The sequence below is a fragment of the Mytilus edulis genome, chromosome 2 (genome assembly GCF_963676685.1).
Source record: "Mytilus edulis chromosome 2, xbMytEdul2.2, whole genome shotgun sequence".
NCBI lineage: Eukaryota > Metazoa > Mollusca > Bivalvia > Mytilida > Mytilidae > Mytilus > Mytilus edulis.
In genome coordinates this window covers 45785033-45857121 of record NC_092345.1, presented here as the reverse complement: position 1 = coordinate 45857121, position 72089 = coordinate 45785033, and the positions used below count along the sequence as shown (strand labels likewise).

Here is a 72089-nt window from a genome sequence, read left to right as displayed (position 1 = left end):
TATGTAATATAGGCTGTTTTCTGTATGACAGTCCGTATTTGCATGTCCAACCCATACATTGGTCCGGCAATTATTATAATGTTTTTTTCCAACTTTTTATCGCACGAACTTTGTGATTGGATTTTACGAAAAAATGAGGCGAAAGACACCCATTTTTTATTTGATCATTAGGAAGATTTAAGAAAACAGTTTCTAAAAAGGTATCACTCAAAGGCATTGAAATTCTAGTTTGATCCAAATTTTGGGGGGATATATGACATGTTCACCCCCCTTTTTGCAATATTTTATGGTAAATAAATGCTGAATGTTGCCATGGATACACATAAAAGGAATTAATTTTCACCCTTTTAACTTTGGAAAATTGAATCTATGGAAGATACTGATTACACACATATGCACATGTACAACACAAACAGTTAGGTTAATGTATTAGAAATCCAGGAATAGGAGATGATAAAACATTTTGGGGCTCATTTTTAATTTTATTTTCTAACTGTGGAGTGCTACCTTATGGCACATCAGAAAGCACAGAAATGCACTTTTAAAGTTAAAATTGACCACAAATCTTTAGTCTTTTATGTTCTTGTTTTAGTTCTGAAGGTAAAAAAACTGCTAGGAATGCAATTTATGTTAATTTTATTGTTTACTGTCCTTAGCAACCAAATATACACATTTTGACACTTAGACATGTTGCGGTCTTAAATTTGTACCCCGTTAGCTTTGCCCTTGTAACCAAAGATTGCGCTGTATATGATAATCTCAGAATGTATCGCTTTATATTTTTGAATGCGAATAAGTCAAATAAACATTTTTAGCAGGATTTTATATCATAATTTGGCATTAATTAAATTTAATGATGCCAGTACTGTTAGAAATTTATACCCTGCTTGAGAGCTTCTAAACCAAGGTAAGGTATGCTATTTACAGCAAAAATTACCTACAAGTGCTTTCAAACACCTAAAACTTGTACAATTTGTCCTTTTTTAAGGTAATTTTATAATTTCAAATAAAAAAAAGGGAAAAGTTTTAGAAATTTACCCCAAAAATGAGACAGACTTGAAGTTTTTCACTATGATCCAGCATTTATTTTAAAATCACTTTTTGTCGCGTTTCAACACCAACTGCTAACCTTCATAAAATCTTTATTACTGAACCAATTTTAAAAACTAAGGTACCATTTTCATCGTAACAACTAGTAGAACACAGAAAAAATAAAAAAAGTTGAGGCAGGAGGGGAAATATTTCACCTTAAGGTAGCACTCCACAGTTAGGTGTGTAGTTTCGCATTTTGGCCCCTGTGGATTTTTTAAATATGAGAGCTAGTGTGCAATAAAATTCATTTTTGGATAGCTGAGTATTAAAATAGCCTTTGTATTGGGTTTATATGAACATCAAGGTTATGTAATGTATGTAATATAGGCTGTTTTCTGTATGACAGTCCGTATTTGCATGTCCAACCCATACATTGGTCCGGCAATTATTATAATGTTTTTTTCCAACTTTTTATCGCACGAACTTTGTGATTGGATTTTACGAAAAAATGAGGCGAAAGACACCCATTTTTTATTTGATCATTAGGAAGATTTAAGAAAACAGTTTCTAAAAAGGTATCACTCAAAGGCATTGAAATTCTAGTTTGATCCAAATTTTGGGGGGATATATGACATGTTCACCCCCCTTTTTGCAATATTTTATGGTAAATAAATGCTGAATGTTGCCATGGATACACATAAAAGGAATTAATTTTCACCCTTTTAACTTTGGAAAATTGAATCTATGGAAGATACTGATTACACACATATGCACATGTACAACACAAACAGTTAGGTTAATGTATTAGAAATCCAGGAATAGGAGATGATAAAACATTTTGGGGCTCATTTTTAATTTTATTTTCTAACTGTGGAGTGCTACCTTATGGCACATCAGAAAGCACAGAAATGCACTTTTAAAGTTAAAATTGACCACAAATCTTTAGTCTTTTATGTTCTTGTTTTAGTTCTGAAGGTAAAAAAACTGCTAGGAATGCAATTTATGTTAATTTTATTGTTTACTGTCCTTAGCAACCAAATATACACATTTTGACACTTAGACATGTTGCGGTCTTAAATTTGTACCCCGTTAGCTTTGCCCTTGTAACCAAAGATTGCGCTGTATATGATAATCTCAGAATGTATCGCTTTATATTTTTGAATGCGAATAAGTCAAATAAACATTTTTAGCAGGATTTTATATCATAATTTGGCATTAATTAAATTTAATGATGCCAGTACTGTTAGAAATTTATACCCTGCTTGAGAGCTTCTAAACCAAGGTAAGGTATGCTATTTACAGCAAAAATTACCTACAAGTGCTTTCAAACACCTAAAACTTGTACAATTTGTCCTTTTTTAAGGTAATTTTATAATTTCAAATAAAAAAAAGGGAAAAGTTTTAGAAATTTACCCCAAAAATGAGACAGACTTGAAGTTTTTCACTATGATCCAGCATTTATTTTAAAATCACTTTTTGTCGCGTTTCAACACCAACTGCTAACCTTCATAAAATCTTTATTACTGAACCAATTTTAAAAACTAAGGTACCATTTTCATCGTAACAACTAGTAGAACACAGAAAAAATAAAAAAAGTTGAGGCAGGAGGGGAAATATTTCACCTTAAGGTAGCACTCCACAGTTAGGTGTGTAGTTTCGCATTTTGGCCCCTGTGGATTTTTTAAATATGAGAGCTAGTGTGCAATAAAATTCATTTTTGGATAGCTGAGTATTAAAATAGCCTTTGTATTGGGTTTATATGAACATCAAGGTTATGTAATGTATGTAATATAGGCTGTTTTCTGTATGACAGTCCGTATTTGCATGTCCAACCCATACATTGGTCCGGCAATTATTATAATGTTTTTTTCCAACTTTTTATCGCACGAACTTTGTGATTGGATTTTACGAAAAAATGAGGCGAAAGACACCCATTTTTTATTTGATCATTAGGAAGATTTAAGAAAACAGTTTCTAAAAAGGTATCACTCAAAGGCATTGAAATTCTAGTTTGATCCAAATTTTGGGGGGATATATGACATGTTCACCCCCCTTTTTGCAATATTTTATGGTAAATAAATGCTGAATGTTGCCATGGATACACATAAAAGGAATTAATTTTCACCCTTTTAACTTTGGAAAATTGAATCTATGGAAGATACTGATTACACACATATGCACATGTACAACACAAACAGTTAGGTTAATGTATTAGAAATCCAGGAATAGGAGATGATAAAACATTTTGGGGCTCATTTTTAATTTTATTTTCTAACTGTGGAGTGCTACCTTATGGCACATCAGAAAGCACAGAAATGCACTTTTAAAGTTAAAATTGACCACAAATCTTTAGTCTTTTATGTTCTTGTTTTAGTTCTGAAGGTAAAAAAACTGCTAGGAATGCAATTTATGTTAATTTTATTGTTTACTGTCCTTAGCAACCAAATATACACATTTTGACACTTAGACATGTTGCGGTCTTAAATTTGTACCCCGTTAGCTTTGCCCTTGTAACCAAAGATTGCGCTGTATATGATAATCTCAGAATGTATCGCTTTATATTTTTGAATGCGAATAAGTCAAATAAACATTTTTAGCAGGATTTTATATCATAATTTGGCATTAATTAAATTTAATGATGCCAGTACTGTTAGAAATTTATACCCTGCTTGAGAGCTTCTAAACCAAGGTAAGGTATGCTATTTACAGCAAAAATTACCTACAAGTGCTTTCAAACACCTAAAACTTGTACAATTTGTCCTTTTTTAAGGTAATTTTATAATTTCAAATAAAAAAAAGGGAAAAGTTTTAGAAATTTACCCCAAAAATGAGACAGACTTGAAGTTTTTCACTATGATCCAGCATTTATTTTAAAATCACTTTTTGTCGCGTTTCAACACCAACTGCTAACCTTCATAAAATCTTTATTACTGAACCAATTTTAAAAACTAAGGTACCATTTTCATCGTAACAACTAGTAGAACACAGAAAAAATAAAAAAAGTTGAGGCAGGAGGGGAAATATTTCACCTTAAGGTAGCACTCCACAGTTAGGTGTGTAGTTTCGCATTTTGGCCCCTGTGGATTTTTTAAATATGAGAGCTAGTGTGCAATAAAATTCATTTTTGGATAGCTGAGTATTAAAATAGCCTTTGTATTGGGTTTATATGAACATCAAGGTTATGTAATGTATGTAATATAGGCTGTTTTCTGTATGACAGTCCGTATTTGCATGTCCAACCCATACATTGGTCCGGCAATTATTATAATGTTTTTTTCCAACTTTTTATCGCACGAACTTTGTGATTGGATTTTACGAAAAAATGAGGCGAAAGACACCCATTTTTTATTTGATCATTAGGAAGATTTAAGAAAACAGTTTCTAAAAAGGTATCACTCAAAGGCATTGAAATTCTAGTTTGATCCAAATTTTGGGGGGATATATGACATGTTCACCCCCCTTTTTGCAATATTTTATGGTAAATAAATGCTGAATGTTGCCATGGATACACATAAAAGGAATTAATTTTCACCCTTTTAACTTTGGAAAATTGAATCTATGGAAGATACTGATTACACACATATGCACATGTACAACACAAACAGTTAGGTTAATGTATTAGAAATCCAGGAATAGGAGATGATAAAACATTTTGGGGCTCATTTTTAATTTTATTTTCTAACTGTGGAGTGCTACCTTATGGCACATCAGAAAGCACAGAAATGCACTTTTAAAGTTAAAATTGACCACAAATCTTTAGTCTTTTATGTTCTTGTTTTAGTTCTGAAGGTAAAAAAACTGCTAGGAATGCAATTTATGTTAATTTTATTGTTTACTGTCCTTAGCAACCAAATATACACATTTTGACACTTAGACATGTTGCGGTCTTAAATTTGTACCCCGTTAGCTTTGCCCTTGTAACCAAAGATTGCGCTGTATATGATAATCTCAGAATGTATCGCTTTATATTTTTGAATGCGAATAAGTCAAATAAACATTTTTAGCAGGATTTTATATCATAATTTGGCATTAATTAAATTTAATGATGCCAGTACTGTTAGAAATTTATACCCTGCTTGAGAGCTTCTAAACCAAGGTAAGGTATGCTATTTACAGCAAAAATTACCTACAAGTGCTTTCAAACACCTAAAACTTGTACAATTTGTCCTTTTTTAAGGTAATTTTATAATTTCAAATAAAAAAAAGGGAAAAGTTTTAGAAATTTACCCCAAAAATGAGACAGACTTGAAGTTTTTCACTATGATCCAGCATTTATTTTAAAATCACTTTTTGTCGCGTTTCAACACCAACTGCTAACCTTCATAAAATCTTTATTACTGAACCAATTTTAAAAACTAAGGTACCATTTTCATCGTAACAACTAGTAGAACACAGAAAAAATAAAAAAAGTTGAGGCAGGAGGGGAAATATTTCACCTTAAGGTAGCACTCCACAGTTAGGTGTGTAGTTTCGCATTTTGGCCCCTGTGGATTTTTTAAATATGAGAGCTAGTGTGCAATAAAATTCATTTTTGGATAGCTGAGTATTAAAATAGCCTTTGTATTGGGTTTATATGAACATCAAGGTTATGTAATGTATGTAATATAGGCTGTTTTCTGTATGACAGTCCGTATTTGCATGTCCAACCCATACATTGGTCCGGCAATTATTATAATGTTTTTTTCCAACTTTTTATCGCACGAACTTTGTGATTGGATTTTACGAAAAAATGAGGCGAAAGACACCCATTTTTTATTTGATCATTAGGAAGATTTAAGAAAACAGTTTCTAAAAAGGTATCACTCAAAGGCATTGAAATTCTAGTTTGATCCAAATTTTGGGGGGATATATGACATGTTCACCCCCCTTTTTGCAATATTTTATGGTAAATAAATGCTGAATGTTGCCATGGATACACATAAAAGGAATTAATTTTCACCCTTTTAACTTTGGAAAATTGAATCTATGGAAGATACTGATTACACACATATGCACATGTACAACACAAACAGTTAGGTTAATGTATTAGAAATCCAGGAATAGGAGATGATAAAACATTTTGGGGCTCATTTTTAATTTTATTTTCTAACTGTGGAGTGCTACCTTATGGCACATCAGAAAGCACAGAAATGCACTTTTAAAGTTAAAATTGACCACAAATCTTTAGTCTTTTATGTTCTTGTTTTAGTTCTGAAGGTAAAAAAACTGCTAGGAATGCAATTTATGTTAATTTTATTGTTTACTGTCCTTAGCAACCAAATATACACATTTTGACACTTAGACATGTTGCGGTCTTAAATTTGTACCCCGTTAGCTTTGCCCTTGTAACCAAAGATTGCGCTGTATATGATAATCTCAGAATGTATCGCTTTATATTTTTGAATGCGAATAAGTCAAATAAACATTTTTAGCAGGATTTTATATCATAATTTGGCATTAATTAAATTTAATGATGCCAGTACTGTTAGAAATTTATACCCTGCTTGAGAGCTTCTAAACCAAGGTAAGGTATGCTATTTACAGCAAAAATTACCTACAAGTGCTTTCAAACACCTAAAACTTGTACAATTTGTCCTTTTTTAAGGTAATTTTATAATTTCAAATAAAAAAAAGGGAAAAGTTTTAGAAATTTACCCCAAAAATGAGACAGACTTGAAGTTTTTCACTATGATCCAGCATTTATTTTAAAATCACTTTTTGTCGCGTTTCAACACCAACTGCTAACCTTCATAAAATCTTTATTACTGAACCAATTTTAAAAACTAAGGTACCATTTTCATCGTAACAACTAGTAGAACACAGAAAAAATAAAAAAAGTTGAGGCAGGAGGGGAAATATTTCACCTTAAGGTAGCACTCCACAGTTAGGTGTGTAGTTTCGCATTTTGGCCCCTGTGGATTTTTTAAATATGAGAGCTAGTGTGCAATAAAATTCATTTTTGGATAGCTGAGTATTAAAATAGCCTTTGTATTGGGTTTATATGAACATCAAGGTTATGTAATGTATGTAATATAGGCTGTTTTCTGTATGACAGTCCGTATTTGCATGTCCAACCCATACATTGGTCCGGCAATTATTATAATGTTTTTTTCCAACTTTTTATCGCACGAACTTTGTGATTGGATTTTACGAAAAAATGAGGCGAAAGACACCCATTTTTTATTTGATCATTAGGAAGATTTAAGAAAACAGTTTCTAAAAAGGTATCACTCAAAGGCATTGAAATTCTAGTTTGATCCAAATTTTGGGGGGATATATGACATGTTCACCCCCCTTTTTGCAATATTTTATGGTAAATAAATGCTGAATGTTGCCATGGATACACATAAAAGGAATTAATTTTCACCCTTTTAACTTTGGAAAATTGAATCTATGGAAGATACTGATTACACACATATGCACATGTACAACACAAACAGTTAGGTTAATGTATTAGAAATCCAGGAATAGGAGATGATAAAACATTTTGGGGCTCATTTTTAATTTTATTTTCTAACTGTGGAGTGCTACCTTATGGCACATCAGAAAGCACAGAAATGCACTTTTAAAGTTAAAATTGACCACAAATCTTTAGTCTTTTATGTTCTTGTTTTAGTTCTGAAGGTAAAAAAACTGCTAGGAATGCAATTTATGTTAATTTTATTGTTTACTGTCCTTAGCAACCAAATATACACATTTTGACACTTAGACATGTTGCGGTCTTAAATTTGTACCCCGTTAGCTTTGCCCTTGTAACCAAAGATTGCGCTGTATATGATAATCTCAGAATGTATCGCTTTATATTTTTGAATGCGAATAAGTCAAATAAACATTTTTAGCAGGATTTTATATCATAATTTGGCATTAATTAAATTTAATGATGCCAGTACTGTTAGAAATTTATACCCTGCTTGAGAGCTTCTAAACCAAGGTAAGGTATGCTATTTACAGCAAAAATTACCTACAAGTGCTTTCAAACACCTAAAACTTGTACAATTTGTCCTTTTTTAAGGTAATTTTATAATTTCAAATAAAAAAAAGGGAAAAGTTTTAGAAATTTACCCCAAAAATGAGACAGACTTGAAGTTTTTCACTATGATCCAGCATTTATTTTAAAATCACTTTTTGTCGCGTTTCAACACCAACTGCTAACCTTCATAAAATCTTTATTACTGAACCAATTTTAAAAACTAAGGTACCATTTTCATCGTAACAACTAGTAGAACACAGAAAAAATAAAAAAAGTTGAGGCAGGAGGGGAAATATTTCACCTTAAGGTAGCACTCCACAGTTAGGTGTGTAGTTTCGCATTTTGGCCCCTGTGGATTTTTTAAATATGAGAGCTAGTGTGCAATAAAATTCATTTTTGGATAGCTGAGTATTAAAATAGCCTTTGTATTGGGTTTATATGAACATCAAGGTTATGTAATGTATGTAATATAGGCTGTTTTCTGTATGACAGTCCGTATTTGCATGTCCAACCCATACATTGGTCCGGCAATTATTATAATGTTTTTTTCCAACTTTTTATCGCACGAACTTTGTGATTGGATTTTACGAAAAAATGAGGCGAAAGACACCCATTTTTTATTTGATCATTAGGAAGATTTAAGAAAACAGTTTCTAAAAAGGTATCACTCAAAGGCATTGAAATTCTAGTTTGATCCAAATTTTGGGGGGATATATGACATGTTCACCCCCCTTTTTGCAATATTTTATGGTAAATAAATGCTGAATGTTGCCATGGATACACATAAAAGGAATTAATTTTCACCCTTTTAACTTTGGAAAATTGAATCTATGGAAGATACTGATTACACACATATGCACATGTACAACACAAACAGTTAGGTTAATGTATTAGAAATCCAGGAATAGGAGATGATAAAACATTTTGGGGCTCATTTTTAATTTTATTTTCTAACTGTGGAGTGCTACCTTATGGCACATCAGAAAGCACAGAAATGCACTTTTAAAGTTAAAATTGACCACAAATCTTTAGTCTTTTATGTTCTTGTTTTAGTTCTGAAGGTAAAAAAACTGCTAGGAATGCAATTTATGTTAATTTTATTGTTTACTGTCCTTAGCAACCAAATATACACATTTTGACACTTAGACATGTTGCGGTCTTAAATTTGTACCCCGTTAGCTTTGCCCTTGTAACCAAAGATTGCGCTGTATATGATAATCTCAGAATGTATCGCTTTATATTTTTGAATGCGAATAAGTCAAATAAACATTTTTAGCAGGATTTTATATCATAATTTGGCATTAATTAAATTTAATGATGCCAGTACTGTTAGAAATTTATACCCTGCTTGAGAGCTTCTAAACCAAGGTAAGGTATGCTATTTACAGCAAAAATTACCTACAAGTGCTTTCAAACACCTAAAACTTGTACAATTTGTCCTTTTTTAAGGTAATTTTATAATTTCAAATAAAAAAAAGGGAAAAGTTTTAGAAATTTACCCCAAAAATGAGACAGACTTGAAGTTTTTCACTATGATCCAGCATTTATTTTAAAATCACTTTTTGTCGCGTTTCAACACCAACTGCTAACCTTCATAAAATCTTTATTACTGAACCAATTTTAAAAACTAAGGTACCATTTTCATCGTAACAACTAGTAGAACACAGAAAAAATAAAAAAAGTTGAGGCAGGAGGGGAAATATTTCACCTTAAGGTAGCACTCCACAGTTAGGTGTGTAGTTTCGCATTTTGGCCCCTGTGGATTTTTTAAATATGAGAGCTAGTGTGCAATAAAATTCATTTTTGGATAGCTGAGTATTAAAATAGCCTTTGTATTGGGTTTATATGAACATCAAGGTTATGTAATGTATGTAATATAGGCTGTTTTCTGTATGACAGTCCGTATTTGCATGTCCAACCCATACATTGGTCCGGCAATTATTATAATGTTTTTTTCCAACTTTTTATCGCACGAACTTTGTGATTGGATTTTACGAAAAAATGAGGCGAAAGACACCCATTTTTTATTTGATCATTAGGAAGATTTAAGAAAACAGTTTCTAAAAAGGTATCACTCAAAGGCATTGAAATTCTAGTTTGATCCAAATTTTGGGGGGATATATGACATGTTCACCCCCCTTTTTGCAATATTTTATGGTAAATAAATGCTGAATGTTGCCATGGATACACATAAAAGGAATTAATTTTCACCCTTTTAACTTTGGAAAATTGAATCTATGGAAGATACTGATTACACACATATGCACATGTACAACACAAACAGTTAGGTTAATGTATTAGAAATCCAGGAATAGGAGATGATAAAACATTTTGGGGCTCATTTTTAATTTTATTTTCTAACTGTGGAGTGCTACCTTTGGCTTTACAACTATGTTAATCTGAGCGTTACTGATGAGTCGTATGTAGACGAAACGCGCGTCTGGCGTATTAAATTATAATCCTGGTACCTTTGATAACTACTTCAAACTTGCACGACTTTCATATGAGGTCAACCTGACCATTTGAGCAAAGTTTCATGACAATTGATATATATGGCGTTGCATGGAGCAAGAACAATAATCGATTGAAAGAACAAATTTTAACGACTCGTCAAAGACTAACAATATTTAATTTATACCTGCACCCAAAATATGTTCAACAAATATTTAGTAGCAGATATTGGTTTTCCAATTTGCAATTCTGGATCCTGTTGAGTTCCATGTGCACTATTATAACATGTTACTGACACAAGTCAGTGAATACGTGATTTATCTCCTTTTTGGTATTTTTTTTTCTTGATGAACTGGAAGCTTTTCTGACAGAGAAGTGCAAAGTAAAATGCACCCATTATATGCAGATGATAAAGTTATTGTATCTAAAACAAAATATTGCGTAAAAGATAGGAAAATCAGAATTAAAAAAAATCCGGCTGACAAAATTTCTTAAATGTCAAGTGTAGAGGGTAATATTGAAATTAAGGTCGTTAACATTTCATAGGCAAGATAAGTAAGTTTAAAAAAATTCTATCATCAATACATTCATATCAAAATTTTTACAATCGTAATTTACAGCTCTCAGTAAAAGGGGGATATATATTCAAACAGTGAAACTCTTTTAAAGTGAAAAAAATTACTTGCTGTACAAGGCTCCGTGTTGAAGGCCGTACATTGACCTGTAATGCTTTACTTTTATAAATTGTTATTTAGATGGAGAGACTGGTTGTTTCATTGGCACTCATACCACATCTTCCTATATCTATTCTAGTAACCTGAACTCTGAGATCCTAAATAGAAATTATAAATGATTATATTTCTTAAATCTAATATAAATAAACATATGGAATCTTCTCATCTCACTAAACTAAGAAGCAAGAAAAATGTGATACAAATAAGAATAAACGATTATTGTATTCTAATAGAAACTGAAAGATGTTCAATATACCAAGCTTAGTCAGCTTAAGAAAAGGTAAAAAATATAAAATTTTAGGTCACGGAATCTCCATTTTTTTCCTGTTTAGTTTCTTTTTGTTTTGTGTCTGTATTGCTATAACCAAATATGGTATTAAGTGGATACTATTCAAAATAAAAGATTTTAGATTTCTCATATATCGTGTCATTAAAAATAATAAATGAGTAATAATTCAGGTAATATCCGTGTGTAAATGTGTCATCGTTTTTAGGAAATAGTTTTGAAATAGAGTAGCCTCCCTTGACTTTTTCAAATAAGAAAATAAAATGTATTTCAATCGAAAAAAATACATTACGTTACACATTTTCAACGTAATGAAGTAAAATTATTCAAAACGCTCCAGGCATCCTTTTGATTTATGATATCAGTGGAGCTTATCTGTTATTATTATGAAATGATATAAGCGGCCTTCGCATAATCATTTGTCCGCCATGAAGTAAACTATTCAGAAGGATAGACAGACGGAAGTAACGAAAATGTCAGGAAATGTTGGCATGGAGCAGCTTATTCCCATTGTGAATAAGCTGCAGGATGCCTTTTCATCTCTAGGAACACCCCTATCTTTAGATTTACCTCAAATCGCCGTTGTAGGAAGTCAAAGTGCAGGAAAAAGTAGTGTACTGGAAAATTTCGTAGGAAAGTAAGATAATCATCAATTGATCAGAGGTTGCTGTCAGTGGTAATGACAGTCTTTTGTCAGCAATACACATTATGAATATAACTCATATCATCTGTTTATTTTCCTACCAAAAGAATTACACAAGCACTTAATAAATAAACATACAGAAAGGCTCAGACAAGGGGGCGTAAATCGGGTTATAATTTGTTTACTTTTCACTCTTTTCATGTAAAATAATCTAAAATGAATACACAAAATTTCAAATGAATTTCAAGAATATTTTGTAAAAATTTTTAGCTTCTAGTGATATAAACACACACTACAAAGTGAAACCGAATGATAGGTTGGACCACTAGTACTTTCCAAATATAAAATAAGCTGAAACGGTCTAGAGTATGACAACTCTGTACCTTAGGTACATATTTGTATATTTCATATTATTGCTATTTTACGAAATTTTCCTTTGATCTTGCTGAATGATTATTTCCTTTCTCAGCAGAGTCGAGTGATATGAAAATTATCGCTAGTAACTAAGGGGTCACATGCATATGGCGTTGCTAATGAAACTGACATGAAATAGACAACGTCTTCATAGGTAAAATAGCAATAAACAGATTGTTATAAACTTATTGGTCATCTCAATTTGATTGCTGTTCTCATTTTCGCTGTACCGGCTCAAGCGAGGAAATTAATCTCTTTGAGATGTATCTGTAATCTATAAGTACATTTCAAAATATCGAGACCAGTCACCCATACAGTACCGGTACCCCACATCCTCTGAAGCATACATGTATCTTAAATTTCAGATAGTTTGAATTATTTTTTAAAAGTGTAGAAACATTTCTACTTACATGTACCATGAAGTTAATTAAAGATCAGGAAGTAAGAGCATTCATGAAGAATACATTTAAACATATTAATATTTAATTTCATCTATTATATGTGCATTTCATTTTGTTGTCCCCCACAGAGGCGGATTTAAAAGGGTTTTGTCAGTGGCCCCAGGCCCCCCCCCTTTTCTGGGAAAAAAATGTTTGATTATGTAGGGAATCACTGAAGCATGACTGGAGCGGGCCCCCTCTTAGGCAGTCAGTGGGCCACCACTTATGAAAATTTCTGGATCCGCCACTGCCCTGTGCAACATGCTGCAGGGGACATAGAAACACCAGGCTTCCATCTGTTCAACTGTCTGTGCCTTTGTCTGGTATTGTTTATGTTGTTAGCACTCTCACATGTACAATTCTTGCCAGAGTTTTATAATACTTATATCATAGGTTTATATTAGTAAAGTCTTGTACAAATGAGTAATGCTTCTTGGAAAAAAATAATTATATGGAAAATTAAATTGTTAGTGCTCTCATGTGTTCAATTCTTGCTAGATTTTTATGAAACATATCATAATATAGGTTTAAATCAGCAATGACTTGGTGAGGTCTATAACTAAATCAGAGTCAATTAATTCTTTTTAAAAGAGTTATGTCTCTTTGAAAAGTTCATAAATGGATAATTGAATCATTACTTTTTGGTTTTAAAATCTTGCCAGAATTTTATGAAACTTAAACCATAGGACAGGTCTATATTTGCAATGTCTTTGACCATGTTGACAATTTTGCTAAAAGGTGATGATCCGTAATTTTTTAAACCTTAGAAATATTAATTTATAATGCAGTTCATATTGCATTTGCTCTAAAAGTCTTCATTTCTCCAGGATATTAAATAATAAAAGAAGTTCCAATGTAACAATTCTGGTTAATTAATCAAAAAGCTTTGAAATAGTTTGGTTTGAGATAATTTGATGATAGCTACACTTTAGATATTTGTATAACGCAGTGTCATCAAACATGTGTCTGGTCTGTCAGGTCTGTGGTCAAGAGAGTTAAGACTTTGTCAGATGAATGATCTTATAGAAAGAAAAATATTCGGAAAGGTAGAGTTATTAAAGGAAAACATTACAGATTTGAAAAGAAGACTTAAAGTTAGACCAGTATCTTTTTCTGATATTTTTTCTCATACAGACAGAATACATATATGCATTTATCATTGTTAATTGAATAATTAATGTAATCACAATTCTTTCTGTTTTGTTGGGTTGTTGTCTCATTTCCGTATACATCTGACAGTTGGTCATTCTCTAAGGCATTTAAGCAAATTTTGGAAATATAAATGGAATTGGTATATATATCATGTATATTTACACTAAAAAAAATACTCATGCGGAACATAATGTAATTTCTGTAGGTTAATGTGTCCAGGGTTTTTTAAAAGCTAAAAATAGAACAACCTCATATATGAACTCATATTTATATATAAGACATGTAAGACATACAATAGTTTTCATTTAAAACAATGAAAATACATTTGTTTGTAATATTTATAGAAATGACTTCTAAAAATGATGCACACTTCCTTTGAGTATTTAAGTCAAAAGAGTTTTTCAAATATAATTTTGAATACTGGTCTGACATGTGAAAGAAGTCCTATATCTATCATGAAGTAAATTGTTCAGAAAAAAAAAGAAGACACAGTAACAAAAAATGGCAGGAAATATAGGCATGGAACAGCTTATTCCCATTGTGAATAAGTTGCAGGATGCTTTTACTACTTTAGGAACACCATTATCATTTGATTTACCGCAGTTTGCTGTCGTAGGATGTCAAAGTGCAGGAAAGAGTAGTGTACTGGAAAATTTTGTAGGAAAGTAAGACTATCATTTAGATATATATTTGAAACTGTCAAAATCGTGCACATTGTCATGATTTGACTTGTTTTTTTAATAAAAAAAATTCAGGCTTGGTTAGTTTTTTGTTTTTCATGTTTATATATTGAACTGTTTAATTAAGATTTATTGGACTAGATTTTTTCAAGTTTTCAAGCTAGAATTAAACTCATTATATTCAGACTGCTAATAACCTTACAATATTATTTTGGGAATTTATTATAATTTAATCCCGATTATAATTATTATAATATAATCATTAATGTATTTGCATTATCATGTTTATCATACTTTTGCTTCTTCAATTTGTTTTCAACAAATTAAAAGTTTTATTGGACTAGATGATGTTTTCAAGTAAGAATTAAACTCATCATGCATAAATGATGCAGACTGCTATAAGCTTTTTTTGTGAATTCAATATCATTTATCAGGAATAGATGTGCAGCTAACAAGACAGTGCTGTTTTAAATTGACCCCAATTTATGTCATTCATTGACCTTTAAACTAATAGTAATTATGACATTTAAATGTTCCAGTAACTTGAGGAGTAAGTCATGTAAGTCAAATGTAAGTGAAGCATTTTAGTAAGTTAAATTTTAAACACAATTATATTTATGTGATGTACAATGTATGATGTAAAAATAGTAACCATCTTTTAACTTAAAGAAAATTTTGAAAAAAAAAGTTACTTGTAGAATTTTGATTTTTTTTTTAAAGTTTATGGCAGCAGAAGGTTCCTTGTATCATTGTAAATAAATTAAGAAAAAATGTCTTCCTGCAATTATTCGTCTACATTTAGAGTTGTTACCAGATAAAACATGTATATGGCTAAGTATTCAGTAAAGTGCTGTTTCAATGGGTGTCCCAGAAAAAGGAATTTTTTGATATTTTAAATTATTTTGAGTTTTAATGCAGGTAGCTAATCAATTCACTGCATGATGAAGAGATAATATAAACAGTCTCATATGAAAAGTTTATTGTTGAATAAAGTATTTTATAAATGAAGTGTTGAATTCCCTATTTTTTGCATGCTTATTTTGTGACATGGTCGAATGACCCAAAATCAAAATTGTTTTATTAACCTTTTTGTATGAATGGCAACTAGGTAAAAAGGATTTTCAGGTAAAACAATAGGGTTGGCAAGGTTAAGGACACTAAAACATGAAAAATCATCGAAAAATAAGGATTAAAAACAATTTTAAATGGTCATGTTGTTGGACTAACATTTTCTGTCTTCTTCCTATGTGAAAATGAAATATAAGTTATGTAACAATAGAGGGCAAGTAAATGCACAAAATATCTTGAGGCTTGAGCTTATTAACTAAAATGTGATAATTCATCATGAAGTTACAGCAGAAAGTTTTATTTTTTTCAGGAATTGTCATTAAAGTTTACTCTTGAAAAATCTGTCCAACCGTTACGGGCGAACATTTCAATTTTCATTTGCAAGTTGCCAACTCAGTTTAAGTTTTTTTTAATGTTTATGACAACAAATTTTACTACAATCGCGATGTGCATACGGTATTGCTGTCAACTGTTCCTTTTTACTTGAGGTCAACGACATTGAAGGGGTGAACACTCTTTCTGTCCAACCAAGAGATGGAAGTTACATCCAACATTTGTCCAAAAAAATGTTACGTCCAACATCCAAGATATTCTCTAAAATGGCTACCACAAGTCACAGAATCAATTTCGCTTCTACTTTGACAATTACTTAACCTTAAATACTACCATATAAATGAAAAATAAAGAGGTTTTAAACTGTTGACAGTCTAAATTTGACATAATTTTGAAAATTAGGACGTAACAAGAGTCCATTAATTTTCTGTTGGACGAACCGTAGGACAAAATCTTCTAATGTCGGACGTAACAGTTTTTTAAAAGTAAAAAGAACCTTGTTAACAACTAACAAGTCCACATAAACTAAAAAATAGTTCTCAGACCCTTCCTAGTCTCTTCTTAAGAGGTGCCCATTTTTAATTAAATTCCCATTAGGATCAGTAAATTAATGAATTCTGTCCTATGTTTGTCCGACAGGGAATATAATCTGTCCTATGTTTGTCCTACAGTTTTTTATGGTTTTGTTTTATCCATTTATTTAATAATGAACCATTTTACCTCTTGCTGAGGAACACCAGCTGTAGATATTAGTATAAACAGCATAGTTTTGATTTTGTTTTTGACTTTCAATGATGCAAATGGAACAAATTCTCATCCAAAAATGTCCCCGTTTGTCCGACATATTTTAAGATTTTTCCAACTTATAAGTTAGTTTTTGAAAAATTTAACAAAATGATATACTTTAATTGAAGATCTTATGAACTGTCAGAGAAAAATTGATATATTTATTAACTAGGCCTTCATATAAAAGGAAAATATTCAATTTTTCAATGTCCTGTTACGTCCAACATAACCTCTGTCCAACATGCTATTTAGGTCTAATTTTATGTTTTCTGACTAAATAACTATCTTTTTACATGTAAAACCCTAAACTAGAATCATTCTCCTTTCAGAAAATCATGTTATTAAGATTGAAACAGCTACTTTTAAAATCATACATGTTGTCACACACTAACAACACTATACTGAATACTTAGCCATATAGTCATATCAATACATGATATATGTTTTCCTTTTCCCCTCTGGCTTATGTATCAATTATCGGTAAACACAGTGCAAGCCATTAGCATGATTAGATTACTTCTAAGTGGATAATATTGCCAAGCTACAAACTATTGGGCTTTTATAAATGACAAAAAGATGTCCTGGCAGGAGAAAATTCTAGATATTTCTTCTTCTAATTTTTGATGCCTTAAAGAAAACGTACTAGTACAAGTTTCTTTTGTAAAATATAAACTAAAGTTTGAATGGGTACATACAGGGTTCAAATGTTCTACCACTTTGGTAGCGTATAAAACAAACCTAGAAGATTGAGTGATAGTAGTATAAATTTTAGGCTAAGCTTTGACCCCAAATGATCATTCATTATTGGATTTCTTAACATTAGATGTAAGTAACTGGTGCTCTACTAGCTTAACCCCTTAGCTAGGTCACAAAGTCATATTTAATTAGTCAACGAGTGATTGGATTATTATAAGTAAATTATGCAGTTCAAAACTAACATGATTCTCATTCTCTTAAAAATTGAAGGTTACAAGTCCTTTTAAATGAGATGCCATGTCACAATGTCTCATTTCAAGCCCCCAAAGGTCACAGATTTGACCATGTTTCAGTCTCAGTAAATTGGCAACAATTTAATTTAAACATATATTTGAAATGATTTTATCATATTTATTATGTTAATGGTACATCAATTCATGTACATACTACATGATCATGAAAATTTCATTATAAAATTGTTTACTATTGGGAATTTTTAAGGAAATATACAACTTAAAGTTGTATTTAATTTTGAGGAAACTATTGTTATTTATCATGTTTATTATAGACAATAAATCGAAAGATTTAAACTTGATACATGAAAATGTTGAAAAATCTTTTATTTACTACCACTTAAACATTGGTCTATGCTAAGTGAGACAAATTGTAAATCCATAATGTCCGTTACGTATGAATAATGATAAGGTTCTGGACAAATAAGAAAACTTTGAAACTTTGAAACTTTTTATTTCTCAAGACCCCATCAGGGGTATGTGAATATAAACAATAATAACAAACAATAACATATATACAAAATAATGAGATCATAGAATGACATGGTTACATATTCAATGGTATACATTACATATTCAATGGTATACATAAAGTACATGATTTAAGGAATTTGCAGTGGAAGGCAAATCTAATTTATAAAAGGAATTTGCAGTGGAAGGCAAATCTAATTTATAATAGACAGAACAATTTTACAAAATTTGGCAAGTTTGACAATTAAATTGTAGTCATCAGAACAAAAAAGTTCACAATATTTTATAGCATTTGGCTTTTTATACACATTACAGGGCAAAAGCCTTTTTCTTTCATTTGAAAAAAAAGTACATTTAAATAGATAATGAAATTCATCACCAATTTCACATAAATTGCATAAATCACAAATGCGATCATCACGTTCAACACCCCAAAAACGACCTTGTTCTATTGGCAATTTATGGTTCATACATCTAAAATTACAATATGCCTTTCGAAGATCATATGGTAGATCAACAATATATCTTTCAAAATTATGAATGGTTTTGAAAATTCTATAATTTAAACATTTAGCTGAATCATAAACAGTAGTAACCCATGTTTGTTTGAACTGATCACAGAGACATTGTTTGACTAGATTTGATATGACTACATTTTTTGGTACACTCTGTGACAGCCAGTACTCTGAGAGACCACAATTATTAAGGGTTTTTTCAATACAAACAATCCATTTAGAATGGAAAAAATTCTTGATATGCATGTTATATAATAACTTGTACAAAGTAGCAGCAATTTTATCTTGCTTATTACAAATAATTCTTTTCCAGAATGCAACCATTCTACTTTTGATAAAAATATCAATAGGAAATCTTCCTAGTTCACCATACATGATACAATTTGGTGTACATTTCTTCAGACTTAGTATATATTTATAAAATTGCAGACAAAATGATTCTAGTATACTGTTATTAGTAGAACCCCAAATCTCACAACCATACATTAATATAGGTAAAACCATTACATCAAACATCTCAAGCTGTATATCAATAGGTAAATTTAGTTTTCTACTTTTTTTCATTATACTAAACATAGCCTTTCTAGCTTGACAAACTAATCTTTCTTTATTTTTACAAAATGAACCATTTGAAGCAAAAATTATTCCAAGATATGTAAAATCATCAACAATATCTATATTTTGACCATCATAAGTAAAAGCAAGGTTATTATTCAGTTCAAAAGTACGTTTTCTAAAAATTACTATCTTAGTCTTAGCAACATTTACTTCTAATTTCCAACATTTGCAATACAAATACATGGCATTCAAGGCAGCTTGCAATTCAGATTCAGACTCTGCTAGAATTACAGTGTCATCAGCATAAAGTAATAGATACAATCTAAAGTATACAGCAATTTCATCATTATCAAGAAAAATATGAGCAGCATTGTAAACATTTGACAAACCTTCATAAGAATGTGACAAAAATTCAACTAGATCATTTAAAAACAATGAAAATAGTACAGGAGACAAATTTTCTCCTTGGCGTACGCCAACATTGCTAAAAAAGAAACTTGAGGTGTTACAACCTAATCGTACACAAGATTTGGCATTTTTATACATACTGTGAATAACTTTAAACATTTTACCATCAATACATTGTTGTAGTAACTTGTGCCATAATGCACATCTATCCACCGAGTCAAAGGCTTTTCGGTAGTCAACAAAAGCACAAAATAAAGGTTTGTTACATCTCAAGTAAAGATCAATCAGACAGTTCATATTAAAAATGTGATCAGTAGTACCATAATGCTTTCTAAAGCCTGCTTGCTCTTCGCAGAGAACATTAAAATTATCTAAATAACAATTAAGCCTATTATTCAGCACACATGTGAATAATTTACCAAAACAGCTAAGAACCGTAATGCCCCTGTAGTTATCAGGATTTGCAGGGTCTCCTTTACATTTATATATTGGTACAATAATACCTTCAGACCATGAGTCTGGTATACAACCAGATTCAAAAACAATATTAAACAAAGCAATAAAAACTGGTAACATTTTATCAGCAGAATGCTTCAAAAATTCATTAATAATCAAATCATTTCCACAGGCTTTATTATTTTTTAACCCTTTAATAGCCTGTCTCACCTCATTTTCTGAAATAGCTCTATTCACTTCAGTATTTAAACTAGTAATATTATCAACATCAATATTTTCAAATGTATCATCATTTTCATCTTGAGCAGAGTTCAATTTCTTAAAATGATTATAAAAACAATCAAGAGACACTTTATTGACAATATTCTGTTTAGTCTGAGAGCTACATGCTCTGTTCAGTAAGTTCCAGTATGATTTACAATCATTTTGTCTAAGATTTTTTAACTTCTTAATGAAATTCTTATTATACAATCTATATTGATTACATAAAACCTTTTTGTACTCTTTACTACACACTGTTAAATTTGTCTTGCTTTCAGCAGTTTTAACTCTCCAGTTATAATTTTTTGCTCTATGATACAATTTGCGTTTTTCAGCACATTCTCTATTGAACCATGGTTTCTTAACCTTTCTTTTTTTTAAAGAATTATCAACCTTTCTAATGACCTTTTTTTCCAATAACAAATCACATTTTGAGGCAGCTTGTAAAATTAAAGAATTACATTCATCAACTATTGAATTAACAACAATATTATCTATCAGATCAGTATCTATTTCTTCAAGTTTAACAACAATTGAGTGAATAACAGCTTCATCAATACAATCATTAAATTCATGATATTTGTCATTTTCCCACTTACATTTAGTAACAACAGAGGAATCATCAATATCAACATTTATATTTTCAACAACAGGCATACATGTATCTTTACTTGACATTTCAATATAAATTGCATTATGCACATCACTTAGCATTGGATCATAAGGAAGAATTTCAAAATCTAAAATATTTGTAAACAATTCAGGAGACATAATACAATAGTCAACAACAGTCGATTCTTTACAAGTAAGTGCCCCAATATTTTTATCTTTGAACAATCTGCCATTTGCAATCAATAAATTTAAGTCTTTGCATAACAATAATAATCTATTTCCATAATTATCTACAGATTTATCCAGACTAGAACGTTTTTTACAAATACCTAATGCATCTAAGTCTACAAAGTCAAAATTCTGCTTAATCTCCTTGTCAAGTTGAGCTGATTCACTAACATAGTGATTCATTTCAACAAAGTCATCTTTCTTTCCGGTATGCGCGTTAAAGTCGCCAAGAAGGCAGACTTTACAGTTTTTGTCGACTGCATACTTTAAAAGTTCAGTTTCTATAACATCGAAAATGTCAATAGAGCTATAGTCACTTCTCTCAGGTGGTATATAACATGCACCAAATAAAACAGGTTCATATAAAATATTATTAACAATAAACCACAATGCATTTTCACTAGAACATTCAAGAACTTCAATATTTGAATATAAAAACTCTTTAACAAAGACCACTATGCCACCAGATTTATGCTTTGCACCTTTTCTATTTAAAGGTGGTAATTTAACAAAATTTGAGAACTCAACCTCGTCTAGGTTGTCAAGCTTTGACTCACAAAAACACAATATATCATAATCTGCACATTTTTCTTCCAAATCTGGGAATTTTAATTTCGAAATGATACCACACACATTTAGAGAATATATTTTGATTGATCTTGGATTAGCATCCTGATTTAAAACACTTTCATTGCTGGATTCATCACTTATCAATGTGACATAACTATCTAAACTCGCATCCTCACGCACAAGCGAATTTCCATTTTTAGATAAATTTTCATTTTTAGATGAAACACTTAACAAACACGATTTGTTGAAACTTGAACTATATGACACATTTCGCCTTCCATACGATCCCTATAGGTTAGGTAAACCCAATTCTCCATAGTCGACGTCATCCTCACCAAGATTAAAGAGATCATCAGGGTTCTCCACTGTGAATTTTTTCCCATCTTTCATTATGCACTGAACTTTGCCATCCCTCGTAAAGGCTGCTTTTACGTTTTCTAATTTCTTAACATACTGCAGTAATTTCATTCTTAGCAAAGTCAGATCTTCATTTATGTATACCTTACTCAAACTAGCGTCATCTTTGAGTTTCTTTTTGTTTGTGAAAATTTTAAATTTCAGGTCCCTCGTAACGAATCTAACAAGCATTTGACGCGGCTTCTTTTTCGGGTCACCAACTCGATGGCATGCAACAATGTCCTCTTTTTTTACATCTACTTCAATTTTTTCACATAATTGTTTGAAAATAGTGAAGTCATCAGTTCCTTCTACTTCCTGTAATCCCGATATACGTATATTTTCTTTACGGCTATATTGGTTTAGTTTATCAATTTCATAACTATTTCTTCTGACAACAGAACTAATGTTCTTTATACTACTTTCATGCGTACGTACATATTTTCCAACTATGTTAGATGATATTACATTTACGGCCGGTAATAATAGATTTACAACTTTTATTGCCGTTTGATCAGATTCATTTAAACCACTTACATTTTGTGCAGAGGTTCTCAAATTTTCAATCAATCCCGTAACCGGATCACCATTTCCCTCCTCGATGTCCGAACAAGCATCTGCAAACACTGCGCACAAGTCATTAAAAGTTTTCATTTTGGCCTTCCCGTTTTTTGGCGGTTGAGGCATTTTGACACTTCAAGTCCACAGAACCACTTTTTATGACTGTCCTCTCACTGAAAAAAGTCTCTCATCAGTCTATTAATATCCATATCGTCAAAAAATCAAACCAATCTATCTGTTTCCCTATGATAATGGTACCAGTTTCAGTATTGATTGACAGTTACGAAAATATCAATATGTATGGTAAATATTTATTCCAGTTACAACATATCCTATTGATCAGAACAGCTATAAAAACTTTTCAATCACGACTAAAACTTTCAAAGACATGAAAGACAACAACAAAAATCTATAGTATACTGTTGCGAGGAACATCAGCGGCTCCAACAGATAATTAGAAGTTGTGGAACTGATTGAGAAAGAAAACTAATAATCAAGATTCATCTTCCAATTTTTTCGGTATTGGGTATTTTCATGAATTAATAATTGATTTTAAATGGTTTTGGATATTGAGAAAAATCAATTGGTTGATTATCCGTAACTCCTTCAACAACAAAAGAACAAGAAGTTATATTAACCAAAAAAATTTCTATCAAGTTTTGTTTGTTGATAATTTGATAGGTTGTAAGAGATAACAGGTTTAATTAACTAACAATAAACAATTACTAACTATCGAAATATTTGTTCTTTCAACACTTTTTTTCAAGGTTACTTAAAGCATTATTATATATATTGATTGATTTCTGTTTGTCTAATCCTTAATTTGCTTAAATTGCAACTATTTATGTTTACACATGTACATTTATATTCATTTGACAGTTCAAAAACCAATTAGGTCAAAAAATGATACTTAGATTGTTAAAGTTGCCTTCCTACCCACCTAAAAAGCAGCCTACCTGAAAAAATAATTGACGCAATCATTTCTGAATTTTTTTTTTACAGATTTGTTCCTACTCTAACAAAGTTTTCTTACAATGTAAAACATGTTATTTATGTAACTAATTGATTTTTGCATACCAACCCAACCCTACAAGTGAAACCATGGATAAGCAACATTATTGCATTTGTTAAGGGTGGCCTGTAGATTTTACAAAATGGTTCAACTGTGATGAAGTGCCTTTTTGTAGACATGTTAAATAGTGACAAAATTTTCATTGAAAAGACCCCCTATGACTGTATTTGACATGATCCCCAGAATAATTTTGTGCTATAGTTGTCACAATGGTTCTTTATCATGCAAAGAGCATTGCACTCTCCTTACACACACTGACACAGTATTAGATTTTTTGGTTGACATAGTTTAATCTTTTTAACATTTCATCAATTTTAAATATTCAAGCAGCATTGTACATTTGTATGTCAATCCATCAGAAAATGTCAGGACCTCACATTTTTCTTTCAAATCATATGTTTCTGATTAAGAACAAAACGAAGAAATGGATTAACAAATGTCCTTAATTCCAACATGTATATTAAAAAAAAATCAATTTTCATATTATATACACAGTCCATAGTCACCACTGTGACCAGTTAAATGTTTATGTTGAATGTTAAAGACTGTCACTGCACCATATTTGTCTATTAAATTTTTGTGATTATTTGTTGGAATTGTTAATTTACTTATTAATTTTTTTCAGAGATTTTTTACCCAGAGGAAGTGGTATTGTAACAAGGCGACCTTTAGTTCTTCAGTTAATAAACTCTAAAGCTGGTATGTTTTATTACATGTTAAGGTGGTACCTAACACTACAGGGAAATAACTCTGTAAAATCAGCTAAACGTTTTAATTACGTTATGTTGTTATGGGAATATTAAGCTTCTCAATGATCCAAACTAGTGTTTGTCAAACTGCTATATAACCAGTGTAATTTTTCTGATAAAAACGGTTGGTTCAAAATTTTAGAATTTTTTATATTTTTGTTAAAGGGTCAAAGTAAATACTTTCACAAAATTTTATAAAAATTAAACGAGCCAAATTAATTTTAGTGAAAGTGTTGGGTACCACCTTAGTATTCTAAAATTAAGATATGTGTGGAACTTTATAAACATGATAAAAGTAAGATGTTACTACAAGTACTATATGATTGTCAAAGGGAGACAACTTTCCTCACCATTTAACTAGAAGGTAAAAGTTGTTACTACAAATTATTTCCTCATAGTTTTCCTTAAAACCTATTGTCCATAGTGAATTGAGAGAAATAGCAGTAGGTGATGGGTCCTTATGTCTGTTACAATTTACTATACAAATGATTGAAAAAACAGGGGACCAGTCTACAATTGTGTCGGAATCAAATGGTTTATTGTTAAAAAAAACACATCATAGATGAAATATTTCAAATAGATATATTGTTACTTTAAAAATACAAGGAAACTAAAAATTTTATAAGATTGTTGCCAATAAAAGTAAATAATCATGATAATGGATTAACAGGAAGGAATTTGGTTTGCACAACAATTGTGTTAATTTGTGTCATTAAATAGACCTCTGAATACTAATGGAAAAGTGACCAAACTAATCTTTATTCCTTACTTCCTTGAATGTTTAATGCAAAGTTGATATTGGTGATTGCACAATTTTGACATCTACTTTTTATTAGTAAAAATCGTAATTCAACTAACAGGTATATTACTAGGTTTTAAATTTAGCAGACGCAAGAATGCTTTAGACATTGATTAGTTAAAGGCTTCTGGAGATTTATTTTTGTAATATATGTACAATAAAGTTAATATTTTAATTTACAGAGTATGCAGAATTTTTGCACCAGAAAAACAAATATTATTCTGATTTTGATCAAGTTCGGAAGGAGATTGAAAATGAAACAGATCGTGTTACGGGTGGAAACAAAGGCATCTCTAATATACCTATTAATCTTAGGGTTTACTCCCCTAATGGTAAGATTTGGATGTTGTTTATAGAAAGGGATAGCTTTTAATGATTTTAAAAGGAACATAATACCTAAGATCTCAGCAAGTTTTATGTCTCTGCTGTATCAGAGGGACATTAAAATTTGCTGTTGTACTCCCGTACATCTTTACCTTCTGAAATTTATTCCTATTCTCTAACTTGAGTTTGCCTCAACCTCATATTATAAATCTTATACACAATGCTTTTTACCACAAAACACAGATCAAGTTGGAATTTTGGTGGCACCACATTTACCGTTCTGGAGTTATGTCCCTTTACAATTAAAAAAATTGATGAATCTTTCATTTCCGTTCTCTAATTTTAGTTTGCCTCAACCAGAGTTTATAAAGTTTATACACAATGCTTATTACCACAAAACTAAAATCAAGTTTTAATTTTGGTGGTATAATTTTTCTGTTCTAGAGTTATGCCCCTTTATAAATGGAAAAATTCAGCTTTTCGTGTCCGTACTTAAAATTAAGTTTGCCTAAAAAAAATGTTATGCAACTTAAACACAATGCTTATTACTACATATCAAGTATGAATTTGAGAAGTCATTTTTATAATTCTTGATTTATGTCTTTTTAAAATGTTATATGCAAGCAGGGCATCATTTGTGTCCCACTAACACATTCCCTTTTTGTTTTAATTATTTTTGGGGTTCATGACCTATACACTTTTTGGACTTTAACTTTTCATTTCTAATATTTGAATTATGTTACATATATTTTGAAATTGAATTTTGTTTCAGTATTCAACAGTTCATAATAATATTTTACTACATTTGTATTTTTCTTTACAGTACTCAACTTGACATTGATAGATTTGCCAGGTATGACCAAGGTAGCAGTTGGTAACCAGCCCCAAGATATTGAAATTCAGATCCGTAGTATGGTGTTAGAATTCATATCAAAAGAAAGTTGCCTGATTTTAGCTGTATCACCAGCTAACACAGATTTAGCCAATTCTGATGCTCTGAAGATAGCTAAAGAAGTCGATCCACAAGGTAAATATAAAAAAAGAAGATGTGGTATGATTGCCAATGAGACAACTATCCACAAAAGACCAAAATGACACAGACATTAACAACTACAGGTCACTGTACGGCCTTCAACAATGAGCAAAGCCCATACCGCATAGTCAGCTATAAAAGGCCCCGATAAGACCATGTAAAACAATTCAAATGAGGAAACTAACTCTAGTAATCACTATAATAACATTGCTGTTCTTTATCTCAGATTCACATTGATGTCTTCAACATGGAGCAAAATCTCTCATTTTCCTACTAGACCTAGAAGACCCTTTATACTGTTTTCAGTTGTCAATTACAACCCTGCATTTTAAATTGAAGTTACACTGGTCCCGAAATTTCTTGACATTGACTACTGTAAATTCAGAAAATTATTGCAATGTTTTTATTATTTTGTAAAATGTGACAGGTTAATAATAGCATTTTGAAATTTTTCATATGAATCAAACAGGATTTTTTGAATATCTCAAAAATTAAAAGCGCATTTTAGTCAAAATTGACAAAATCGCAATAATTTCTGAATTTATAGTATTTGTTTAGTCATGTTAGTGCACTTTAGGGCTTAATGGTCGACTGTCTCAGTCCATTTATACATTCTGTGTACTGGCCATTGTATACATTCAATAATCAATGCCAAAAAAAACAAAAAAATCTGTTGGAAAATGAAAGAACTTGTCAATTATTTGCCAAAGATTGTTTGAATTTAATGCCCACAGAATTGTATGAATGAATAATAAGTGGGTTCAGACAAAGTAGTATACTTATAGTTCTGTAATATTTTAGTAAGATTGCAAAAACTGAGATGATCAAGGCAATCTATATTGCCAAGATTTGTAATACTTTTATAGTTAAATAAATAATGCTCAATAATATTGAAAATTTGACTATGAGTGTGGAACACTAATAGATTTAATACAAATGGGTGGAAATTACCATGCTTACTGTTGAGTTTAACAGTGATGAAAGTTTTCAAGGGTTTCCACTTTTTGAGTTCAAGTTTTTCTTTCATTTTTTTTTAAAACTGAATTTTGACTTCCAGCAAAGCCATTTCCGCTTTTAATGTTAGAGACCAATTCCATCCCTGGTTTTACAATTATCAGTCCATATTTTTTTGTGCACTAATATATTTTATTTTATCTACAGGTATGCGAACCATTGGTGTAATTACTAAGTTAGATTTAATGGACGAAGGAACAGATGCAAGGGATATTTTAGAAAACAGAACTTTACCACTAAGGAGAGGTATGTTAAAAAAGTTAAAACGTTTTAAAACTTGTTTTGTAAATGTAAACAACATTTTTGTATTCAGTAGTTTCTGAAATCACAATATTAAATATAACACATTTGTCTTTATTGTTTATTAATCGCAATAATGAATGCACACATTAAATTTTTAAGTTCATCAACTTTTAACCATTCTGCTGTCTACTATCAATCAATCTTGGTAAAACAACATTATTTTATTCTGAATTAAATATAATTTAACCCTCTTCTGCATACTGACTCCTTTTACGCCACCCCTTTACTCCATAATGACGCCTTTTGACACCTGTGTAGTACCTCTATTAAAATGCGTTGACTACGAAATGTCTATATCAGACTTAATAAAATTTGTATCAAATATGTTAAGGATATTCATAAGAATTAAATACATTAGAGCATATTTTCGGCATTTTATTGAAAAATCCTATGCAAATCAATTATGCAAAAAAATATCCATTGAGGTAAAGGTTAAGAGAACAAGAAATGAATTTAATAAATAAAAAAATAACTTTTGATATGAATAATGTTTTCACCATAATAACATTTTTACATTTTTTCCAGGTTACATGGGTGTTGTAAACAGAAGTCAGAAAGATATAGAAGGTAGAAAAGACATTCGAGCTGCCTTAGCAGGAGAGAGGAAATTTTTCCTTAGTCATCCAGCATATAGGTTTGTTTTATGCTATAAACAAGGAATTATTTGAATCTTGAAAAATTTTGAATTATGGAAAATTGACAAGAAATATATGATGAAAACAAACACAACTAAAAAGGGTTAGTTAATTAATACTGACATATCAATGGAGGTAAAATAGATATTAGACATGCACATGGCTAACCCTATTTAGTAGGGTTATTTTTCATCATACCTTTCTTACTAATTTTTCAGAATTCAAAATAGTTTCAGATTCCAATAATTCCTTGTTTATACATTATAAGAGGGATTCATTTTGAAGATCATTCAAAGACAATTTTTATACCCCTGCTTTTAAAAATGGGGTATACTGTTTTACCTCTGTCTGTCCATCCATCCATCCGTCAGTCCGTCCTTCCCATGAATATTTTCGTTGCATTTTTCTCAGGAAATACATTACAAGGATAACTGAAATTATGTTTCAGGGTTTATATAAGTCAGCTATACTGTGTAGTACATTTTCAGATTCATCACTCAACAACTTCCTGTTTACCAAACACTTGTATAATTTACACATGATAGCCAAGTTGAAAACTTTCGTTTTTTGTTTGTTGTCAGGGTTTATACAAGTCAGCTTTACCGTGTGATGTGTTTTTAGATCCATCCCTCAACAATTTTCTGTTTACAGAAAACTGGCAAATTTTTACACTTTTAAAATTATCCACTTGTGGCGAGGTATCACTTGTTTTTTATAAGTTCAAGGGAAAAATTTTCCATAATGTTTTGAATGAGTTTTATATGAATAATAAACTATTAGACAAGCATTTTATGATTGCACTTTCACTACAGGCTGATTATCTCCCTTTCTGTTTACCATTTATGTTTGATATGAGAATTCTAACAATCATCATTTATTTGAAGGGCAAATAAACTACAGTGTCATTTTTATTGAAATTAGAGATTTACCATTATGATTGAATTAAATGGAAGAAAAAGATTATTGTTGTTATTAGATTCTTGAATCTATAAAAACTGAGCAGATTAAATACAATGGACAAGTGTTTTTATCTAATTTATCTGAATTTTGTATAGACACATGGCAGATAGAATGGGAACACCATATCTTCAAAAAATCTTGAACCAGCAGTTGACCAATCATATTAAAGATACCTTACCAGCCTTGAGAAACAAGTTACAGTCTCAGCTATTGGCTATGGAGAAAGATGTGGAAGAATTCAAAAACTTTAGACCTGATGATCCAGCCAGGAAAACTAAAGCAATGATGCAGTATGTTATCTAGATAAAAAAAATTAAAAAATTGTTTGATCAATTATTGAATCTATAGAAAAATTAAGAAATGATATATATTTTAAAAACCGACTTGTGTTAGTCCTGTTTGTGAGGATACATTTTTTAGAAAATATCCAAACTATAACTGATGTTTATTTAATTGTATGTATAACATGTATAATGTGGATTCATTTATTTTTTGTGGGTATCAATTTTCTTGGATTGAGGAAAACATGCATTTTCATGGGTATTTGATTTTAAGGTTCGGCCAATATCTACATACAAAGCCTTTAGAAAATATGTTATTCATTGAACATTTGAATTCGTGGTTCACATGTACTCACGAAACCTACGAAAATTGGTATCAAACAAATAATAATGAATCCATACATAGTATATTGATAAAAGCTATGTGATAAACCAAATTATATATCAACTCAACAAAACAAAAAATTATCTGTAGAAGTCACAATATAGCTTTCAACCAAGAATTAGTATTTAAGATCGATCAAACATAGGAAGAATTGTGAACTTGTCTGAAATACAAGCAACTGCTAGGTATAAGGAAATAAATATATCATATTTAAGGGGCAAAAATAAAGTATTATGTAAACAAAAACTGTATTTCTAGATTAAAATTAAACTGATTTTGACTTCTTTGTAACGATGACAGTACAGCATGATTAAGTTGCTATTTAAAAAATTCAAACAGAAAAAATGAATACTCAGTGCAGACAAATATTTAACACTTTTTCATTTGCTTCAAGCCAAATCAAAATCTATGACAATTAAACAGTGTAAATATCTGAAATATGCATGGAAAATTAGATCATGTATTGTGAATTAATTACCTTTATGTACCTTTATTACATTATGTACTGTTCTCTGCTATCTGTTGTGTTCAATATATTCAAATGGTAAAAATTTCTATGACAAAAGACACAGAGAAACTGAAAATTTGGTAGAAAATCTCTGACAGGTAAACATGCTAATCATCTGTAATTTCTATTTACAGAATGTGTACACAGTTCGGCAGTGATTTTGAGAAGACTATAGAAGGCTCTGGAGCAGAAATAAGTACATTAGAATTAAGTGGTGGAGCTAAAATAAACAGAATTTTCCATGAAAGATTTCCATTTGAACTAGTCAAGGTACTTTCTACATGTAAACAATGGTAAATGCACAGAATTTGAAGAGAATTATTCCTTTAAAAATTGTATAAATTTACATATTTTGACAGCTTGCTATCATCAATGGTAAGAGGCTATTGATTTAATCCAAGGCCTTGTCAAACAGAAAACATAAGAATTTGAATTTGCTGCTATTGCATCAAAACTCAGAATATTGAAAAACACTTCCCTGTCATCATGGTCATGAAACATATTATTTTTGACAGTTGCTTGTGACCAAGCTTGTTTTAAATCTGACTCAGCACTCACCATTTTGGTCTAGTACAATGCAGCAGGCCCGTAGCCAGGAATTTCCATGGGGGGGGGGGGGGGGGGGGGGGTTATTTGGACTCATGAACTCGACTTTAACAGTCAAAATTTGAACAGAATGTTGACTTTAACAGGGCTAATTTGGTTTCAATAATTCAATAATTTTGGGTTCAAATGAACCTCCCTGGCTACGGGTATGGCAGGGCAGATACATATTGCATAATCATGTTATCATCTATTTGAAAATTGCCAAAAATCAATCAATCAATTAGATTTTAACTCTTGACAGACAAGATTTTGTGATGATGTCCTGTGTTTCATTGTAGATTTTCATACTTAATAACCAATAAAGTTGTGTGAATATATAACAATCAATGCTAGTTATCCAATAAAAGTCTAGCTTGCAAATAACCTTTGAAGTTGTGTAAATATATTACAATCAGCGCTAGATGTCCAATCAAAACCCAGCTTGCATGTTTTTCATTATGTTGCTCATTGTTAACAAGGTTTGTAAGATGTTTTGAAATTTTCCAGATGGAGTTTGATGAACGTGAATTACGACGAGAGATTGGAATCATTATTAAGAACATTCATGCTATTAGGTAAGTCTCAAGAAACAGTTTCAGTAATATTAACTTTCTGTTTTCACAGATCTACCAAAAAGATAGTATATGTGAACGAGAAATACGCAGAGAAATAATGTATACAATTAAAAGTGTACATGGCGTACGGTGAGAACAGAACATGCTCAGCTTTCTAATAGATTTTTTACTGCAAATCCCCCATGGTCTTATCAATACTTGTAGGCAATTGGTCAGTTCAATTCAATTTTATCAAGAGCCATTAAAACAAATTGATTGTTGAACAATATTGCTCAGACATAGCTCAGATATATTTAAGGTAAACTAACATGGGCTTTGATTATTTTTGAAGGCTGTATGGTGACCTATAGTTGTTAATTTTCTGAGTCATTTAGTCTCTTACAAGTGGAGGATTCTCTCATTAGCAATCATACCACATCTTCTCTTTGATATTGATAGTTCATTAATTTTAACAAGCATATTTTTTTTTTAAAAGCTTTGAAAAAATTTAAATTGAACTGAACTTTTGCAAGAAGACTGGGGTTAGATGTTTGATGATTTGACTTCTTGAACTCTTTAAAATAGACATTTGGTACTATTAAGGTGGTACCCAACACTTTCACTAAAATTAATTGGGCTCATTTAATTTTTATAAAATTTTGTCAAAGTAAATTAACAAAAATAAAAAAATAATTTTTTTTTTGAACCAACTGTTTTGCCAGAAAAATTACACTGGTTATATAGCAATTTGACAAACACCAATTTTGATCATTAAGAAGCTAAATATTCCTTTTACAACACAACGTAATTAAAACGTTTAGCTGACTTTACAGAGTTATCTCCCTGTAGTGTTAGGTACCACCTTAAGAGTTTATTGTATTCTTATTATCTTGTGTGATTAACCTTAAATGATACACATCATAAAACTCCCTGCACAGTACTAACATTACTATTGAATTTTAGTTGACATGGCCTGTTAATATTTTATAACATTAAAAGGAAACTTTCTTGGTATAAGTATAAAAAAAATTCAGTGACAAAATGATAATTCAAATATGGGTTTCAGAAACAAGTATGGAAACCTTTATAAATCTGTATCCCTCCAAAAATGCATCTATTAAACAAACAATATATGTCATACTAACAGTATATTCAATTTAAGGTAATTATAATAAATTTTTATAAATACCAAACAGAAAACCAACTATCAAAACACAAAAATGCTATTTAAAACTGTATGAAAAACAATCGAGGACATTTTTTAAATTTCAAAATTAGACCTGAAAATTAACCCCCAAATATCGTTATCTTTACCATTCAAAAGACTACTTAAAGGGAAACTTCGCAAAAAAATCAAAAATTGATATTATGTCCATTCTGTATAAAAATGCTCAAATTTATAGATATTAAAGTTTTATTCCGCTAAATAAGAGATCACCATCGATTTTAAATTTTGAGTATCAGTTCTCTACTCTCCGCCATCTTGTCACCTTCTCCGATGAAAAATCCCGATATGTCAATAAACCACAAAGGAACAAAACTACAGTAAACGATGTAGTCGTAATTGCGTGTCGATATCTTGTCAATCGCACGGTTGTTTTACCTGACTGACTAACTTGATACGGAAAATGGTCTTATATTTTTAAATAACCATATAGTCTGTTATTTTTAAACTGATAATATTGTAATTAGTTAAAAAGTCAAAGTTCAAATCATAAAATGATAAATAAGTGTTCCGTGGAAATTATTTTCGAAAATCTAACTCGTTCATAATTCTTTCAAGTAATAAACTTTATTTAAATAAATTTGGATCTTCCCTTATCTGATCACCAGCATGGCTAAAGGTATTACTCCCAAAGGTATTGGAAGGGGTGTAAGGTGACACGTCCAGGTATTCAATCGATTTCCTGTCCGGCGGGCTTGCAAGTTCATGCATCGTTTCACTTCTGTAGGTATTGATCAGTGTACACGACCGTTACTTATAACTTTCCATTTTGAACTATCAGGTGCATGTATAATATACATTTTTGTCTTGCGTGTCCGAAAGTGATATAATATACTAGTCATTACTGAACTCATACGCTTGTTTATAAATAACATTTCTGGTGTAAAGAATATTATTTATAAAAAAAAAATAATACAAAAAAAAATAATTGAAGAAATACAAATCTATTTACATATTTTTCCAAGGGTTAATTTGGGAAAATGTAATATATACTCGTTGTCAATAGTTTAGGACAGATTGGAACATACCAGAATTATTGATCTAAAAAAATGTGCGCACTTGTCGACGATTCGTGTATACATACGCCTGGTAGAAAGTTACGGAACTATAGTCAGTAGCGCAATTTAAAATATGTATACATGTATACATTGAACATAAGAAAGAAACATACATTTTGTGTAAATTGTGGTAAATGTTTTGTAAATAGACTAGTCCATGTATGCCAACAGTATGTAATCAACGAATTCGATAGACTATTGTATACCAAAAGAAGAAGAAGAAAAAAAAGAAACAATTTGATTTAAATACAGGTCAATTTATAACTTGCTTTGGTTCATCGAAGTTAAGAACATAGTAAACTCACAGATTTATATATCAATTAAATTGTTCTCGAATAAAGGACGTAATTCGTCATCATCACAATTGTTCCAACATTCATGTAAAATATATGCAACTGGACGTACACTAATAATCCCCAAGGAATGTGAATATTTTCTAGGAAAACTATTGAGTATCAATTTCGGGATTTATTTTCTTTCTTGATATTCAATGACAGCAATTTAAAGAATAAACTGCTTGTCGGATATTTGTCCGCTTTAGGGGTATTCTTGCAAGTTGAACAGACTTATAATAACATTCAAAAATAGGGAAAGATAACATTAAATTCGTTGTCTTTTAATTTTAAACATCGTTGATCAAATAGTTATTTAAGTATATATATACGTTGGGAGACGACGATTATTATAGTTGTCTCAGATTTTAATAAGGACGTTCCCCATTATGAATAAATTTGGTTGACGTTTATCACACTTGAAAAGAATATCTATTCGTAATTTTTCGATTCCATTACAAAAATATTTTTTTCTTTATTCGTACATATTATATTCCGCTTCGGTAGAGTTATCTTCAGATAGTTTCATATTTTAATTAATACATGGCTTTCAAAAGTCTAAATGTAAGTGTTCTCGTACATTTTTTCGCCTAATAAAGACAAATAAAAATGATTTTATTAGTAAAGCTATTTCTAATTTCTAAGTCCCCCTTTTTATGAGACATAAATCAAGGACAAGACTTGTATATCATTTCATTCTGACATATGAATTAAGTTTCCCGTCTTTAACCGAAAATTGTGTATTCCTTAGTAAATTAACTTATTTGAATTCAAATAAATAATAGCACCAAATATAATTAAATAATTCCACGGCGACCAATTTTTATTTGTCACCAACTTGAATATGTATTTTTAATGTGTGTATTAAATGCTACCACTGATCCGAATAGACAGTCACACCTGGCAAGGTGTGCCCTAGAGGCGTGGTTAAATACCGAAGTGCAAATAACAATTTACCTTTCAACAAGCCATCTACGAGTATTGCCACAGAACCGTGAATACACACATCGTATAAACCTAGCCATAGCAGAGATAGTAAAAGGTCAATAATAGTACAGCAACATATTGTCTTTACAGATTATTGTACTTTAATTTGTTCACCTTATCAGTCCGAAAATGCATTTATTAAAAATAAATTTATAACTTTTTGTGTTGTCTACAAAAATAATTCGAATATATACGTTTAACATAGATAATTTATCTCACGAATGAGTACAATTGAACGTCTGTGCGTTTTATCTTCTTATTATCGGATGGTTATTAGATAAAGCATAAGTCATCGGCGCGCTTACGATTACGTTAAAATATGATTAAAAACCAAGACTTTTAATGATTGTATTTTAAATCCCGGCATGCAAAAATCAGGAGAAAACGTCACGACCTACAGGAAGTAGTTGATATTTTTTCATTAATTATTGAATTTCTCCTTTATTACTGCACATATAGCGATAAAACTTTGTGAATATATATATTATGTCATAATGAACATATTTAAACCATAAGTAAAAAATCGTGAATTTTCCCTTTAAGATAACACTTTGTCTATTCTTTTACCATATACACCACATTGTAGTAACTTCTATAAATGACTATACTCAAATAGATTAGAGATTTTACCTGTATATTATATTGTAATGAGTAAAATAAACCATCACCCTGAAGTGGTCGACATGTGGTAGCAATAAAGTTAGGTGGTATTCTATAGCTGTCTTTCTACAATTACATAGAATTATAAAAAATAAAGATAACGACATCCATACTATAATAAATGTCTACATGTGGTGAAACATGTGGTGAAACATGTAGACATGATAAATTATTTATCATTTTGGTAGAACATGGGTGTTGAAGTCTTTCTTTTCTATATATTTTTTCAAATTGTTTAATTTGATTAATCTCTAGACTATTTATGTCCTGCTTCATTGAAGGGAAAAATTTGTAGAAAAGATTTTGAAATTTTTTATTTGGAAGGGAATCTTTAAAAGCATCTTTTAATTGCCAAAAGATACAAGTAATCCCTAAAGGTACATGGATATTCTTGTCCATCTCAGCTAATTTAGAGTGATTACTGTGGATTCATTATGATTACTTGATTACTGTGGATTCAGTATGATTACTTGATTACTGTGGATTCATTATGATTACTTGATACCAATTTTCATGGATTTCTTTGGTTCATATGAACAACAAATTTTAATGTTTAATGAAGGACAAATTTATTACAGGTTGTATACAGACCTTACAAAAATGAATGAAATCAAATATCAATAAAATACAAATTTTTCTCCAATCCACAAAAATTGTTTCCACCAAAACTGAATCCACAGTACAGTATGCTAGCAGTGTAAACATTTGTGTGTGTAGGCTGAATTTGTTACTAATTCAAATAAATGTTTATACTTTTTTTTGGCAAATGTTGTTGTTTTGCACTTTTACCATTTCTTAATTTGTTTTTTTGGTATTCTTAGATTTTAATAATTATTTTTATTTAAATATTTACTCTTTCAAAATTTAAAGGACAAATGGGTAATTTAATTTTTTTTAGCAAAAATGAAAATAACAGATCAATCTAGGATCCAGATTTTTTTTATCACAAAATTTGAGACATCTCTGATTGATAATTGTTTCCCAAATGCAAGATTTCCTTCCTTTATTTTATTTCCTGTTTAACTAATTAGGAAATCGTTCAACTAAGTTGTATTCTAAAGGAGGAGCTTGAACAATAAAGTGTAAAAGTAAATTTTCAGACTTAGTTACTGCAGTAAATTCAGTTATGTTCAGACAATTAGGATCTGTTCAGTAGTGGTTTTATAGCTGAACACATTAAAATCATACTGAAGTATCTGCAAAGGTATTTTAAAACAGTATTGAATTTACCCTCCATGAATAAGTCTGAAAATTGACTGAAATATAACTGAATAATTTATGTTTTAGACTTTTCAGATGATGTTAAGATCAAAATTCATTTACAAGCACACTCATATTCACCACAAAGTCTTTACACAGAAATTATGAGGATCTTGATTTTCTTTATATTTCAGAACTGGATTGTTCACACCAGATATGGCATTTGAAGCTGTTGTGAAAAAACAAATAGATAAATTAAAGGGACCTTCATTAAAGTGTGTAGATATGGTGATTTCAGAGTTAACAAATGTTGTTCATAAATGTTCTTCAAAGGTTAGTATGTACCGGTACCAAGTTATTTTAAGCTGTACTGAAATAATTTGATTTGATTTGATTATTTGGTGTTTAATGCCACTTGCAACACTTATCATCAATGATAAAGTTATGTGCTATTTTGTGGTGGTCAGTTTTATTGGTGGAGGAAGCTGAGGAGAACCACCAACCTTCTGTAGCAAGACTGACAATTACCTAAAAAGGCTTGTATAGTTCGCACTGGTACATAGTCCGCACCCCCTTCTCTCCACAAAATTTTAGGTAAAAAAACTTTTTGTAACTGTGAGAAAAGGTCTAATTAAACTCAGGTAATTTCAAATCCTGTGTGGTCATTTGTGGTATTTTCTTGGAAAAAACGGTTTTCCATCATCAAACAGAAGTTGAAACTGCTTGTAAATGATTCTAGAACGCTTCATGATTGTTAAAATAAGTTTAATTCACTTTAAAAACATTTTAGAAACTTGTGTATGTTCAAACAGGAAGTTTAAAAAGCACTTGTAAAAGAAGAAATTAACCAGTGAGAGTCGAAATCTGTACATAACAGATATCACTATAATACGACTTTCAGCGACGCGGCGTCAACAATGTATAAGTTTGTGATTAGGTCTAGTTCATGGTGAACCACTAGTGTTAGGTCAATGATATTTGGTATGCAGTTGTATTAGCATTGGCACATCTCATTACCATGGAAATTATTTGCCCCTCCCCCTCAGTCAAGGTCTATTGACTTTGAAACTTTTCAAAGTTTACATGTATTAGTTTGTGATTAGGTCAGTTCAAGGGAAACCATGGGTGGTAGGCCAATGTTAATTGGTGTTCAGTTTTATAAGCATTAGCACGTCTCATTTCTATGGAGAATATTTGGCCGCACCCCCTCAGTCATCTATTGACTAAATCTTTTGCTTAGTTTACATGTATTAGTTTGTGATTAGATCAGTTTAAGATGAACTGCTAAGGTTAAGTCTATGATATTTGGTATGCAAATGTATTAGCATTTGAAAGTATCGTTTCCATGGAGATTATATAGCCCCACCCCTGATCATGGTTCATTGACTTTGAAACTTTTACATAGTTTACAAGTTAATGTTTGTGTTTAGGTTTAGGTAATGACTTATAATAAAGTCCATGGTATTTGGTATGCAGATGTATTAGCATTGGCACATCTCATTCCATGGAGATTATTAAGCCATGTACCTTCAGTCATGGTTTATGGACTTTGAATATTTGCACTACTTACATGTGAAAGTATTGCTATTTTAATTTCAACATTTGCATTATCAAAATTACAAAAAGGTGAGACATATCTCTGTGATAACAGTTTATATATTAATCAGTATTTTTGATATTGAATAGAAATAACTTATTAATATGGATGAGTTAAAATTATTAGTTTGAAAAATGATAAGAGCGCCCTCTACAATATCAATAACAAAGATGGTGGAACGTAAACAACCCACTTTGCCCCCGAAATTGAAATTTTTCTGTTATTTCTTGCTTATTGTACTCTATAGTCTGCACCCCTTCTGGAAGGTCCTATTTTGGAGAATAAAACAGGGAACCATACAAGCCTTTCTACGGTATAGTCACTTTAGATTGGAGTAGAGTGTGGGTTTGAACTCACAACCTCAGTTAAGCTCAATTAAAATTAGGAAAGGACATGCATTTGCAAACATCAAAGGGACATAGAACAGGGAATGAACAATTAATGAACCAGGACCAATGTCCAAACTTTTATATTTATATTTAAGGTTATGCCAAGCTTCTAAGATGTTCTTTACAGAATTTAAAAAAAACTATTTGTCAATGTCATATATTCAAATGTATATATATATTTTAGATGACAAGGTATCCACGGTTACGAGAGGAAGTGGAAAGAATTGTCAATACAAGGATTCGAGAACAGGAACAAAGAGTAAAGGACCAATTATTATTATTAGTTGATGTACAGCTATCATATATGAACACTAATCATGAGGATTTTATAGGATTTGCAAAGTAAGAAAATATATAAGGTCATAAAATAAAGGATTAAAGCTTGGAAATCTTTCACTCCAGAGAATTTGACTAGAAGTATATTATGACTTCACATTTAGAATTATTAATTGTACTGAAGTAAATATAGAAGGAGAAGCAATACAAAATAAAATCTTATACAATTCAGAACTCTTGCTATTGTGAAATAGTTATCCTAGCTACTTATCGAAGGCTTTGAGTTAACAGTTGTGCTAGAAAAGGAATAAAAAGATAAATATTCAAAATAAATTGAAAATGAATTTTATGCCATTATTTTCTATTCGTTATTAAGTTATAATATTGATTTTTCCACAGCTTATGATACTTTCTAATTTAATAAATGATATTTGATTAAAATCAAGCTGTATGAAAAGTATTGTCTTTTGAATTTGGGGGAGGAAAATCATATTTCACATGTTTGAAATGTTATTGTCATTATTTAAAGTAAATTGTATTGCATATTTAAAATTTGGATATTTAATTATATAAACACATTGTGTCCTTCTGTTCATATTATTATTGAAGTTCATGTTTATTTTCAGAGCACAAGACAAATCAGAAAATACTGCTAAAAGAAAAGTTGGCAATCAGGTAATGGCTTGTCTCCCTTGTACATATTTGAGTTATAGTTATCTCCCTTATAACCTTCACAGAAAATAAAGCATATTTTATCTTATTTTATCTGGTTATCTTAGAATATATCTAATAGATTTCTGCTTCATCATTATTGGGTCAAAATTATGCACGGTATATCTTTGTAGTTTTGAAATTTATTATATTTAAATTAAAAAATACTGGAGTTCAAAGGAAAGATGCAAATTGCAATTGCAGTTGCTGTGTTAGAGTGACCTATGTTTAGCAAGTAAAAATACACACAGTTTTATCCATTAAGGTGAAGATATATAAATTATGGACACTACTCTGACTGTATTCTATAGACTATAATTATAAGTCCCAGTTTGATTTTAATTTGATGCAATTGAAGCAGATTTGAAAATGATTTTGATTTCCTAAAAACTCGATTATATGGAAAAAAATCTGAACAATTTATTGTAAACAAACTTCTTAAAATAATTTTGGCTTTTAATTTAAAATGCAAAATAATGTGTTGCAGGTATTTAGGTTGGACATTGCAGTACAAAATGTAATTCATCTCGACTGTGCATGTTTTTCTTATTAAATTAGATTCATTTTCACTAAACATAAATTTGTCCACTTTTTAATGAGATGACTTTTTGTTTTCCATAACATTTTTCTTTTCTTCAGTATCTCTATAAAAATTTTAAAAAAACGACACAACTTCTCCTTCAGAACCCCATTCCCAATAAAAATAATATTAACTGCCCCAATTAGATTCCTTATTTGCTCATTTTCAATTGTTTTAATTGTTCTGTAATATAATTGATTGTAAAAGATAACAATTTCAAAATGCTCTGAAAAATACATTCACTTTTAACCCTTAACTCAGCATTGACTTACAGTTCCTGTACCTTAACATTTAAGGATATTTTATTGTGCTTAAAAGGCTCTTCAATAATATGAATATGGAAAAGTACTAAAAATGAAGGATTTCAAATTATATCCTCTAGGTAATGTGACAAAAGTGTGACTTATAAAGGGCTATTTTTAGTGTCTTCAGCATCAACAATCGTCAAAAGTTTTTAATTAGATCAGCTTACAATAACCATTTGTGTTAATTTAATGTTTTTGGTAGGAAGTTGTATAACCATTGGTACATCTCATTTCCATGGAGATTATGTGGCAAACTTCTCGTTCATGATCTGTTACTTTGAAAATCTTGCATGGTTTACAAGCCACATGATACAGGCCAGACAAATATGTATCAAAAAGTTTATCTTGAACATTTAATTTAAAAAAAAAAATAATCTATGAATCTCCTTTTTATGCCCCACCTACGATAGTAGAGGGGCATTATGTTTTCTGGTCTGTGCCTCCATTCGTCCGTCCGGTTAAAGTTTTTGGTCAAGGTAGTTTTTTATGAAGTTAAAGTTACATCAACTTGAAACTTAGTACACATGTTCCCTATGATATGATCTTTCTAATTTTAATTCCAAATTAAAGTTTTGACCCCAATTTCACGGTCCACTGAACATAGAAAATGATAGTGGGAGTGGGGCATCCGTGTACTATGGACACATTCTTGTTCAATATTTTTTTTGTTATTGATTTTAAAAACCAATTGGATATACTGACTTCTTCACATTTTGTGCTTGAGTTGTTTGTTACTTTTTCCAGGACTGTGTCTGGTTCTTCTAGTATGTGTACTTACTTTTAAATTTTTATGAAGACTTCCAATTCATACCATGAATCATATTTTAATCATTATTAAATTAGGGATATAAAGAAACATTTAAAAATCAAGTAAGTGTATTATAAATGGATTATTACACAAATGTTTAGGAATATTAGGGGATGGGTTATAGTAAAAGGATAATATGCTGTATACTACTATTATGACTTTTGCAAAGATTACTATATCAATAATTAGCTATATACTTTTGACATATGACTTGTAACTTTCTATTTTCTGTTCTCTCAGATGTGAAAATAACTTATTTTGAAAGCAAAAAATATTTAGATATTCCTCAGAAGTGTAATAAGTCATACATAGATAAAATAGTATCATGGCATGGTTTGACTTTTTGGATGTTTTATTTCCGAAAACATGTTGAATGCAGGATTCAAAACAAACAGATTTAAGAAAAGGGATAAATTTCATTTCTATACAAATGTGTTTCCATAGCAGTTATAAAGGTACATAGCTGTTCTATAGAAGTTTATTGTATTTAAGCTTCTTTTTTTTCTTCAAAACAATGGAAATTTTTGTAAAAGAATAAGCCAACTTTAGATATTATCTTGGAATGTTTAATAGTTGGCTATATATAGCAAAATCAATGGTACTATTTTATTACTGAACTTACCAGAATATATATATATGAACATACAATACTGATTCTATATATTGCTTTACTAGCAGTTTCTTAAAGAAGCTTCAATATATAATCAGGTGAAAACCGCTCTATTAAAGATAATATTTTTTTTATTGAAATTGATTTTAAGTTATGCTGATATAATCATGGTGTGAAGGTATTTTTTTGTCTTTAAAGATTATTGTTGCGTATTAGATTTTGAAATTGATTATTAAAATGAGATATTCGGGATGGTTATTCTCACAAACATGTATATGCATGCATTTTAATTTTTTTTAAATCTAATTTTCACCAATATTTATCATCATCCTATCACCTTTAAAAGTGTCATTACACATGTGTATGCAAAAAGTATCATTACACATGTGTATGCAAAAATATCATTAAACATGTGTACAAAAAAGTATCATTACACATAAGGGTACAAAAAAGTATCAATACACATGTGTATGCAAAAAAGTATCATAACACATATGTATGCAAAAATATCATTACACATGTGTATTCAAAAAGTTATTAAACACATATGCAATAAAGTATGATTACACATGGGTATGCAATGAATAAAAGGCAAATTATGAAAAAAATGATAAGGTCATATTTTTTCAGAAATTTAATACCTATAATGGGTGACTGCAAATACATGCATAATAGTTAGAAAAAAAATCCTTGCTAAACTTTATTTTACTGGCAGTGATACTGATTTCTAAATTTCATATTTCATATAACCTTTACATTGGAACCACAGCCCTTTTTGTCTCACCATGACATATTCAAGAATGCAAGATTAAGTATGCTGTTTTCAGTGGTGGCATCATCAAGATACATGAATTTATAAACTGCTTGTGAAAGGCATACTTTTTTTTATAATTCTTTTGCATCTTTTTCTTACTATTTTATTTCAATGTTGAAGCACACTGGCTAACTAGTTTGTTACAATATTATTATGTCCATTCACATTTAACATTTCATAGCTATGCCAGCCTGCATTAATAGTTTCATTTAACTTGAAGAAACAAATTACTTTCTTTGTGATTTTCTTTTCTTTTATAAAGGAATATTATTTAAATTCATCCTCAAACACTTTGTTTTATTTTAACATTTATTTTAGAGCTCTGATTTCAGTTGAGCAGATGTAAATTTTTACTTGATTTTCTAATGCATTATGCTTTACATTCATTTATTTTAATTTGATTTCATGCAATTTAATTCATATCTAAATTTGAGTCCCAGGTCAAAATAATATGTATTAATAGGCTATAATAGCTCAAATTTTGAATTAATTTAGCTTGTTAAATTTATTTAGTTTCTGTTATCATCAATTAAAAGAACAATGTTTCACTCTGTATGCCGAAGCAATTGATCTATTTCTTTTATTGTATTGTCTGGTTTAAAAAAAGTGTTTGTCATTCCTAGGGTATATATATATTAATAAGAAGCTGTGGTATGATTGTCAATGAAACAACTCTCCAGCAGAGTTTATTAATGAACAGCAAATTTATTTTAGTGCAGAACCCAATTTCTGCCCCAAATTACAGCTGTCACATCACATGTTAATTCAGAAGATCTATGTACACTTTTCAAGATCCAACATGACATACTGAGATAAACCATGACCAATCCAACATGACATACTGAGATAAACCATGACCAATCCAACATGACATACTGAGATAAACCATGACCAATCCAGCATGACATACTGAGATAAACCATAACCAATCCAACATGACATACTGAGATAAACCATGACCAATCCAGCATGGCATACTAGATAAACCATGACCATGTGGAAGTGTGATCACCTCTACAGGCTATTGCAGATTATTGTAGATTGATCTGTCTCCAGATTATACCAAATGCTCTAAAAGTGATATTTGCTTCTTCTAAACTAAGAATAGTAACCTTTCTATAGAGTTTAGAAGTTACTGTATCTGTTCATGAATATTTTTGTTGTTTTAATATTTTGAAGAAATTTTGTATTTTCAGGTTATCAGAAAAGGATGGTTAACATTACACAATATAAGTTTTATGAAAGGAGGATCAAAAGAATTCTGGTTTGTTTTGACAACTGAATCCCTGTCATGGTTTAAAGACGAGGAGGTAATTTATGAGGGATCAGTAGATTAATTTGAACAACAATAATTAATGAATTTGTCTGTATAAAAAAAAGTATTCTTAATCTTTTTCAGTTTAAATAAAAGGAAATGCAGGGTTTACATCAAAGAGACAGCAAACCGATGACAAAATGAAAAAACAAAAACATGCTCATGGCTGAAAAAGTGAAACCCAAGAAATAAATGAATCATAACAGACCATGCTATCTTTAAAATTTCGGAGATACTATGTCTCATTTAATATAACAGTATTTTTATAACCTTTTTCTCTTCATACTCTGAATTTGGTACTAAATTAACTTTTTTTGTAATGCACCTGATTTTTGATAGCTAATGTAAATTTCTGTTAAAATGTTTATAATATTGGTAAATCATTTCATTTTTCAAAGTATAGGGAGAGAGTGCAAAAACATTTTGTTATATTGTTTTTATCTCAAAAGTTTGAAAGTCAAGGAGAAATGAAAAACAACATTTTGATGTTGACCTTGGAAGACCAAGGTTAAACTTTTTTGATTTCTACATTCAAGTTAGCATTTTAAACTTGGAATTGTATTATATAATTTACTTTTTTAAAATATATGAATTTACATAAAAACATAGTTTATTGTTCATGTGACTGTCGAATGAATAGTTTATATTACTGCAAGATTCATTAAGCTGCCATCAGCTTATTTATCCTGGAACATATACCCTTCTGTGGATTCATTATTATTCGTGTGGCACTTAATTTTGTGTATTTCTTTTGGTATAGGTGAACCACAAATTCAAATGTTCAAACAAAATGCACTTTTACTTTTTTCTCTCGAATCCATGAAATAGGCAGCCACAAAAATAATTGAATCCACAGTATTTCAAAACATTGGTTATCTATTTCATGTACTTCTTAATCCTTTCATGACCAAAGCTGTGTAATTTGCCTTGTGTCCATTGAAAATAACTGCATGTGTATATGTGTATACATGCTAGCTCTAATATGAAAGAGAGGCCAAATTACCTTGCATTTAGTGTTGTTGCAGACCATTATATGTTGTAGAAAAATGCAGTAGGTTCTATAACACCTTGTAGAAGCTGTCCTGGTAGATAACTGTTTTTGAGCATTGGTTTCTTTCATGACTTTGTAAGGAAAATTATTTCTTTGCTGTATTAGCATGTGCTGCCAGAACTATACATGCAATTGACCTTTGCTCTCTTTAATGTGAGTTTTAAATGTCAAGTGTATAGTTGTCCTGAACATGCATGCAATATTTGCCACTGGATGTTAAGCAACCAATAATCAAATTATCAATGAAGATTATCAAACTGGTACAACACTATTGTCAGATCTTGAATTTGTTTATGCAAGAATGTTGCATGCTTACTGAAATGCTTTAACTGCTGTAAAGTTGACTAACAAGATAATGTTTAAAATTCAAAATGTTTAAAGTACATTGAAATATACAGATTTTGCATATTTTTTTTTTATTAATATGGAAACATGATCATTTCGGAAACAAAATGCATGGATGGTTTAAAAATGAGATGTGCATTCCAACCCATCTGCCCCCCACCCAACAGCTCATTTAAAAAAAAAAATGATCATAAAATTAGGTTAATTGCAAGAGCCATTATCTACATTAACAGCATGAAGGTTAGATTTCTAAGCAGCATGCTTATGTGCATTTTCTTGCAAGGGAACCACTAACAAGATTAACATTTACCTTAAATGTGGATTGGTCAATTTTTCAAATTAATTACTATATAGATGTAGATGAACACTAACAAACAATTATTTAATAGTTTTTATGATGCTAAATAATGAAAAAAGTGCAGACCAGGTTTACTTTATATGAAGCTCTGAAGTAAAGGAGGAAAAGATCATCTAATATTTTTGAAAGAATCTTATAAAACTACATATTTTTTTAGATGTTATATGTTTGAAATTAGAATATTCTGAACAAAACAAATCTTGAAATAAGGACCGATTTTGGCCTCAAATTTCATGTTCATCTGACGAAAGATTTTGACCACTTTTTAAACACTTAATTGTCTATTTCATTTGAATCGATTAGTTTATGTTAAAGATTTTAACTGATTTAGTCATTAAAAACGATCTGATTCAAGCTCAAAAATGAAAAATCACCAAATATGCCAAAAAATGTCACTTTTCAGATGGTTTTTGTCAAAAATGAAAGTGGCCGCATCCGTGTTCATCTTCAACCTTTATATATGTTATGTATTATCATAAAATACAACTAACATTTCAATATTAAAGATGAACACGAATAGACTTTCGTTTTACACGAAAACCGTCTAAAATTTAACTAAAATGCTAGAATTGTGAAGATTTCAGTAATTTAGCATGACTTAATGGTGCTAGTACCCAATATGTGTGCATTGTATAGTCAAAAACAGCCCATATTTATGTAGCAGAAGCATTCTACTGTTCAATAAATAAATAAAAGTTTACATTTGAACAATTTTGTAAAACTGCTATATTTTGGGGCCAAAAAGGGGTCTTACTGGACCTACTCCTTTGTTTTATAATAAACTCTAGTGCAGCTTTAAAAAGTAAAATCAACCTTCTTAAGATGAATATCTAACTTTCATATTTGTAAAAAAATGTTTAGAAAAATAAAATAAAAAGATCTGCAAATAGGTGGAATTTTTCTTGTGTTGGTTAGTTAAAGAACATCTAGGACCTTTCAATCAACAACCAATTTTGAACCACTAGCTTCAACTCTAACTTTTTTCTAGAATATACTATATACCAAATACTTTGGTACCAAACTGTCATTGTTGTTCCTTTTTATATGTTATATGTTGTAAAATGTTATTTTTAATGGTAATTCTATCAAATTTTGCTTAGATTTTTTTCCTGATAAATTTTCATATCACAATTGAATTTTTATGGAGTTTTTAAGAGTCTAGAGAAAGATATTGTATGATGTCATGAGCCTACGTCATTGACATTGCTTAGGAAAATAACAATAAACAGATTATCAATGGTATGAATACCCTTTGTTTGAAAAATCTTAAAACAATCTATATGTAGAGGAGAAAAGGGTTAATTATTTGCAGACATTTCCAGTATTTGCAAAAAGTACATTCTGAATCATTTCTAAGTATGGTAACACAAGAGATTTAAATTGTATAGAATGCACAGCAAATCAACAAATAGTTAAAAAAAAAACAACAACTATAACTTGAGGCAATTTGCTATCATTCTTTAGAAAAGTGAGTTCAAACAATCAAGCTAAGCAGAAAAAAGACACCTGGCAAAAGATTATGATCACTAAGTGATAAGAAGGCTTTTGTGATATAATTTTGATGAGACAGCAGCTCAACAACACACACGACTCACAGACAAAGTAGCCATATATTAAGTTCTAAATTGCTTCCATTCTAGAAATCTTTTGATTTTTTTTTTTAAATATTACTACCAATTCTTTATTCTCTTAACCCTTTCCTCCATAGTGACGCCTTTTGACACCACCCCCTTTACTCCATAATGACGCCTTTTGACGCCTGTGTAGTACCTCAGTTGAAATGCTTTAACTACAAAGTGTCTGCAGTAGACTTAATAAAATTTGTATCCAATATGAAAAGGAATATCATAGTAATATCCTACTTAGATTTATTTGATGAAATATTTGTTTTTCGCAATGCATTAATACTTGAAAGCACATTTTCAGAATTTTATTGAAAAATCCTATGCGAATCAAGTATGCAAAAAAAAAAAATCAATGGAGGAAAGGGTTAATCAGGACAGAAATTGAGATATAACAAAAGACAACTGGTGTCTTCAATTTGGATAAGGACATGAACTAATTGGGGTCTTACTACCTTGTTCAAAACTTAACCTTTGTCATAAAAAAATCATTGGAATTTTGAAAACTAGATAAGTTTGAAAACTTCTGAATTTTTCCCCCCTCTCAAATGAAAATAATAATGAAAAAAGGGGAATGTGTCAAAGAAACAGTAACCAGACCGAAACAGCAGAAAACAGCCCAAGGCCACCAATGTGTCTATATTGTGCTATAAGGTCATTTATGATTTTTCACCAACTTTCAAAATCTGTTTGTGTGATTAAAATGTGTGTAATAATTGAGTGTGCCTTACTAATATGTTACTTTCAGGAAGGAGACAAGAAATACATGTTAACCCTGGAAGGTGTTAAACTCAGAGATGTTGAAAAAATGTTGTCTAGGCGTCCAATGTTTGCTCTTTTCTCTTCAGAACATAGGTATCAATCAATGTTGTACATCCACTTCTGGTGAAAATGGATCAACCTATTTAATACAGCATGTGCATTTTTGAGCACCTTAGTCTTTCCCAATTTCTTTTTGAAAGCATAGCCTCTAGAAAATAACCCTATAGTCTTATAGCTTTGTTTTTATCAATTTTAATACTGCATGTCGCTGAAGTTCTTCTCATTTTCATTTATACCTGTAGTTTTGTGTTGGCATGCTTTGGTTTGATTTATGTTGCACAGTTTGTACCCACTAGCTTTTCATGTTTTCTAACATTCTAGGAGAAAGACAAGAAGTACATGTTAGGAGTAGATAACCTTAAATTACGGGACACTGGTGACTCAGGAATCCTGGGCAGACGGAAAGGTTTTGCCCTTTTCAATAATGAGAACAGGTTAGGTCATTCCCTATAACCTTCCCATCATGCAATTTTGTTATCTGGTACCTATTGACTGATCATTAGCTCTTTTTGCAGAGCTCATTTTAAATCAGTAGGAAACCAGTTTGACCCTGCACAAGCAAATAACATCTCAAGAAAGACATTTATGTTGTGTTTCACAAATAAGAAATGTTCAGAATTCATATAATATTTGCAAATGAATGAAAGATGTTAATTTATTTACATAAAATTCTCTTCTTCTTTTGGTACATTTAGAAAAGAAAAAAAAAACCTTTTAAGCCTATGTCAACATTTATCTAAACATTCTAATTTTGAAATACAACATGTAAGTATTTCTTGTGATGTCGGTTATCCAATGAACAACTCCCTATGGCGACAATAGCCTTGACATTGAATGGTCTTACTATGGCAGCAGATGAGTATTGCACCATCATGACCTTGACCTAAATAGCTGCAATTTTTTTTTGTATTATTATTGATATTAATTTCTAGGAGAAAGAGAAGAAATTTATGATACCTTTAGATGGTTTAAAGATTAGGGACATGGAGGGCGGTTTGTTCTCACATAAGAACATGTTTGCTATATTTAACCCTGAGGCAAGGTAAGGTTGGCATGGCAACAGTAGGTGTGTTCTATTTAATCAGTTTGCTGTGGCGGTAGTCTGCTAAGAAAAAATAGAGCAATATTTTATGAAGTTATTCTAATCAGTTTACAATATTCTTACTTATTATAATTCTAGTTAATCCATTTAGATTTAACAATTTTGTAAATATATGCATACTCAAAAATACCAATATTTACTAACTGGATATTATTTATTCATATTTGTGGAATTATGCAACCATTACTAGAGTTAGTTTTCAAGGTGATAGATACTAAGATATATATTATTTCTTACAAGACTCAATTTCATAAAATATTGCTTAATTTCTTTTTCTTTCTCTCTAAACCTTGGTTCATTTTCTTTTATTTTGATTTAGGATTTTGTCACTTAAATGCTAACTAAATATAGATACTCCTAATTCTTTAAATGGCATTGAATTTTATTAATACATTTATAAATTTAACCGTAACTTTTTTTTTTTATCCTAATCCTTAATTAGCACATTTGTCTGCCATAACACAGAGGCATTGGTTTTATGTTTGTCTGACAGATTTAAACATCCTTAATATTTTGGCATGGCCTTTGAAATCTCATGTTCACTAGCCAAGTTTTACGATCCATAAAGGTAACTTTTTAAATTAACTCAACTATATAAATTTCTCTATCATAGTTTTTTTTTTACCTCAGAATTAATATCAGTTAAGTTTAAATGCTCTTTGTTGTCTTAGACTCTAGTAATCTGCTTTAACCTCAGTTATGCACTGCTTACAACCTTATCCTAGGAAACATCATTTTAATGGTAGTTAGCTGGTTATAAATATATTTTAATGAAGACTGTATAATATTATCCATTATCTTGTAAACTGTGTCATTTCCTCATATCATGTTTACATCAAAGTTTATGTGGATCAGAATTTCTTTCTATGGAACAAGTAGTACATGTATTTTTGAAATTCAAACAAGACATGTGACCCTATACAGGATAAATATAACAGAAAATTCATTGTATGTCCTGATACAGGAGATCAGTTTCGATCTGTTCAATTGTATACATAGGGATCAGTTCAGACAGGTTTCACTGGGAAAGCAATTTTGTTAAACAAAAGGAGATGTGGTTTAAACATCAATGAGACAGCAACTCAATAAGGACATACTTATTTACAGGTCAGTGGACAAGCATACAGATTTTATGAGAAGCCTTTTATCATACTGAGTCAGTCAGTCAGATCATAATCAGCATGACCAGTGTGTAACAGGCTATTATTTGAACTTGGAATTATTTTTAATTATGGAATTTGCATAATTTCTTGTGTATAAAATTTTTAATGAATTCCTTGTTTATTTGGTATTATAATCTTTTGTGCGGTTAATAACACTTTCCATACAATGTATTTTGGTTAGACAGTGTTGTGCGCGGCACAGTACATTCTATTGAAAATATACTATTTTCTTTGTAATAGAAAGTGTTGTGCACAGCACAGAACATTACAGTACAGAATAAACATGGACGTTATTAAAAATTTCAATAACAAGAAATCAAGCAAATTCCATAATTAAAAATAATTCCAAGTTCAAAAAATAGCCTGTTGTGTGCTCTATTTGTGTACCATTAAAAGAAAGCATTGTTTTAACAGTGTATTAATTAAGTGATTATATGCATAAAATTACAATAATTTATGAAATGGGTCTATTTGGAGGTCATCAGTGTTTACCCATTATGTAAAAATACCATTAGAATTTGATTTCAATCTTCTTATAATTGTTTTGAAATGATAGTAATTTTTTTCTATCTATTTTACAGAAATGTATATAAAGATTATAAACAATTAGAATTGTCAGGAGAATCACAAGATGACATTGACAGTTGGAAGGCATCATTTCTCAGGGCAGGAGTATACCCTGACAGGTCACAGGAAGAAGGAAATACTACTGTAAGTACGGCATTGTGAGAAAATAACAATGCATTGTGATATTGCAAAGATTATAAGTTTGAAGTAATTGCCTCCAAATATGCATTGAAATGTTAGAATTAAACTGGTAGACACAAGTTATGATAGTATGTTATGAACAGATTCAGAACTAATGTTGTTTAGCAATTTTACTGTAGCACAATCCAAAAAATATAAAACAAATAATTGCACTCTCCATCTGTCTTTATTGAGCTTTTGAATTCATTGTTTTGATCATCAAACTTGGGAGCTGAACCATACATTTATAAAGTGTTTTTTCATGTTTCCAACTTTTGATGTATGGATCGATTGTATAATTTTTCAACCATTTCCCTACTCTGTGGTAGCACATTCTGGTACTCATTCAAATAAGAGCAACTTAAAGAAGTAAAATCATGCTTACAATCGATTTAAATTGGGGTAAAAATTAACTGTTTTTCTCTTGATGATTTTGTTGTGTTTATAAAACATAGAACAATTTATTGTTCCCATCAAATTGCACCTGATGTAAGTTTCTTTTAGTTGCTATTATTATTTACATTCGAGAGTCAAAAGTCAGCAATACAAACATTTTCTTTTATGTGACATGTTTGTATTGTATGACTGAATCTATTGAAAAAAGTAATTTCAGTCTGGTTTATATTTAGCTACCAATTTTTCTGATGGCAATATATATTGTGGTTTGCACATACCTGCTTTTCCTTTTGGTAACAAATAGGCAGTCAAATTTGAAAGCTCAGTATGGAAAGACTATGCATCTTAAACCCCTGGATTAAACGTAACACAATTGTTTATTATACCTTTAGAATATAGTTAAATACTTTTATTTCATTGTTTGTTTATGTACATTGACATTTGGCTGTAATAGTTCAAAGTTAAATCTGACAAACCCAACAGGATTTTCCATTAAAGAAAAAAAGATTGTATACATTCAAATAACAAGATTAAACATTTGAAGATCACAAAAAGCTCAAATTTTAAACTTGGAAGTTTCAACCAGTTAGTTTTATAAAAAAAAATATCCAGATTTCAATTTTCAAATATGTCAATGTACATCTTACTGAAACATTTCTCCAACAGTTTCTTTTCAGTTGCAATCAATATTATTAGAATTCTTTTCTTTTATACAAAAAAAAGGACTGCCAGATATTATATTTCATTTAGAATGATGTAAATAGCATAAGACACTTCAAATGAAATATTTTAAGAACTATTCAATTTTTAATATCCATTTGATATTTAAATTTCAACATCAGAAGTAGCAAATACTAAACAAAATGATTTATTATCTACTATTATTGGTTTTTTTAAAGAAATTTGAAATGACAAAAATTGAAAAGTAAAAAATCTCTTTTCATAGCTGGCAGTTTTTTTCCTGTGTATGAAGAAAATGTGTGTGATTTACCATTTAACTCAGCTGGCCGTTGAAAAGTAATTTGGGAATATTTCATTAAATTATACAAACCATGTAGAAAATGCACTTAAAAATATGTTTCTTGGACTGTATTTTGAACAGATATATCATGTTATGGAGGGGTATTTGCGAAAAATACAAGTCGAGGGACTTAAATTTCCCGAGCCGCTAGGCAAGGGAAATTTTGTCCCAAGACTTGTATTTTTTGCAAATACCCCTCCATAACATGATATATCTGTTTAATTACACCGAATGAATTTTAATTAAAACTCTCTGTACTAGGAAAAGGAAATATTTATTTGAGGACAAGTACTATCATAAAATATACCGCGGGAACTATACATGTACTTATACGCGTTCGCGCTGTCTTTATGTAACGTCATATCCGAAAAATTGGCGGGAAAATGCTCGAGAGGGTAAAAAAGGAATATCCAAAATGGCAAATACCATGGTATTTGAGGCATATTCACCGGCAGCGGTGAAAAACAGTCAGATTCGTTTGAAATGAGGAAGAAATGTTAGAATATGCGAAAAATACACTGGCTATCAGCCAATCAAAAGCTGGCATTCTAATATAAGGTGTAATTACAAACTTTAATTGATACAAAGAGCATACTATAAGTATGTCTTAAAAACAAAGTGAAACCCTTCCTATTTTATGAGTGCTTTCTCTTGGTTATTTGTATTTTTTAATGGAATTGCCCATCTGATTATGTATTTAATGACAGTTTGTTAATTTAGAAGATTCTATGTAGCTATTGGCTGTTTCAGAAATTAAAGGATTGTGGGTATTTTCATAGTTTGAAAATCATAATGAAGAAAAAACACAATCACATGCTTATGAAAATATTACCCAGAATGCATTGAATCTAAACAGGCTGTTATAATTTGAAGCTTTCTCCTTTTCAGTTAGAAATAACCATTCTTTTGTTTCTTGTTTTAGTCTGGAAGGGTATGTTGAAAGTATTCTTATGAAATCATGTATGCCTGTATGTTATTTGGTGTTGAAATGTTGAATGTAACTTATATCAGAACAATGCAAACTATATGTTGTAAAATCACTTGAAGTCAACCCAAATTATTTTACCGAGTGTAATTTAAGCAATTACTGTTAGGTCTTACTTCAATTTTTTTTTTTTTAGTGTAATAAAATTCATGGTTGTTGACTTTTGTTGAGAATGCAAAAAGGTAATTTTGGTAAAAAATTTGTAATTTGAGAGTAAAATTTAATTTTCAAATACTATTTTTGATCTTTGATTTTTTGATAAGCAGACAAACACAAAAATGAGCTTTTATTCAACTTGTTAATGTCCTCAATCAATATTGATTTAGAAGAGTTCAAATATGACAGCATTTTTTTGTGTAAAAACCTTGAGCTGTTAACATAAATTTTAGTAATTCAATAGTACAAGATTACTTAGTACTAAAAAAAAGGTAACTCTCCTTACATGAAATGAAATATTCTCCTTCTGCATATTGATAATTAATACATAAACTGTTAACAAATATGATTTAGGACATCAGTCATGGGTTGGAATAAGTTCTCAAATTTTATGATTGACACTCATGATAGTTTTTGTTGTATCTGTATGTTTTACATTCATGGATATAGCTTTTCTATATATTGTAGTATTTTGTAGTTCACTTTTATGTTTTTGTGGCCTTTTCACTGAAATAAACCTTCATATTGAATTTCTTACACACAAAAACATTGAAATTGTCTCCCCTGCTCAATAAGTGAGACAATTGAATGTTTTTTAACTTCTTTGGTATTGAATTTTAGTTTGATGTGGAAAGGCTATTCAAAAAGAAGCTTATTAGTTGTAAACCATTTTTGTGAATAAGTTTATTTGTAATTTAAGCTAGTACTTCATCTTTCAATTTATCAGCATTTTAAAAGCAAAATTACTGTTTGGTCATGGTCTCTTTAGTGTATTCATCTACCCTATCTTAAATATAAAGCTAAAACTATTATTATGCAGTTATTATTAATAACTTTCTTATTGTGAATATACACAATTAAAAAACAAAAATTTTACCAATCAAAAAATGTGTTCGCTGAGTGTACAGGCTTTGTCTTATTGTTAACAAAATGTAAAATTTATCCAGAGAGAATTGATTTTAAGAAATGATTTGGCCATATTTAAAGATACCTGTGACATGATAGCCTCTATTGTCAAAACAGTCATTTTTATAGACTTTTAAATAGTATACTGTGGATTCATTTATTTTCGTGGGTACCGATTTTTGTGGATTGAGGAAACATAATGTTTTCATAGATATTTGATTTTGTTGTTTTACCAGCGTCTTCATACAAGCCTATAGAGAATTTGTACTTTGTTTAACATTTAAATTTGTGGTTTACCTGTAATCACGATATCATTGAAAAATTTGTATCCCATGAATAACAATGAATCCACAGTAACAAAAAATACTGTTATTTAGATAATTATTATCATACAATGTACACAAATTAACTCACATTAATCTGTATTAAACATGCATGCTATATTTACCTTTGTATTCAAAAGTAGAAAGTTAATTTTCTCTACCATATAGTAGATTTAAATCATGTATATAGTTGTATATCAGCTAATATTATTAATTCGTATATTTAAACAAATTTGATTCGTTTAGGGATAGTCACATGTTAAACTATATTTTCGAAGGTAGAGAGAAAACGGCGGATAGCAAAATGCATATTGACCGGCAAAAAGCATATCGCACGGTTATTTTTAGAATATCTAAAAACCGATATACTTTGTGACGTCATGTAATGAATTTCAGGATATTGTTTAACGTTTTGAAACACATAATAGCTGTGATCGATTATTTGACGAAAAAAATCTTCAAATACATAAGATGTAAAAAAAATAAAAAAAAAATAAAAAAATAAAAGAAATAACAACTAATATGTTGTTATTGTCAAGGAAACAATGTAATATCTATAAAATTCCAACAAACCTAAATGACGATTTTGATACAAATATGGTCGGAAATTAATAATATAACAAATATAGCCTTTGTATGAGGTCAATACAGAATATATCGACCCAAAGAAGTATATCGACCTCGGACTTCGTCCTCAGTCAATATACTTCTTTCAGGTCAATATATCCTTGTATCGACCTCATACAAAGACTATATTTGTATAATATCGAGAAGGACACATACTGTAAACTAGAAGGGAAACTAGTATTTAGAATTAGGAAACCGGTATAAGGTTGCTTATATTACATTACTATAGTAATATATATTACAATATTGCCATACAATTAGATTTGGTAAAAGCTTGCTATAGTAGAAATGGCTTATTTTCATGAGTTATATATATTTTTGTGATGATCTACTTTTCCTTGATGTTAATCTTTCCTAAAGATCATATATATGTGACTTGAATATTGTCATGATTTTATCTAATTGCAAAATTCAAGGAAAATTAATCACAAGCAAAAATGTCATACTTTACGTATTATTAGCTGGCTACAATAGAGTTCAAATATGTGACTTTTATTATATAAAAAATATTTATTGTAGAGCTTGAACAATATTTAATGAGATAAATCATCACATTTAATAACATGCACTTTATATTTAAATATACATGTATCTAGGGATCAGAAACTAGCAAAGTTGCTCTTACAAATCTGTCTCCTATTTTCTTTTAAGATGTTTACTGAAATAAATAATTCAAATTGAATAGTCTTATTTTGCTTTCAAAAGCATGAAATCAGGAACTGATCTTTAATGTTTAGGTCTTTAGTTTGAAAAAAAAATCCGAAGCAATAGGTCCAAAATTGGAATATATAATTAAAATCCTTTTTCAAGTTTTGTTTTTGTAAATATAATTCCATTTAACAACCAATATGCATTTATCATTTTGAACACTTAAAACTCGAAAACTTTTGATCTAGAGTAACATTAGTTTAGTCAAGTGAATAAACCATACTGATCAGTAGTTTCATTTCATGTTTATTTTCAGGCTAAGGATGATATAGGTTCTATGGATCCACAGCTGGAGAGACAGGTTGAGACCATTAGAAATTTAGTAGATTCCTACATGAAAATAGTGAACAAAACTCAGAGAGATCTGGTACCTAAAACCATCATGTTCCTGTGTGTAAACAATGTAAGTACATGTACCAGTTAGTCAAAGGAATGTAGTGAACAAAACTCAGAGAGATCTGGTACCTAAAACCATCATGTTCCTGTGTGTAAACAATGTAAGTACCAGTTAGTCAAAGGAATGTAGTGAACAAAACTCAGAGAGATCTGGTACCTAAAACCATCATGTTCCTGTGTGTAAACAATGTAAGTACCAGTTGGTCAAAGGAATGTAGTGAACAAAACTCAGAGAGATCTGGTACCTAAAACCATCATGTTCCTGTGTGTAAACAATGTTTGAACCAGTTAGTCAAAGAATGTAACTCTGGTACCTAAGATCATAACGATTTTATTGTATAAATAATGAAGGTTCCAGTTAGTCCAATAAAGATTGGTCATTGAATCTACTATGCAGGATGACATTTGGTTTTACTAATCATTTCAATCCTGTGGAATCAATCCTCTGTTCTTTCCTAAAAAATCTTGATGCGCTCAATCTTCTGGTATGCGATAAGATAATTGACAATTTACCTGCAAGAACTCTTGTCACTTGGGTGCAATTCAACTGTGTGACATGACTTCTTCTTTCATAAAACAAACAACAACCAACAAAAAGATGGGATATGTATTTTACCTAGCTTTTTGGTATAAATACTACCTGTCTCCCCAATGCTGACACAACTGAATTCAGTTTATAAATAAACCTGGTATGTTCCCTATTAAACTTTTGTATGAAGAAACTCTAAGCTGTCTGACATCTTAATTTGCATTTTGACCTACTTATGAATCACATAATAAACTATTTTCAATGATTGGCGATAATAAATTGTAATTTGGGCATAAGCTTGATGTTTTTATTTAAAAGAATTATCATACCTGATAAGTAATCTTGATTTTGTTTCAGGTACAAGAGTTTATAGGAGCTGAATTAATGGCACATCTATACTCAACTGTTGATCAGGTATAATATGTATGATATGTATAACAGAACCAGTTACTGCAGCACTGTTTTCACAAAGAAAATAGCCAAATATTTTGTTGATTTAGTTCATTTGTCATATGCATTGACTGAATAATTGTTAATTTGGACCAATTTTATTTTCATTAAAGGTAGATGCATTGTTCCTTAGAATTTTAGTTTCAGTTTTGATTCCATTTTTTTCATATGGGTATATTTTATTCTTATTTCTTTCAGTTCCATTCAAACAAGCATTTAAATAAATATAGGCCAAGACCGTGATCAGCTATAAAACTTTTTGAAATTATTAACAACTATACAAGTTTTCTATCATTCTATACAACTGCAAAATTTATCTAATGTTAAAAAATCAATGAAATTGTCAATTAGTCAATAATAATTGTGTGTAATCAACAATATGAGTATTTTGTATTTTATCTAAATAGCAATCATTAATGGAGGAATCCCAAGAAGAGGCTCAGAGAAGGGAGGAGTTGTTGAGAATGTATCACGCCACAAAGGAGGCTCTGAATATTATTGGTGATATAAATATAACAACGAATTCTACACCTACGCCCCCTCCTGTAGATAATGACTGGTTACACATTGATCAAACAACTAATGGGTATGTAGTACAGTTTAGTGGTGGAACCAGGACTGTGTGTAGAGGGTGTACACCCTTTGAAGGCCAGTTAAAAAAGAAATGTTACTCACTATTTATAGAATTTTCAAGCTTAGAAAATTTCTGGAAATATGCCCCCTTCAAAAATTCTTGATCCACCCCTGCAGTCTGGAGTTCAAAACTGTTTCACATCATCATCATTACTATATATATTTTATAAAAAGATGTATTTAAAAATAATTGCCCTGAAATTATTTTCTAATCTTGAAAAAAGGATATAGATATGAAGATGTGGTATGATTGCCAATGAGACAACTCTCCATACAAGTCAAAATTTGTAGAAGTAAACTATTAAAGGTCAATGTACGGTCTTCAACATGGAGCCTTGGCTTACACTGAACAGCAAGGTATAAAGGACCCTAAAATTAATTTACTAGTGTTAAACCATCCAAAAGGAAAAACCATTGGTCTAATCTCTTAAAAAAACAAGAAAAAAGAAACTCTTGTGAAGCACATCAACAAACCACAACTACTGAACGTCAGATTCCTGACTAAGGACAGGTGCAAACAAATGCAGTTGGTTTAAACGTTTTAATGGATACCAACCTTAACCCTTATCTGAAACAATAGTGTAACATCACAACATAGAAAGACATACAATAAAATATCAATTGAAAATGTCTTGATTAAATTTTATTTTTACCATGAAATTAAAGATATCTGCAGTTTCTTAAATTATTTAGAAATATATGTATGAATTACATTATCAAAGAAACAAGGTACTGAAAGATCAAATTGGAATCTTCATGATAATAAAAGCTCCAAAATAAATTTGTAAAAAAAATGCATGTACATAGTAGACCCAAGCTCTTGTCTTTGGAAACTAACACATTAAATGGAATATCAGTTGTTTGAACATGAGAACCCATACTGGAAAGATCATTAATGAAATTTAAATTATTTACAGAGGTGGGTCAAGACCATCATCACCGAAACCATCTAGGGGTGGACCACCACCACCATTGCCCAACCGACCAGGTCCTGGTGGATCGTCAATGCCAAACAGACCGGCACCATCCATTCCAAACAGACCAGCACCAACAGCACCGGGAGGTGGACCACCAATACCTGCGTATGTACTCTAGAAATAAGAGATTTAAATTTTCTCGTTGTTTATGTTTTTGTTTTGGGGGTTGTATATTCACACATATTTGTATTAATTTGGGAAAAAAATACAAAAGGTAGAAAACTAAGATTATTAAAAAGATTTAGTTATTAATTTTGAAGGTTATCTTAGTAGGGTGAAAAATAAGCTTTATCATGCTTTATTTGTGTCTCAAATATAATCAATGTTATTTATGTTTCTTCTTATACATTCTTTTAATATTTAACCATATCTGTGCTCTATTAAGTATTTTGTACATTTGGACCTAGAATGGAAGACCTGTTCATTTAGCATATGTAAAATCCTTAAAAAGATAATGATGTTTTTAAAGTGTAATGCATCCAATGACATGCTGCATGAAAAACAGAATATAATCAAACATAATTTAATTCATGTAGTCAGATAATCAAAGCATGTTACCCTAACTTGAAATTGTATGTCTATGTGGCATGTTTATATTTACACTTTGAAAAGGAAAATGAGCATGATACAAGTTAAAGCTCAAGTCACCCAAAAATATTTTATAAGACATATCCAAACCCTATATGATTGCCTACTTTTGCAGCAAGCTTTGACACATAAATAATAGCACCCACAAATTAGCAATTGTCATATACAGTGTTTAGCTTAAATATAAGTATGCAATATATGCAACTATCCTCAACAGCTTGAATTAAGTACATATGATATGCAAATAAGTTTAGAGAATGATTGTTTATCGACTTCATGTTTGTTTAAAACTCACAAAAAATAAATGTAAATGAATGCATCTTGAATTTAATATACTATTAAAATTTAAATTATGAATGTAACTTAAGAAAATGGTTAGTCCAGAAAAGGACTACATATTAAATTTAATTTCAAACTTTCTATTATTACACATAAAATTGTACCTGTAAACAAAATTTACTGTAAACCAACAATTTTGTCCAATACTATTTCCACATTTTCTGGTTTCTATTCAATTTTAAAGTAGATTTTTGAATTAGAATTTGAAGTCTTCTCATAAACTTTGAATAAATAAATCAATCACAAAAAATACTTCTTAAGGGGTGTTTAAGGACCTTGATTCCTAAGAGTCTTTCATGGTCTGCCCTGGCTTGCACCTTTTAGGGGATTTTTTTATACAAAAAAATAGTTGGTTTACAATTTATATTGATTAATGACAGAATGTGTGTGGTAGTATTAAAATAGGGTTTATTAGACAGTGTGTAGATATTATTTGATATATGTTGTGTAAATGTTGCATGTGAATCTACCATTTTACAGTTTCAACCAAAGTGGCCGGTATGTGTTTGCATTTACTTTGCTAGATCTAGTTCTGCTTGTGGTGCTGGGATATTTGATTTAACTAATATTTCCCTTGTATATTAATATTTATAGGATATACCTTAATTATACCAAATGTATGACGAAAAAGTTTCAAGATGTTAAAATGTAAAAATCAATTTGAAATATTAGGGTTTTATTTTATGTGGTGGTGTTATTGAATGAATAAACTGAACCAAAAAATCAGATAAGAAACCCTAAAAATTGGTAGGCTAGATGGAAAAAGAGGGTGTGTTTGGTATGGGTAGAAACTTGATTAAATATGTGACATATGAACCCCTCAACTGGTTATTGCAACGGTTCATTGCATTTTACGAAATGGGGTTTAAAATTTTAAATGTCTCTATTGACTGAATTGGTTTTGATTTTATACTGGAATGTATTTTGAATATAAAAAAATATAAATAGTTATATTCAAATAGACTGTTATCAGTTAAATAAACAATTTGTACATTTGGTATAATAATGGTATAATTGCATGCAACCTTCCTGCATAGAATTTTTTTATATGATTATTTTTAGAAATTTTGAATATTTTACTATTTTTACACAGCGTTTATTAACAAAATTTTAGTGTGTGCTTTTTAAACAGTATTACACCTTCATCAATCTATTCTCAAAATTTTTACAGAATTTCAGGTTGAAGAGAAATAGAAAAAATAATCTTCTTAACATTCACTTCTATTCTGGCTTTTCTCCAATAACAAGAAAAAATGCCAAATTTTTGACAGGAGGTACCAGTTTTTGATGGCATGGTGACTGAAATATCTTTCACATCTTTTACACTATGAAATATTGGTGAATGCTATATTAAATGCACTTCTAAAAATTAAAACAATATTCACAAATGTGAATGAAAATAAGTTCAAAAATTAATTAGAAAATAGAGAAAACTTAAATTCAAGAAAGTTAAAGTTAACAATTTAATATCTGATTTTTTTTTAATTCCCTTGTTCAGAATTTAAAAGTTTTTAAATACCATTCCACTTGGACATGATGGTTAGCAAATGGATATAAATTGTAGAATGTTTGCCTGTTCAATTATCACTTATATTTATGTTGTATGAGTATTTAGTTCTTAGTACAAAAAATGCACTCAAATTTAAATGTTGTTTCATTTAGGCTAGAATTAAGTAAATAAAAAAAAAGTTATTTTTTTATTTTTCAATATAATTACAGAGCATCCATTTACCTAGCTCAGCAGGCAACTAAAGGGTAGGTTTAATAAAACCTCTTAATTTTATCACAAAATTAAAGTTTTACAATAGTAGTGTTATGGCTGATAACCTTAAGGGTTGGTGCACTTATTCTTTAGTTATGGAAAACTTCTTCCAGTGTTAAAAAAAAAAATCTGATTTCAAAAAAATTAAAATATTTTTAAACACTTTTTTATGAAATAAATGACTATCAAAAGAAGAAAATGTAGTTAATAATATAAGCATGTGAAATGTTTATCTTTTAATAAATTTAACATTACATGGAATATTTTTTTTCATATTTCTAGTGCTGCCCCCTATGCTGGAGAAATAGCCCACAGGTAGGAATATTTGTTTGTATGATCAAAATTTTTAAATTTTAAAATAAGATTTGAATTTATTGAAATAATTTGAAAAATATGAAAAAAAGAAGAATCAAACAAAAAAATAAAAATTATCTATAAACTAAGTAAAAATACCAAAAATATTGAAATTTTGATTTTTTGTTAAAATAAATGAATAATCTACAATAAAAGAAAAAAAAATTAAAAGAAAAAAGAAAAAAGATATAAATGTATAGGGAAAATGCTAGAGTTTTTAAAACCTGATTATAACAATATTTTCAATTGTAGTGCTGCCCCCTATGCTGCAGATATTGCAAAAAGGTAGGAAAATAAAAACATGTTACTAAAATAATTAATATTATGAGTGTACTGTAAGATAAGGGAATTGAATAACTATGTCCTAGTATATTTTATGCTTTATTTTGATGAAGAAAAAAAATTATAAGGATATGAAAAATTTGAGTAATTAAAAATAATTCAGGAGGGAAAAAAATGATATGAAATTTTTGGCCAAAAAAATATATAAGAAAGAAAAAAAAATGAATTGAAAATGAATTTATGAAAACATTTATATAAAATGAATGGAATCAATATTTTCAATTGTAGTGCTGCACCCTATGCTGCAGATGCTGCAAGAAGGTAGGATGTAAAAAAAAAAATAAGAGTCAAATAATATCATGTAAACAAACTGGTAAACAGTTTATAAAGAAAACTGTTCTGAAATGATCTCCATGAATAGGTACATAAAAAACTGAAAAAAAAGGAAATCATTTAAGAAATAATTGAATAAATCATTTTAAGAATCAACCAGATTTTACAGTTTTAAAAGGGAGGTGAATTGCAAAGTATTGTTTAAGGTATTCCAAAAATTTGTTTCTGTACTAAAGAAAACTATTTATGTAACAAATTGTAAACTATTGTTTGAAATACTTGAGATTAAACAGTTAAATGTTTGTATATAGAATGTATGAAGGTGTAATACTGATTTTATTTCTCTAACATTTACAGTGCAGCACCATTCATAGCGCAAGGAATTGCACAAGGGTAGGTTTAATATTGTCTTTTTTTAGTGATTGCAGAGTTATCTTCCTTGAACAAAAGTTAACTCCCTTTTAATGAATATATTCTCACATTTCCATTCTCAATTTTATACCATTTTTCATTTCTTCTTACCAAATATAATGTCTGATCCTTTTAGGTAGCTTTTATATATCGTCGTGTGATTTAATAGAAATTTTTTGGCACATAAACTATATTTTGTAATAAAGGTCATTTCAACTTGACCAGTTATTTAAATTAATGAATTCGTGGTCAAGTGGTAGACATTGTTTAGCTATGAATTACCACTGACCATTTGCAATCAAGTAATTATGGTTAAAACAAAATCTTGTTTTGGTGAAAAAATCCAGAGAGAAAATCCACACACTAAAAAGTTTCAGACAATAGTCAGTTTCTGTTCAATTAAAGCAACTAAAAGATATACCCTTTCATTAATTTCAAAATTGACAGCCCTAACTAGAGGTTGTAATGTTGGAAAGACATGCAACAGACATCAAAACTTGCCTAAAAATTGTGCAGGTACAGGAAACCAAGAGAAACTGCTGTTGTTTTTTGGCTTTAAAACTTGCTAAAGCTTCTTATATGGCAGATATTCTGTAGTGTTGATGCTTAAGAAATCTGAGTGTATTAAATTTATTATGTTGTTATTTATCGATTAATTTCTTGAACTTTTTCATGTGAGTGTTATGCTTCAGTGTGGATTGCTTTATTTTATTCAAATTATTTATTTACAGAATCAAATACATTAATTAAAAAACATTAGAAGTCTTTAAAAAAAAATTGAAAAGTCTAAAATGTACATGCAGATTTGATAAGGGAAAAAAGGTTTTATTCAAATTGTTTCAATTTGATTAAGATTTTTGCTATAAAATTGGACTTTCAATACGTATTGAAACCAGTATATTGTAAAACCGTTTAAAAATACATGTGACATCAGTGAATGTTTTAAAGATAAAATGTACACTTCGTTACAGAACAAAATCATATTTATCAAATCAGTATGGATCTCAGCGAGGGTATGTTATATGAATATCAACCTAATTTCAAATTACCATTGAATGAGGATTATTTTACAAAGGCTTCCTATTCTGCACATGATTTCTGAAAAAAATATCCCAGGCATTGTTTGTTGCAAAATATATATTATAAATGACTTGATTGTAGAAAATTTAGAAGACATTTAAAAATTAGCTGCATTTACAAATTGAATTCTTTAACGATTGATAAAAAAAAAATAGTAATCTGCATGCATAGTGGAATGTTTAATTTTGTTCTGCATATGATATTTAGGATTTGTGCATGAATGTATAATCTTAGTTTATTTTTTTTTTAAATTTCATTTTTTTCATAAAACTCAATAGATTTATCCAGTGGTCTTTTAACTTTCTGCTAATTCAAACTGGTTTAACCCACTATGCAGAATTTGCAGAATTAATTTATTGTTTCATCTGTACTTGTCCTAAATATCATGAAATACAGGGGAGGATCCAGCCATTTTTGAAAGAAGGGTTTAAAACTCAGATAAAAAGGGGATTTGGGGGGGTTTGACATTCTAACCATTTATCCCATATTCAAATGCATTAATTGTCAAAAAATGGGGGAGGGGGGGTGGGGGGGGGGGTGATTGTATCCAACACTAAAAACATGTTTCACTGACATTGAGAAAACAACAATTAATGATATTATTATTCACCTTTGCCTCTAAAGCCAATTATTTTAGAACTTACAAAAATGCTGATTTTGAACAACCTGTTTAAAGTTATTTTCATTTCTTGCTGAAAGGAATCCAACAAAGTCCCTGATGAAGTATGTACGATTTTGTTTTGTCTAAAAAAAAAATGTACCATTACTGACTAAATGATTACTTTAAAAAACCTTCATTTTTGTACAGAATATATTTTCAGTAGGCACAATAGGCAATAATATTTAAGAGAAGTTTTAGTAGTAAGGAAAATGGCCAAAATCATTTTGAAAGTCGAAAAAAGCTTATGAATATAATTGACCTTAAACCTGAGTATGAGGAGTTCTTTTAAAAATTCAGTTAAAGTGTATTCCTCACAATGATAAAACAATAACCAATATTCAGTGCATGATTGTTTTTTAAGAAGTAATAAAGAAGAATACTGTACATGTATTGTGATATGTTTATAAGTACATGTAATAATATAGGACTGTTTGTAAGTTAACAAGTATAACTCATTATGTTGTTCAATAAAGAAATCATGTGCAGATTTTTTTAACGGTGATGGGGAAAATGCATGTTGAAATTTGCTTTCCATTTTCAAATATGATGGAGGTAAATGTGCATGAAACCCTGAAATGAGTCTTCATTCAATTTACATTTGGAGTTATGTTTTAATGACAAATGGCCATATTTCTTTTGTTTTCATTCTGTTGTGCATATTAAGATTGACAAAACTTTCTTATTTAAAACCATATTCATTTGAAAATATCTGTACAGAAAAATTGTAAAAGTTCTAAGCTAAAAAACATTTATTATTATTTAAAAAAAAAAAGAAGGAATCTAATGCAAATCTTTATTTTAAAGTTCTCATATTCAATATAAGATTATATTTCTGAAAATATTTTTGTAAATTACTTGTACATTGACATATAGTAGTGATAAAAAAGTGATAGTTTAACAAGATTTTCCATAACATAATCATTGAACATTTTGTATAAATTTGTGTAACTCTTTGTTTGGATTAACAATAAGGAAATTTTAGTCTGGAAACTAAGGAAATATAATGGCCATACTTTTTTACTAACCAGAATTTGCTAGACATTTCTGTCTTTACTTGTGATCTCACATTCTCTATCCTCTCAGTACTGTGATGTAGACTTTATACTAAATTTCATTGTCAAATTTACTTATCTATGTTTTTGTGCAACTACTAGCAGCCCCTTATTAAATAACAATTGTTTTGTATGTGCAAACTAATTGATTAAGCCATAAGGGAAAGCTAATTCCTTTACTTTTGGTCATTTTCTAGTTGTTGAAATGTAAGAAGTTTTATAAAATTCCACAGGAGAAAAATATCAGTAAGAAATTTTATTTCTGAACTTAAAAGTCTAACAAGGATATTCTTTATATATGGTTAAACAACACAAGAAGTACATTATACAGGGGTGGATCCAGCAAGTTTTAAAAGTGAGGGAGTTCAAACACGGAAGGAGGGGGGGGGGGGGGTACCACATGTCCCCATTCAAATGCATTGATCATAAAACAAAAATTAAATTAAAGATTTTGAATAATACAGATTTCGTCACTTTCTGTTTAATTTCCAGCTTGTGTTTGCTTGTTCATTTCTTTCAAGCTTTAGTATCTTCTCACTGTATTAAATTTGTTTGTATCTAAATTGTGTGTGTGTGTGATTTTCTCTAGATGTTTTTATTTGTTCTGTGTTTGTCTGCCTTGATTTGCTTTTTTTTTTTTTTTTTTTATTAAAGACACATTTTCAGATCATAAGAATATGTTAGAACTATGAAATTTGTATAATATATTAATTTATTTGCAACACTTTTGGTATTATGAATATCAGTAAAAAAGGACATTTTCATATGATTAATTTACATGATGGTAGCTGCATAATTTTAAACTTTTTTCAATGATTTTGAGTTTAAACTTAAAACCAACAAAATTAGATATCACACAGATGAGGAATAACAAAATTGAAAAGTTTACTTTTAATTCAAACAGAGCCTAAATATTTCAAATTTCATGAGTTACCAACAGAATTATTTTTTTCTTCATTTTTTTTTCAGTATATCTCTTTACATTGCCCCTTCTTGAATAAGAAAAAGCAAATCAGAAATAAATTCTGGTTTCAATATGAATACCATGAGTTTTCAGCACTTTATTTGAAATAACTTTAATATCCCAAAAAAGTAGGAGAGAACTTAATAACCAATCTGCATAAAAACGAATAAAAATACATGTATATTTGAAACCAAAACTACTGCTAAGATGACAATTATCACATGCTTGTATTTTTTTTGTTTTTTTGCAGTGGTCTTTCTATTTATATCGTCAAAGCACAAAATAAGAAGTAATGTATGAAATATTTTTTTAAATGTTTTTATAATTATATTTTCAGACGCCCTAGTTCTGCTGGCCAACCAGGTGTTCCTAAAATTCCTGATAGACCATCTATACCATCCAGACCAAACTTGTTATAATTATTGGACTAATTTTAGGTCAAATTCATCGTAAAAACAGTTATAAAAAAAAAAGACCAGTTCAAATCAATCTTACAAGTCACTTGATAAAAGGTGTCTGATCAATGCCACCCAGATGTGTGGCAATCAGAAGGACATGTTTACGTGGTGTATCACTATAGTTCAAACTTTTTTTTAATATGTACATTGATAAATATATTTATAGTTTAGTTGCAGGTCTATTCTATAAAATGCCTAAAAATAAATGATGTAAGACAGTATTGGAAAAATGAAAAACGTTCAGGAATTTGTGCATTATCGTGAAAGAGATGGTCGTAAAATTATTTATTCAAAGTATATAAGCAATGTAATCATTACCATGGCAACTAATCGTCTTATAGGAAAAACAAATGTGATAGAAATGTTTTTGTATTCATTACAGAATTCCATTTTACTGAAATGTTAGATATGCAATTATTAAAAAAATATTGTTCTTTTGTATAATACCAGGAATTTATCTCAGTCTTAATAATCCAGTAATTTTTCCTCAAAATGAAAATGCATGAAATAGTGGCCACTGGTCGTGAGGGGAACAAGTTCATTCAATCACAATTTTATAGTTAATGACATTTAAAGAGCTCAAATTTTTCTTTGACATGTCAGTGTTGGCAGATTTATTGAAAATTGGTGGTCGGAAGGACCTGACCAATAGAATTTTACAAAGGACCAACAAAATTTGGGCATTTTGCAATGAATATAGTAGTGAGGACTAACAGTGGGATCAGATTTCAGGAACTCTGATTTGTAGATAACACAATCCATGAAGTTGTAGAGCCTTATATCAAGACATTAGTCCAGACTTAACAAATGGTCAAATTACAAGCAGTTTGAAATGGTTAAATAACAAGCAGTTTGAAATGGTTAAATAACAAGCAGTTTGAAATGGTTAAATAACAAGCAGTTTGAAGTGGTTAACTATAGTTTGGTTAAACTCAAAAGGAAAACAGCATGTAAGTGTAGATTTGGGTTGCCAAACATAGCATATTTACATTGTGTGAGTTCAAGGAAATAATCAATTCATTAGATTACGTTTTATAGTGTGTAATATTTTGACTGAGAGTAATGTTCATTGTTTATGCAAAAGAATAATATTATGTATAGGATTTGTGTAATGTTATGTTGATAGTTTTTGTTGTTATGCTTTTGATACTGTCTCTTTATCCATTAATATATAATGATAAATAAGTAACTGTATATTATGTATGCTATAATCAACTGTTGTCTTCACCATTTACTCTCCTCCACACAAGTTCAACACTACTTGTATACAATAATAAATTGCTATTATTGATGCGATAATATATGCATATGTATAACCATTTACTAGCCTTTATCAAAGTTTGACCTGAATGGGTATGTTTAAGTATTAAATTTTACTGACAGGGGATAGACCTCGTGTTTTCCTCATGGTTGCTTTTTCTTTTTTTTGAATGATGTCCAAGGGTCCTGAAACAGTCACATTTGCCGGACATGACCTAAACTCTTAAGATTTTTAACCGGTTTGGTAGATAAGAATATTTAGGTCCAAATATTTTTATTTAGATTGCTGTGTATAACTGTTGGAATAAACTAAAGGGACTAGATTTTGTTGAGAAATCCCTGTTGGTAGAACAGTGTAAAATACTCGTATGTGTTAGGGATAAAATGTGTTGTCAGTTAAAACCACCTTTCCATAATTAGCAATTTTTTTTGTATCTAGAAAGTTGAAAATACCTTGTTTTGTTGGATCTTAAATTATAATAGTCTACTTCAACTGATGGGCCTGAATTACCTTGAGGTGAAGAGCTGAATCATCACAAATGCCAAATTTGGATACAAGTGACTACAGTAGAATCAGCATTTATAATTGTTATTTGTATGGCAACATAACATTACACATATATATTATGTATAGGTTTGTGTGTATATTTCTGTACAAATAATCAAGTTATTTATGTTAAATAGTAATGATTTTAAGTTATAATCATGATAATTCGTATCTTGTATATATCTCTTGGAAGTGTTTGATAAAATATTTATCAGAATTCAACTATTCACTAATACATTTCATTAAAATTTATATTTCAAAGTACTCTAATATCTCAAAATTTAATTTATTACATTATGAGAGATATGTATTTTGTGATTTTCTACTTGTCTTTTTGAGTGTATTTGGTCTCTGACTCGAATAAATCTTGACAAATTCCCCATTTCCATTCTCAATTTTATTTTTCCATGTAATTGATCATGAACTGCCATTCCCTGTGTTATTATAACAACTGCCAGTATTAAAATCGTCATTTGGACATTGCCTGGCTTTGTCAAGCTTTTCAATCTTGGACTGAGTTTTTCCGAGTGCTTAGCTTCCGGCATTATTCAGTCACAGGCATATATGATATGGAAATTCAATTGACTTTGCCTTCTTTGTTAAACACTGAGATTTACACTAGAAATGACATATACTGAAAATCATATAAAAAATTGCAAATTTACAAATTCCATTTTATAAAAAATTAACAGTTGAGAGTAAGGGTAAGGGTTGTATGTAAATTTTACACATTAAACAATTGAATGCTGCATTAATGAGATATCTGTACAAGATAGAATTTGAGGGATTAGTCATACAATTGTGCAATGTTGTAATATAAAGATGTAAAAACTTTGTGATATATGAATGTAAATTGATATTAGATTAAAAGAGATGTATAAAAATTGAGATGTTCTTTTCTTGGTGTGCATTTAAGGGACATGGATATTGCTTTCATTCCTATTTGACAAAGTCTTTAAAAAAGATTGCCATGGCTGTATTTGGCAAAACCTTTATGTTACACGTATGTATTGTGTCTGAGTGATCAAATAAAGTTGAAAGAATTTTGGCCACAATACTCTTCAAAGGAGTAGGTCTGGTAAGGGCTGATTTTGGCCTCAAATTTTAGGTTCATCTGACGAAAAATTTTGGACACTTTTTAAACAGTTAAGTGTCTATTTCAGTTGATTCAATTAATACATGTGAAAGATTTTAACTGATTTAGTCATTAAAAACGCTCCGATTCAAGCTTAAATATGAAAAATCTATCAAATATGCCAAAGAATGTCACTTTTCAGATGGTTTTTGTCAAAAATGAAAGTGGCCGCATCCGTGTTCATCGTCAACCTTTATATATGTTATGTATTATCATCAAATACAACTTTCATTTCAATATTGAGAATGAACACAAATGCGGCCACTTTCATTTAAGACGGAAACCGTAAAAAATTTAACTGAAATGCTTAAATTGCAAAGATTTCAGTAATTTAGCATGACTCAATGATGCTAGTACCAATTATGTATTGTATTATTATTAGCCAAAAAGGAGTCTTACCAGACCTACTCCTTTGTACTTTCTTTGGCCTTTTGAACTTTTTGAATTAGAGCGCTACTGATGAGTCTTTTGTAGGGGAAAAGCA

The 72089-nt window shown here is 30.0% G+C and overlaps 1 protein-coding gene across 11 annotated transcripts; it reads left to right on the top strand.

The window, feature by feature from the left end:
• The first annotated feature begins 11691 nt into the window (after window positions 1-11691).
• LOC139512252 (dynamin-1-like) lies at window positions 11692-71358 on the top strand. 11 transcript variants are annotated; one of them, XM_071299741.1, is made up of 28 exons: window positions 11692-12089; window positions 24691-24764; window positions 25796-25945; window positions 26761-26964; window positions 28132-28230; window positions 28813-28921; window positions 29978-30172; window positions 31191-31326; window positions 32149-32216; window positions 37852-37990; window positions 39828-39985; window positions 40546-40594; window positions 44944-45057; window positions 49187-49293; window positions 52107-52236; window positions 57651-57797; window positions 58677-58733; window positions 59177-59355; window positions 60320-60484; window positions 61787-61804; window positions 63026-63061; window positions 63351-63383; window positions 63675-63707; window positions 63993-64025; window positions 64395-64430; window positions 65420-65461; window positions 68543-69498; window positions 69572-71358. In XM_071299741.1, the coding sequence occupies exons 1-27, from the start codon at window positions 11926-11928 to the stop codon at window positions 68622-68624; spliced, it is 2757 nt and encodes a 918-aa protein (XP_071155842.1). In that variant the 5' UTR covers window positions 11692-11925; the 3' UTR covers window positions 68625-69498; window positions 69572-71358. The 11 variants fall into 11 exon arrangements, with proteins under 11 accessions (XP_071155842.1, XP_071155845.1, XP_071155849.1 ...); XM_071299740.1 differs by lacking the exon at window positions 49187-49293 and adding an exon at window positions 50193-50302 and having other exon boundaries at window positions 11847-12089; XM_071299742.1 differs by lacking the exons at window positions 49187-49293; window positions 61787-61804 and adding an exon at window positions 50193-50302 and having other exon boundaries at window positions 11847-12089.
• The last annotated feature ends 731 nt before the right edge of the window (window positions 71359-72089 follow it).

Bases quoted from the DNA above. Each gene is read 5' to 3' on its own strand.
- LOC139512252 (XM_071299740.1), top strand. From the start codon at position 11,926: ATGTCAGGAAATGTTGGCATGGAGCAGCTTATTCCCATTGTGAATAAG. The intron at 31,327-32,148 runs GTACTTTCTACA...GAAATTTTCCAG, and splicing joins TTCCATTTGAACTAGTCAAG to ATGGAGTTTGATGAACGTGA. The intron at 63,708-63,992 runs GTAGGAAAATAA...TTTCAATTGTAG, and splicing joins GCTGCAGATATTGCAAAAAG to TGCTGCACCCTATGCTGCAG.